The 72,089-nt window shown below is 37.7% G+C and overlaps 1 protein-coding gene across 1 annotated transcript; it reads right to left on the bottom strand.

Moving 5' to 3' along the window:
* Positions 1-37,650: 37,650 nt before the first annotated feature.
* Positions 37,651-59,183, bottom strand: LOC129254363 (uncharacterized). The gene is made up of 5 exons (XM_054892823.2): positions 59,131-59,183; positions 58,100-58,204; positions 52,761-53,232; positions 43,963-45,018; positions 37,651-38,445 (listed from the first exon to the last, which is right to left on the bottom strand). Exons 2-5 carry the CDS (start codon positions 58,177-58,179, stop codon positions 37,651-37,653), a joined length of 2,403 nt encoding a protein of 800 aa, XP_054748798.2. The 5' UTR covers positions 58,180-58,204; positions 59,131-59,183.
* Between the last annotated feature and the right edge of the window lie 12,906 nt (positions 59,184-72,089).

Genomic DNA, 72,089 nt, shown 5'->3' with positions numbered 1-72,089 from the left:
TTTCCCAGCTTCAAATATACCATCAATTGGCAGGATTCCATCCATGCAAATTTCACATTCACTTTAATGTGTTCTTTGTATTCCTTCAGGATGATGTTGACTGTGCAAGCCTTCTTTTTCCGTTGCAAAGACATGAACCTTGCCAATTTCCTGTCACATAGTATGCAAATAAATGGCGGGAATATGTCATCGTCTTCATCCTTTGTTTGTATTGACAGAGCTTGTCTGATGGTCTTCTCACAGGCATCTTTTGCAATTGGTGTTCGTCCTGCTTCAACTGCCCTCTTATTGCGTCACAGGCGACACAACTCCCGGAGTAAGTCTCTATGACTTGCCATCTCAACTCCGTTCAGGGGGTACCTGTTAAAAGCAAATTGAAAACAGAATGATATACAGAAGGCCTGCATGTAGCTGGATTGCCTTAAATACTACAACCCATATTCTGGAGCCCTGTTTAAATTGGGCCATATTTTTTTAAGCATAAATTATGTTCCCTATTTTTACTTCTTTTAATTATTTAAAGAGAACTACATCTAGTACATGTATTGCAGCATAGGTCCATGATTGCAGTAATTATTTCCCAGTCAGTTAAACATGATTTCGAGTGTCAAATGAGCAGGGAAATTGAACTTTTTAAACCTGTGGCAATTGGCTATCTATAACTTTAGACCAGGGTTTAAGATCAAACAAGAGTTCAGAAGTTGGGCCTCAAGGTGGTTTGATGATTTATAGATCCCATTTGTGATCACAGACTTTCAATTCAGCTACTTTCACACTGAAAAATATATAAAGGCCTTGGTTAACTAGGGTCAGAATTGAAAAGGTGTACCTTACCATTCTCAAAGAGATGGGGGGGGGGGGGCAAGAAAAAGAGAAGATATAGGGTTTATACATATAAAAAGTTTACTTCTATTATGACATTAACCCTATTGACTTCATCATAGCCTAAGTATAAAGCTAAGCAAATAAAAAAGGAAAAAATGTTTGAACATTTGTCTTAAAAACAATGGGTGATTTCAAGTATGGTGTTGGTGTTGTGACAACACCAGCCACAACACCATACTTGAAATCAGGCTGGTGTTGGGATCGACTTCGGAAAATATGACGTATTTCCGGCAGTTCGTGTTGAAGGCTGGTGTTGAATGTCGTCTGCTGAACCCAGCACTGCAGCTGGTGTTGACGATCTACGTGCAATTTCCCCATTCACCAACACCAACCCCCAAGGATTGGGAAAATCATGATTTCAAGTTCGGTGTTGGTGTTGGCAAGCTCGTGAACACGATGAAACATCCCCGTAAAATTAGCTTTTACAATTAAGATTAGTACAAATCATTTGAGCTTTATATATTTTGATGAAGAATAATATTCACTCTTTCGAATTCTTGAATTTAACACATTTCTCTCCGATTTCATTTTCGTCGTCGAGACTTCTCGCGTGAAGTTGAGATGATTTAACAGCTTAGCGCAGAGGGGTAAATTTTTTTTTTAAAGATGTATTATTGTTTTTCTCTCAAATTAAATTCATACAATACAGTTTACAAAGTAACAATTGTAAAAAATCATTCCAACAAATTACTTAAACTCTTATACATTATTCACATCATGTAATATTATTCAAAGACACTGCATCGTACCAGATGAGATGTGACTCACAAATATCAGAGAAATAAACTATCGATACGGCAATCGGTATCGTTCCTCTGAACCCAGCTCGGTGTTGGAGCTCGGTTGGTGGCCTTTTTATGCTCTCAACACCAACACCGAACTAGAAATCACCCAAGCCTAAATGGTTTCCCACCGGCACCGCCACCAGGGCAGAAATCTTCGAAATAGACTAGATCTAGGCCTAGATCTATTTTGATTTATTTTCTAGACTGTAGAAATCAAAAGGTAAAAAGATTTGAATAAATATCTGTGGATTTCGTACAATGGTGCATGAAATTCTGACATAGATATACATGTACGCTGGAAGCTTTTTTTTCAACCTTATTGAGATCCAATAGACCCCTAACATTAACATGGTTAGCAGCCTACACTGTTTACTGCCACATGTATACAACTGTAAGGAAATAATTGAAATTGCATCAATTCAAAACCCTGGAAACGCCAATACGATCATTAGACGCACATCCCCACCTATTCCACCACTTATGAAAAAACAAGTAATAAGGTCAAGGTTAGAAAAAAATAAGAATTTAAGAAAACAGTTCGAAAATAAACAGAGCTTGATCCGCTGGCTGGGCCCAGATCATCGCGATCGCACGACGAATGTGTACTGGAATTCTCGCTACCCCAAATAGCGATTTACCCGAGATCCGGGAAAATCCCTGTAACGCGCATTGCATTATGGGATAGCTTTTCGGTATTACAACTTCCTGCTCGGAAGTCCAATGCACTGTTTTGCCATTCAGATCAACAGTGCCGTCATGCACAACACAACGTTTCTTTCGCTCGGAAAGGTTCGTGATCACAACCCTCTCTTTCACGATGCAGTTTAACAGCCTTTTCTGCTTAATTAAGTCACTAATTCTGCCCGAAGCTTTCCATTGCAAGGTATTCCTCTGTCAGTTAAGATTTTTTTAAGTTCCGAAACTGATTTTTTATCCATTTTGTGGTCGACAAAAAATTGAACGGAATGAATGCTGTATATATTTAGCGTCTAGTCGAATGCGATCGTAATGTCAGGCCGGTCGCTAAATGCAAAATTTTAAGATATTCATTTTTTTGTTTTATTTTTTATAACCAAATAAAAACATGAATAAAAATTATTTTCACATGAAATATATTTTTCATTTTTATTTATAATTCAAATGGAATCAAAACTGACCAAATTGAATAAAAAGTATTATAATCTGTACATATTACGCTGATTGGCATCGATTTCAGCGTGGTGGAAAACTCAGTATCGCGAACCTCGCGCGAGCATGACTATGAACCGGAAGTGGTGATGACGACCCGACGGAGTGAAAATTATCTCGTCTCGCGCATTATGAGATTTTTGTTCCTATTTGGGGCAGCGAGAATTGCATATTTCCGGCAATCCAACACCAAAAACTTAAAATTAACAATTAAAGGGTGATTTTGACGTGTTCTAAAAAAATTGCACGCAATTCCACACAGATCTAATTAAATGTACCTCCATCGTAAAGAACAATTCATAAACTTGAAGCCACCAAGAGCGACGATGTCTTGGCTTTCACCGAAAGAGGGCCGGAATTTGTCGGCGACTATGAAGGCTCTAAAGCCAAATGTCCAGCTGTGATCGGTCGTAAAAGTGTGCAATAGGAAAGAAAAACATTATCAGCTCGCTCAGTGGGTGATAAACAGCTGGAGGTCATCAATTCGTTTCGATCAATGTCCAGTCAGAGTGGTAGGTCCATGCTTTAATGAATACACTGTACTTTATGAATTTATGCAAATGTACACTTTTACTTTTTTCATTGTATTTATTTTCCATGGAATTTCCCAGTACTAATTCATGACTGTCTGTTCTTCCCAAATAAATCAAATTGGATGAGGGGGTCATAAGATAAAGCTTGGAATCAGCATCTTCTTCCTAATCTTACTTCTTGACTAAGATGAAATTTAGATTGCTGTTTAACATGAACTCATATTTCAGAACTTTATTGCAGATTTTTTTTTTTCAATCTGTATATTCTAGATTCCATTGCTTTTGCCAGTACTAATTTAAATTTGTGACTGAATTTATCGTCCAAACTAATCAAGAAGGATTGTAGGAATCACATGATAAAACTTGGAAGCAGCTACTTGTTTATGATATTACTTCAGCCTTTACATTTTCTGTGACGGGCCTGTATGGCGAATATGTTGCCATGCACTTGAACAAGGCAGCGGATCTAAAGCCTCCTGTCTATATTATAAAAAATGTCATAGTTATTTTGATAGCAAATGATTCAAATCAACATTATAAATATAATACGTTAGAGACATAGTCAATTTCATTACGATGATGCATATTTGTGAAAGCACATATGTTCTGCTTTTGATCAATCTATGTTATAATGTTGGAGTCCTTGAATTACATGTTGATATCAATTCCTGTTTTCTGCATTCTGGCCATTCCAAGTGATGAAAGATCAATGGCAAATTGCTAAGAGAAAATGTATGTAGTTTTGCATCTGGATGCAAACGATTTACCAAAATAAAATCTTACCAAATTCATGAACATTGTGTCAAGCAAGAGAATTGGTGGTAGTCTTTTGAACATCGTCGTACCCACAATATAGTCACAATCCTTCACAATTTTTGTCCGTATCTACTTGATGGATTTGTTGTAATCGCTGAAAAGATGCTTTATCCATCAAAGACTCCTCTTCCTATTCCAAATCTTCCTTACACAATGTTCGGAGATTCTAGTCTTCAGGTTTTTGCCTGATTTCAAGCCCTGACAAATTTTCAATTTTTTTATTCAGGCTTTATATTGGAATACCTATTTTTTTTTCAAGTTCTAGTTTCTTTTCGGGCCCAGTAACTAAAACTGCGCATTCAAGCTTTCAGGTTCTATAGAATCTGAGGAATATTCTCGAAAACTGTCTACTGATTTATCTCTCTATTGTTTCACTTCCACAAAAACATGCTCAAATACATGTTTTTGCCATCTCTATAGTTGGGATGTTGGCATTATTTCTTTCCTCTTCAAAGGATCATTTGCTAGTATTAAGTGTATAGTTTGCACTGACCTTGAAATTTGAATGTTTGAATTGAACCAAAAACACATTTACGATTGTATTTTAGCATCACTTGGGCCATCTAGATGATCTGCCATCTACATGATGTTGTTTTTATACATCTTTTTTTTCCATTAATAAATTTCAATTCTTTGATGAAGCTTTGGAGTTTCTCATTCTAAGGATTGTATTATGGCTCCATTTGAGCCATCCAAATGATATACTCTCTTCAGCAAGGGGTCCAGGAACCTTACCATGGATTGAAGATTCCTGCCAATTCTTATATTCTTGATGTATACTTGCAGTAAGTATTATTGATTTCCTACCCGACAGTCCACTCCAGAATCAGCATGTCAGTCTAAATGCTGTTTAATGTTAAGCGCTCTCAGTGTCGGCAGCTATAGTTGCCCATAACCCTGTCCCCCAGTCGGCAGTTCTAGTGGGTCAAATACATTAACTTGTTTTTGTTTTGCTAACTTCATAGCTAAAAAGATGTATTTCATATGCTGTGTTTATCTTGTTGTACGGAAAGGAACGCACAATTCACTTTATCATGTAAATAAAAAACAGTGGTTGAAATAGCACTGGCCCGTTTGATGGTATTTTCCACATGCAAAATGTGCACGGTTTGGGGAGAATTTTTTATAGGGGGTTTCTTATATTTTTTTTGGCATTCTCATCTAATTTTATTCATTATAGCAATAATGCTATTGATGGTAATAATAGAAATAAAGAAAATTGCATTCATACAACACAAGATGATAGAGAGTCTCTCAGAGAATTCTCCGGCCTTTAGATCTGGCTGCCCTTTCCAATTCTATTATTAAAAATATAAAATAATTATTGTTACTATTATTAAAATAATATCAATTTTATTCACCAGCTATACAAATATCCAGTAATTCAAAATACTCCGGCAGTAGAGGCATCAAGCGAAAAGCTGAACTCATATCTGCTTTAGCCATGTGTACGCATTTACTGACTTCTTTAAATAGCAACTGCCGCTTTAAATGATGTATACGTATTCCACATTTACTCGAACCACTTAACCTGGGCTTCCTCTGCGGGGATGACGGGGCTGCCATTCTTTGTGGGAGGTAGTTTCCTAGCCCCCTTAAAATAGCAGGTGGTCTCACCACCCTGGGAGCAGCTGCCTGGAATGGAATCCCACTTCCAATAAACCCCTGCTCTAATCCAGAATGTTCAAAGCCCGCTGAGGGGTTAACAAGCAACTCCCTCAGATGTTCCTCCAGTGTCTGACCCAGCGAACCCTGTGCAGGCACCTCCATTGATAACCGGCTCGAGGGAAGTTCAGTTGGGAGTTAAAAAGCAACTCCTTAGAACCTTCCCCATTCTTCAGATCTGGTACTGGTGTTTCCCTCCATGGGAGTTTCCAACAAATCGTCAAGGATCAACTCTACCAGTGGAGGAATAGAGCTTCATCCGGCCTACTGGCTTCCGCTTCGTCTGGGCTACCGGCTGCTGCGGAAATCTCATGCGTGCCTTGTAGGCTTCCCAGCCTCAGCATACGCTCTTGGTCCTTACGACTAAGCCTAAAAAAAAAAAGAAGAAATCCCAGTACTTTCCAATGAATGAGAGCAGCCTGGGAACTCAGTGGGTTTAGGCCTATCGGAACCGAGCATTCCCAGCTTCTATTTCTCGCAGAGGTGACCATCTCAGCCTGCACTCGCGGGGTGAGCTGTCCCACCGCATCCAACGCTCTTTGTCCAAAAATCGACACAGCAACCAAGGACCTTGTGCCTATCAGACACAGGGAGATCTCTTCCAACACTCTCTCCCTCAAACCACCAAGGTCGGGGCGGGGGTTTATGCTGGTTCTGTATTCCTGGAAGTATTCAGGCATGTGAGTATTATACATGCCACTTCAGCTTGCCAGCAATTGCCCCACAACCTGACAATGGACGGGGCTTCTTGTTGAAACAGCCCTTCTTTGCTCGTATCCCCTGGTCCAAGGCCTCTGGAGGCACGGAGGATAACCCAACATGGGTCTTTCCCCCACCTATACCGTACATCAACCTTGGACACACCCTTCGTCTGCGCTGTAATCCATGCAGCTTAACCCAATTACCCTTAGTAAAACTTAACTCAATCTTACCCTCAATATCCAGCTATCGTGTGTACTGCCTGGCCACCAAGAGAACACATTTGTAATCATAAACTTGGAGTTACAGATAAGCTGAACGTTAATCGAATGGTGACCTTTTCTATTCAACAGCGATGTGTCTATAAGAGTTTTTTTTTCTCTCTTCACTAGAGTGAACTCAACCTGAAGTAATTGATAAGTTTTCAATACATATTGATACATAAGTTGAAAGTAAAGCAATGACTTCACCCTCACACACACACACCATTATCACACACAGAAATTGAAAATACCAGTGGTTATCATTATTACATTCATGTTCGGGTAAGTTGGGGCGAGTTCAGCCACTCGCGCCTCCTTCATTATCTGTATTTTTTCTTTGTGAAAGTAAGTTTTCACAACCATATATTGGTTTGTTTTCTTTGTTCCCAGCATGGCCAGGACTTTCCACTTTGATATTGAGAGTTTGCACAATCTTCTTTGCTATCCTTCACCTCGTTCATCTTAGCAATATGTTCCACCAACTTCAATTCCATATCTGGGTTAGAAGCTTTCCTTTCTTTTGCTTTGTTTGCTTTATCTTCCGTTTCAAGGCACTTCTCTATCTCAACGTGTTTCCTTTTTTAACTTATTCAAAGACTATCAAATTCTAAGGTCTGTTTGGACCTCTTCTGCCTCAATCATGATTTTTACAGAATTGTCTGTTGCTGCCTTGTGGATAATTTCAAGGATAATGGGCTTGTATGCTATCCCATTTAAAAGCAGCTGGAACCAAGACTACTTTAGTTTAAGAGCTAAATAATCTATGTTGAACCTTGTGCCAAGGCTATCTTTCCCATACATATTCAGACCCTAGCTATAACTAGTCTTTCTTCCCTACCCTACTTTGTTTGCACATGTTTATATGGCTATGGCTTTACCCTGGTATATATCATAGTCTACAATGTAATATAACATTTTTATATCATGATTTACATTCTTCATACAATTTTGCCTACCTCATGATCTGACTTTTGAACTCCTTCAACCTATAATTTGTGTGTCCCCTAGTCCCCCAAGACCTGAACGAGGAGGACATTGTGGTATTGCCTGGGAAGTCATAAGGATTGGGCACTCTTCACATTGGCCAAGAATGCCGCATAAATTGCAATCAACTATTTCTACATTCCTTTCAAGAGTTTGAATGGATGGCAAAGAGAATTTATGTTTCATGAGGAGCTGTTATCCGGTCGCTTCCATTGTAAAACGCATTAGCAGCACTCTCTTGATGGTACACTTTCCTCATTTCTTACATTTCCTCCTCCCCTTACCAACCATATCTAATTGATCTTGTGAGAAGATCTCTCTCAAACTTTTGACTTTGATTTAATAAAATCATCTTCTTTGTGCATGGTTTAAATGTTTCTTTTGATGTAGAGCTGATCTGCGAGGGCATGAAACATACAGTTCCCATCCCCTGGTATCTGGGGCTCTCTATAGGCCAATCCAGCATTGGCAATGTTATCATCTAGATTTTGCTGGTTATCAGGCTTAGATGATCTCAATGCCCATCACATTGTTTTGTTATGTCAGAGAATAATGCTGAATCCCTTTGGAGAAGAGAGGACATATTTCTGAGGTTTAGTACAGTTTGTTCTTAGTCTTTTACCTTGAAAAAGCGACAATTCCAGCCCTGTTTCTAGCAATATATCAGATTGATGTTGTATGTGCACCCATCTGCAGGACATCTTTTACAATTTTTACTGGGAAGCATAAAACATTTTTTGATTTTTTTTCTTTCTCTCTTGTCCTAGTTTGTCTAATTTGTTCTTTTTCCATACTTACAGAATTGCTGTTATTGACAGATACATATTCAGTAATTGATTTGTTATGAATATTTGTATATTTGACGTTATTCTTACGATGTTATTGATTAGCAGTAACTGCTTCGGTCAAGTGTACAAGAGGTCTGTCGAGTGGTTTCTCTCCTTGTGACATAGCCTTTGGCTTTCTGTTTTTTTTCTCGGTGTACCTTAATAGCCATCCTGGGATTGAGAATGGCTGCATTGAAGTTCTCTGCTTGGGTTAGGCACTGCACACCATTGTTCTCTGCCTTCCCCTATACCTCTGGAATAGAACGGCAGCACACACACTCTTCTACTGTGAAAGATGGATGGACCTGGTAGAAACTACGCTGATACCTACAATGCAACAACAATTTAAAAAAAAAAAAGACTGTATTCATGCATACAATAAAATACAGTACGTGTACAATGGCAGTTATTATTTGATCATTACACAATTCATGTGTAATTAATAACATGATGTAATATCATAGTCGTATTTGATTCATTAGTGACTTTACATGTACATAGACTTTAATATTTCAAACCATACTTTAGAAATACCAAATTGCATATACTTTACTATACTTCTCAACAAATCAAATGTTGATAATTGATATATGTGGCCTTATGCCGACCCTTCGATGAAATTTCTGCAAAATAATAGGTATTAAAAAAGTTCATTGTATAAGGAGCTAGAAGAAACAAATCATAATAACTGTGGTTCATGAAATACAAGGAGGTGCATATAATGACCAAACAACTATTGATATGAATCCTCTCTGCGATAAAAAAAGTGAGTTCTAAACAAAATGATCTAGGCCCTTCTAAATAATACACATATTCTGCGTCGCTTTACATGTGTTTTATTTTTGGTTAGAGTTTAAAGGGAAACACAATATCCTCTCCCCTTTTTATTCTTAATTTTTATTCATTTTTTGGGGAAGGGGGTGATGGTTTGGGTTTTCTGAGAGACTATACATAATAGACATGCAAAAACGTAAATGAATGCTACATTTGCATCTTAGGCAATCTTTAATCATCACAGGAAAAACTTTACATGCACTCAAAAAAAATGTATCTCAGTTTTCTCACTATCTACAAAGTTGTTCTATCACATGAGATTACAGATCCTGCAATGTCACAGTAAAAAAAAAATGGAACGCCTTCAAGTACCTTCGCTGAGTAGCGGTACTGACACCCTTTACTCCGTTCAAGAATATCTTTGGTGATTTCCTCTGCATTTTTCTTTTCATATTCCTTAGTGATGTCCGCAACTTCCTATAAAAATGAAATTGATATTAAAAAAAATAATAATTTCGAAGATATCATCTTTATGGTTAGAAATAATGACCTCTAATACACTACGACCATACATGTTGACCTCATATAGGATCTATACACAACACAATAACTTTTTACAGTGATGTATCACATTCTTTTTTCGAAAAATAAAGTCATTACTAATACTTGATCAGATATTGGCTTTTACCTATTCATTCTTGGCAATAAATTATGTCTGGATCTAAATAATAGGAGTTCAGATCTAGATATATACACTTGGGTCTACAGGCATGACAGGGAAAATCCTGCATCAGTGCATGTTCTGATATCTATTTACCATGAGTCAAATTTATCTTATGAACAAAACTTTGGCTTACGCCTCATATTATCTACCTACCTTTTTTCTGAAATATGATGTTCTTTGTCGTTTGACTTGTGGCTTTGAGGCAGAGTCAGAGGCAAGCAGAATTCTTCCTTGTGTCGATGGCCTTGCTGCAGCCGCAGGCACAGCCACACTCACAGCTTCACTGGCACTGCCCTTGGACATGTTGGATGTTGAACTTGTTTGCGAAGATGAGTGGGACCCGGAGCTGGAATTGGTTGGAACAGGTTCAGTGTGAGTTGTAGAGGTAGAGGCAGCAGGTTCAGGATAGATGTGGGGGACAGCTTCTGGCAGGAGTTTAGGCAGGTTTTTCCGGAGTCCCATCTCATACATTCGAAGCTGTGTTTGGTCATACTGGCAAAGTGCAAACTACAAACATGTATGTGCTTCACACGAGTGTGGTCAAAGACCCTATGTAACTGGATAAAATGTATCCTTGCCATCTGGAGGGCAGAAAACCTACCCCCACCAGCTGGCAAAGGCCCAGGCATTGAGTGTACTGTAGTGGTTCGGTATGTCGACCCGCAGTTCACCATAGCTGTCTGTATCAATGCCCATCCATTCCTGACCTTGTTATAATAAAATCAACTTCTTTATGCATGGTTTAAATGTTTCTTTTGATGCAGAGCTGATCTGCTAGGGTATGAAACATGCAGTTCCCATCCCCTGGTGTCTGGGGCTCTCTATAGGCCAATCCAGCATTGGCAATGTTATCATCTAAATTTTGCTGTTTATCAGACTTAGATGATCTCAGTGCCCATCACAGTGTTCCAAGAATATCTTTGGTAATTTCCTCTGCATTTTTCTTTTCATATTCCTTAGTGATGTCCGCAACTTCCTATAAAAATCGTAGTGTACAAGTACAGTATGATCAGCTCCTGTCTAGTGCGTGGTTTCCAGTCCTGAGAAAGAAAGAGTAGCAGAATTTGCTCATCTGCTCTAGTTGCCCCGATACAGAATGAATGAGCTATATAGAATTGTATGGGAAACCTCAGTAGTGATACTGAAGTATGAAATAAAGTATTTCAGGTATCGTCAAATCCTTTTTTGTCAGCCTACTATGTGTTAGTTGCCTCTTCCCAACTAAAATTCTCCTCCACCCCCCCCCCCCTTATCTACAATGATCTAGTCTAATCCATCCTTGATTTGGTAAATCATCTTCTTTGCGCATGGTTGTCATGCTTCTTTTGATGCAGAGCTGATCTGCTAGGGCATGAAACATACAGTTCCCATCCCCTGGTGTATGGGGCTCTCTATAGGCCAATCCAGCATTTGCAATGTTATCATCTAAATTTTGCTGTTTATCAGACTTAGATGATCTCAGTGCCCATCACAGTGTTTTTTAATATCAGAGAATAATGCTGAATCCCTCCTGGAAAAGAGAGGACATATATCTTTGTGCATGGTTGTCATGCTTCTTTTGATGCAGAGCTGATCTGCTAGGGCATGAAACATGCAGTTCCCATCCCCTGGTGTATGGGGCTCTCTATAGGCCAATCCAGCATTTGCAATGTTATCATCTAAATTTTGCTGTTTATCAGACTTAGATGATCTCAGTGCCCATCACAGTGTTTTTTAATATCAGAGAATAATGCTGAATCCCTCCTGGAAAAGAGAGGACATATATCTTTGTGCATGGTTGTCATGCTTCTGTTGATGCAGAGCTGATCTGCTAGGGCATGAAACATACAGTTCCCATCCCCTGGTGTATGGGGCTCTCTATAGGCCAATCCAGCATTTGCAATGTTATCATCTAAATTTTGCTGTTTATCAGACTTAGATGATCTCAGTGCCCATCACAGTGTTTTTTAATATCAGAGAATAATGCTGAATCCCTCCTGGAAAAGAGAGGACATATATCTTTGTGCATGGTTGTCATGCTTCTTTTGATGCAGAGCTGATCTGCTAGGGCATGAAACATGCAGTTCCCATCCCCTGGTGTATGGGGCTCTCTATAGGCCAATCCAGCATTTGCAATGTTATCATCTAAATTTTGCTGTTTATCAGACTTAGATGATCTCAGTGCCCATCACAGTGTTTTTTAATATCAGAGAATAATGCTGAATCCCTCCTGGAAAAGAGAGGACATATATCTTTGTGCATGGTTGTCATGCTTCTTTTGATGCAGAGCTGATCTGCTAGGGCATGAAACATGCAGTTCCCATCCCCTGGTGTATGGGGCTCTCTATAGGCCAATCCAGCATTGGCAATGTTATCATCTAAATTTTGCTGTTTATCAGACTTAGATGATCTCAGTGCCCATCACATTGTTTTTTAATATCAGAGAATAATGCTGAATCCCTCCTGGAAAAGAGAGGACATATATCTTTGTGCATGGTTGTCATGCTTCTTTTGATGCAGAGCTGATCTGCTAGGGCATGAAACATGCAGTTCCCATCCCCTGGTGTATGGGGCTCTCTATAGGCCAATCCAGCATTGGCAATGTTATCATCTAAATTTTGCTGTTTATCAGACTTAGATGATCTCAGTGCCCATCACAGTGTTTTTTTAATATCAGAGAATAATGCTGAATCCCTCCTGGAAAAGAGAGGACATATTTCTGAGGCCTAGTACAGTTTGCAGATTTTTCTTAGTCTTTTACCTTGTGAAAGTGACAATTCCAGCCCTGTTTCTGGCAATATGTCAGATTGATGTTGTATGTGCACCCATCTGCAGGACGTCTTTTACAATTATCAATGGGACGCATAAAAGATTTGTTGATTTTCTTCTTTTTCTCTTGCCCTAGTTTGCCTATCCATACTTACAGATGTGATGTTATTGACAGATACATATTCAGTAAATGATTTGTTATGAATATTGGTGTATTTAACTTTATGCTTATAATGGTGTTGATTAGCAGCAACTACTTCGGCCAAGTGTACCAGAGGTCTGTTGAGTGGTTTCCCTCCTCTTGTGACATAGCCTTTCTATTTTACTCTGTCACTGCCAACTATCCAGACTACATGTATGCCTCTGAAATATAAATATGACAGTTATGGTTGATGAGCATATATTATTTTCTCATCTTAGGACTCTCTTTTTGCTCATATCATACTTATTACAACATGCACGTTATACTGCTGATCCCAATTCATGTCCAGGATGGAGAAGTCTAGGCCCAGCTCTGAGACACCACAAATCCTCTGGCTGGCCAATAGCGATTGCAGTTTATCCATAGTCTCCATGGTCACTTGTGATGCCTTTTTTGGGTGAATACCAACCGCCACTCCCCAACTTGGGTCCTCTGGATACCAGATTTTACCCCACCGTTGAGGGTCACAAAAGTTGAGCACCCCTCCGGTCACACGCAACGGTAGCCGTCCGTGGCAAGCTCGGAGGGCAGCTGCCCTACGCTTCCTCAGACGTTGCTCCAATCTGTCCAGGTGGAGGTGACTATTGACTATGGTCGTGAGCCTGACTCCATCGTGATCCGGAGGCGCTAGGCTAATTTGCCCCGCACGGCTTGGACTTGCCTCAACGGACCCCGGCGGTTCCGGTCTCATTACAGGAGGGGATGAGGTAACTGGGGACTTCTCCTCTTCCACATCATCCTCCAGGCCCCACAGTGCGGCCGATGCAGCCTCAACCGGAACCTCTGATCCCCCTGAAGGTTTCCATTGTAAAACGCATTTGCAGTTCAGATTTTTGTTTTCTTTTGAACACCATGCAGTACCCTTTCAGTTTCTTTCATTTTTTTTTCAGCAGCTGCATTTCTTTGGTGTTGCAATCGGGAGTACCTACACCTCTATTCAAGACTCCTGTTTTTTCCAAGTCACTCTGCCTTCACAAGAGGAAGCTTCTTATTTTTTATCTTCTCGTTTTCTTCAGGATTATATTAGGGTAAATATATGTCCTCAAATGAAAATTGATGCAAGAATGAAATGGTGAATAAAAATATTATCAATCATATATTATTTGATACTTGCCTTAGTCTCTGCGCTTGACATTTCTTTAGTGCTTGTGAAAATAGATATGCTTCTAGTCTAATCCATCCTTGATTTGGTAAATCAACTTTTTTGTGCCTGGTTGTCATGCTTCTTTTGATGCAGAGCTGATCTGCTAGGGCATGAAACATGCAGTTCCCATCCCCTGGTGTATGGGGCTCTCTATAGGCCAATCCAGCATTGGCTATGTTATCATCTAAATTTTGCTGTTTATCAGACTTAGATGATCTCAGTGCCCATCACAGTGTTCCAAGAATATCTTTGGTAATTTCCTCTGCATTTTTCTTTTCATATTCCTTAGTGATGTCCGCAACTTCCTATAAAAATCGTAGTGTACAAGTACAGTATGATCAGCTCCTGTCTAGTGCGTGGTTTCCAGTCCTGAGAAAGAAAGAGTAGCAGAATTTGCTCATCTGCTCTAGTTGCCCCGATACAGAATGAATGAGCTATTTAGAATTGTATGGGAAACCTCAGTAGTGATACTGAAGTATAAAATAAAGTATTTCAGGTATCGTCAAATCCTTTTTTGTCAGCCTAATATGTGTTAGTTGCCTCTTCCCAACTAAAATTCTCCTCCACCCCCCGCCCCTTATCTACAATGATCTAGTCTAATCCATCCTTGATTTGGTAAATCAACTTCTTTGTGCATGGTTGTCATGCTTCTTTTGATGCAGAGCTGATCTGCTAGGGCATGAAACATGCAGTTCCCATCCCCTGGTGTCTGGGCTCTCTATAGGCCAATCCAGCATTGGCTATGTTATCATCTAAATTTTGCTGGTTATCAGGCTTAGATGATCTCAATGCCCATCACAATGTTTTGTTATGTCAGAGAATAATGCTGAAAAGAGAGGACATATTTCTGAGGCTAAGTACAGTTTGCAGATCTTTCTTAGTACCTTGTGAAAGCGAAAATTCCAGCCCTGTTTTTGGCAATATATCAGATTGATGTATGCACCCATCTGCAGGACGTCTTACAATTTTTAAGGGGACGCGTAAAAGATTTGTTGATTTGCTTCTTGCCCTAGTTTACCTATTCATACCTACAGAAGTGATGTTATGGACAGATACATATTCAGTAAATGATTTGTTATGAATATTGGTGTATTTAACTGTATACTGATGTTGATTAGCAGCAACTACTTCGGCCAAGCGTACCAGAAGTCTGTTGAGTGGTTTCCCTCCTTTTGTGACATAGCCCCTTTGTTTTACTCTGTTGCTGCCAGCATCCGTCTCGTCGCTGAGATCGTCCTCCCACAGTACGTCATCCTCCGTTCCGTCGAGCGAATTAGAGATGCAGCGCTTCAGGAATGCATGCCTGATGATCTCTGGTGACAGATCCTAAACCCAAAGATGGTCGGAGGGTCTGCCTTCTTCATCCACCCGTCCTTGGTGTAGGTCTTCTCGCCGTCCATCATCCATGACTCCCTGCATCGCCGCATGCCGACCTAGAATGCTCTGTTGACTCCCACATCCAGTTTACTTCCTTGACGTTAGTCTTTTCCTTCTCAAAGTGGCGCCTTGTTTGTACCCAATGGCACAGGTGCTTTTGTCTGAAATTTAAAAAAAAAGATACAGAAAATGTAATTTTCATCACAGTGCCAATCAGAGACAACAAACCAGTGAATGGGGGCATTCTTTTTTGGTGTCAATGTTTTATTGGCTTACACAATACACTTTCTAAATCTGCACAGAATCTTTGCTGAATAGTTTCTCATAGTATTTCATTGTCTTCCAAAAGAATTTTGGATATACGCATTTTAACTTTTACCATTTTTATATCATACCTTCATCATGGAGTTCCATTTCCTCCACCATCTTCCTGTGCCGTTCTTCAATTGTTACTGAAAAAATGAAATGGAAAATATCATAGTATCATAATTGTTAACAAACAATCAAACTTATATTGTTGATATTTACTAGATGTGGATAATTATGATATTCCTCACTTTTATTTCTTGAACTCCTAACATGTCAGGTAATCATGACTTACATGATATCTCTTGGTTGAAAAATTATTGCATGAAAACTATTAATCAGTATGTTACCAGTAGCAGGCCCCCTCAAAAGAAACCCGACCTTCCAGTTTGTTTACATCAACACTTACAGTAATGTCTTCATGCAGTTTGCTGGTGGTGATTGGCCATCTAGTGCATTGTTTTATGATGATGTTGATGTCGGTGACCTTCATGATGATGTCCATGTCCTTCACCATGTATACACTTCCGCATTGTACAGACCCAATACAAAATGTTTTCCTCACACTCTCTTGAGTTTGGGTATTTTCCTCGAACTCGGTTCTTTCACCATCGTAGTGTACACTCAGCTCATCACAGAAGTGATGTTATTGACGGATGTACATTCAGTAATGGTAATATCAGCCAAATCAACTTGATAACATTCTATCATGGTGTGCGCCCCCACAGGAATAATTGGTGCACAGTTTCTTAACATTGGCTTGATCTTCTGTATGGTTTGGTTTTCAGCCATTTTTGAATCAGTCTTTTGTGAAGTCCAACAAACACCCTTTGTATAAATTCAACTTTTACAATTTAAGAATCCCTGTAACTTTGCGGTGGCTGCCTGTTCCTTTCAGGATTCCTCATTTCTTTATTGAACCAGTTACATGTAAACCTTCAATTGGTCAACATGGAGGACTTTTGGCTTTCCCCTTTGAGATATTTTTTATTACACATTTTTGAAGTAGCTGGACTGATGCCGGCTCAGACCGAGTCCAGCCTCAGTCCCATAATTGGTATGTGTTATACCCCCAAGTTGACTCAGGCTGGCCTAACACATACGGGTCTAAGGGGGTGTCCAATCCCCCTGACAAATTTTGTGACTCCAAGCAAAAAACAAAATTTCATACACTAATTAATATAAACAGTACATTTGTTCAAATGTTTGCTATACAATCTTGCAGTTTACATTTTATTACTATGTGATAATAACAGTGACTATGATTGTACTTTTGACAATTTTGATTGTCTTATTTCAATATTGGATTTGACATTAATTTTGTAATTAACCCATTTTGCAGGTATTCAAAATTGCCAATTTTATTTTGCTACCAGTTTGAAAAATCATAATGAAATGCTTTGTTTATATTTGTATGCCAAATTAATATATGAAATGAAATTTTGTTATGAAATGAAATTTTTTGTGAAACAATTTTTGAATTGTAGAAAGAAATAAATGTATAATTTCACTCGAAGTTGGTTGTGTGTTACTTCCTTTTCAGTGGTCTATAAATCAGTTATGAAAGGAATAAAGACATAAAGTGAATTGGTAAAGATGACAACATCACTACTGATTGAATTATGATGGAGACCATAGAATAAATAAAAGAAGAATGTGTTAAGGGGGAGGGAGGGTCGAGTTGGAGAAAGATAATTAAGGAGATGAAGGGATATAAAATGTATGATACATCATATACACTGTTGGTTGAACTTTGATTGAGAAGGGTAATATAAATAGGAAAAAGAGTCGAAGAGAGGGAGGGCATGGTAGGTATTGAGATGAATACACATTTTATATCACTGCTGGTTGAATGAGATGAAAACTTGGTGCAAGTATACATCACATGGTTGAATGATATTGGAGAGGAATAGAAAGAAATATGAAAAGAAGAATGTGTTAAAGAGAGACAGAGAAAGGTGGGTTGAGTCGAAGCATGGACCTATGAAGAGATGGACATTCATCGCTTACCTAATGAATTCACTAACAGGTGACTGTAATTGTCCTCTGAATAACATTCTCTTCGTACTAGTCTTCTTTGGTTCAATGATCGTCACCGTGAGAAGGGACGGAAGCAGTTCGTGACTGGACATTTATATTTCACAAATTATATGCGCAATAGACAACAAATCACTTAAATCATGGAAAATCGATGTGCAGTTCTTTTTTACCTTTGGTAATCTTAGTTCCATATGTTTTATTTGGGAGAAATGTCTGCATATTTTAATATAGAGGCAATATTGTGATTGATTGTTCACCATTTGAAATTTAATTTTCCCAAGTTTCTCCATAATATTCCAGATATACGTGGTACATAACATATATAGATCGTGTATCTCTCAATGTTATTGAGGTCCTTATGTGTGAGCGGTAGTTAGCGGATCTATGATATCATATTTTATATCATAAAGATCGTCTGCTTCTCAAGTTTGCCGCTCCAAATATGAAGCATGTTGACTGAAAGGCTCATGCTAAAACAGGGTATCAGCCAACAAAAATCAAGACCGGGTAACTGTTCCGTCTTTTGGTAATCAGATACGCCTTGGTAGTCATGGTAATTGCTATTGTTACAACACCTGTATGTTCTCATTAAGATGTGCATAACCAAGCGACGGTGACTATCATTGGACCAAAGAAATGCTCGCGTTGATAGTCCATCTATTCATAGGTCCATGGTCGAAGAGAGGTATCGATTTGAAGACATGATGTAAGTTTACATTGCTGCTGGGCCCCGTTTTACAAAGAGTTAACATTGATCCAATCAATCTTAACTCTATGGAAATCCATCAATGTCATAATTTATTTTGCAGGAAATTTACGCAATGTCTTTTGCAAGCAAAGAAAAGCACACTGAACTTGCAAGAAAAAGAATGAGTGCATAATATACAGCATATCTAGAAAATATTTTGAACCAACATGCATTTTAAATGTTGATGTTGCTGGCTTTCCATAGTTGCGATTGATCGGATCAATCGCTACTCCCTGGTTGAATTATGATGGAGATGGATAGTTTGAGTAAATAAGAAAAGAATGTGTCAGAGGGGGGGATTGAGTTGAAGATAGGTAGGGGTTAGAAGGCCTCGAGATTTAAATAAATGGTGCAAGTTTACATCACTGTTGGTCGAATGATGTTGGAGAGGGGGTAAATTGCCAACTTGTCCACTCACCACATGGTCTACCTTCATGTAGTATAATGCCATTCCGTCCGTCAACATTTTGTCTAACAACCATTTGGTCCAATCATCACTTCGTCTTATCACCAGTTGGTCTATGACCATTTCGTCTGATAACCAGTTGGTCTAATACCCATTTTCTTTTCATTCATTTCGCCCAATTAACACTATTCCAATTAGACAATGGTTTATGGACTAAATGGCTATTGGACCACTCGGTTATTAGACGAAATGGTGAGTGGAAGAAATGGCAATTAGACCATGTGGATAGTGGACGAATTGATGATAGACCAAATGATAGTAGACGAGTTGGTAATTAGACGAATTGGCATTAGACCAATTGGAAATAAACCGGAGAGGGATAGTTAGAAGAAATAGGAAAAGAAGAACAGGGCCCTGGGAACAATTTTTTTTAAAGGGGCTGCCGATTTGAATTTGACAAGCAAAAAAAAAAGAGTCAAAAGGGGCCTAAGCTTTCGATCCTAGCAGAATCTTCGTCGGAGGCAAAAAAGGGGGGGGTTGCTAAAAAATTAAGGTGATTTTGGTCCAGGAAAATTTTGAAAAGCTCAAAATGGGGGGAAGGGGGTTTTGCTACAAAATGAAGGTGATTTTGGTCCAGGAAACAAAAAAAAAACGGGGGGGGTGCTACAAAATGAAGGTAATTTTGGTCCAGGGAAAATTTTACCAAGTAAAAAAAAGGACTACAAAACAAACAAAAAGAGGGTTTCGCTACAAAATAAAGGTAATAAATAACAGAAATTTAACCACCTGATTTCCAGGGGATCCTGCCTATAGTGAATAACACACGCAGCACCCCCGAATCACAGGGCCATGAAGAAGAATGTGCTACAGAGAGAGGTGGGTTGAGTCGAAGAAAGTCAGTGATTTTGTGATTATAAGGTATCGAGATGAATAAATGGTTTACATCTCTGCTGGTCGAATCATGTTGGAGACGAACAGAACTGAATAAATAGTAAAAGAAGAATAATGTTAGAGAGAGGGGGGTGGGTTCAGTCAAAGAAAGTCAGTGATTGTATAATATACCTCATATTATGAAGTATTGAGATAATTAAATATTTTAAGCATGGAGCTATAGCTCTATGGTTTAAGGGTATAGTGAATGTGGTTGAACATAAAATAGAGGGAAAAAGAGAGGGGAGGGGGGGGGTCAGTCAACCAGAATAAATTATTCAGTATAGATAGGTAAGATAAGGAAGTCTGAGAGATTAGACAAGTGACGTTGATAGAGGAAGGGAGAGTAGAGTAGGATAGAAAGAAAACTGGAAATAAAAATGAACAGGGATAAAAGAGAACAATTGAGACTAACTTGAAAAGTGGGGTGTGATAGAGAGAGAACATATGAAAATTATATCGTATAAGCTTAAAGGGATTAAAAGCAAATACAGCAAGATAAAGGTGTAGAGATACACTACAATCTATTTGCATTATTGTAAACATTTTTCAAAGAATATTTAATGAACTTGAGCACATTTCTTTTGAAAATCATAAACACTAATTATAAATTCTACGTACTAGCCATAATGATTAATATACGAAAGTAGTCCCCAATTAATTTAAAAAGGCACTTTTGTATAAATATTTTTCGAACATAGAAACGTTTATTAATATGAAATCTACTTTATAAACTTCAGAAGTTATGAAGTTATAAAAAACTATAAATATGATAAAGAAATTTCGTGGATCATTCTGTAGGAAAGGGGAATTTCTCATTATGATTTTCAATTAAACGCGTCCAAGAATTCAAAAGCTGCTACAGAAATGTGTCGACATTAAGAGAGTTTATTTTGCAAACGGCGAAAATGAAATTAGAGAAGGCTGGTGGGGGCCGGTGTCATCACAGTGCTTCCACTCTTCCTGGAATCCAGGAAATTTCAGGAAGTTTTGCTATTTTCCAGGATCATTCCAGGAAGTTTTCCAGGAAGTGAGAAATTCCAGGAAGTATATCATATTTTCGAGAATGATGTTATATTATCTGAATATTATGTCAAAATCTATCACGAAATTGGATCTTTGTAATTAAAATGTCAAAAATTTTGCTCACTCGCTTCGCTCGCTCGCAACTCTTTTTTAACTTTGCCGTTACGTCATGTTTCGCCCCCTCAAAATTTTTGGCTCAATTACGGCACTGGGCCCTATATTTCATTTTTTGTGTATAGAAGAGAATTATAACTTATGGAAGACTGGAGAACCGTTCAGAAAATTCCAGGATATTTTGTAAAATTCCAAGAACTTTCAGAGTAAATTCCAGGAAGTTCCGTTTTGAAAAGTGGAAGCACTGATGTCATCACATCGGATTATCGCGTCGGGTCGGGCAAGCACGAAATCCGACGATTCGAGAAAGTCCAATTTACCCAAATACTCAAGAAATGGGCACCCTAAATTCCCAAAAGGTCGGGTCCAGTTTACTCGATGTTTTTTTAAATTCATAGCAAAATTATCGAACGGTCGGGTAAACTGGACCCGACGTTTCGCGGAATAAGGGGGCCTTTTTTCTCAAATGGTCGGGTATACGCGATTGCCCGACGCGACAACCCGCGGTGTGATGGATGACACAAGCCATATAGAGAACGGGAACGAGACAGAAAATGGGAGTTCGAATAAGCCCAGTTCGTAGTTCCATTTTGAGCGTGATAAGAAGATTCTGCGCATGATGAGAAGAAGGTCACTGGTACTAAAGTGAGATGATGGTTTAATATTTAATGAGATAAGCACCAACTTTGGTGTCTTGATTATTCATATTATTATATTCTTTTGAACTGTGTATTTCTTTATGAGATCGACAAAAAACAACAAAGCTTCCACCAGCGACTGGTATTTCACAGTTGGCCAAGTACATTGTCAAAACAAGATGCTAATGCATTCAAAGTAGAAATGCAACAAATACCTTCATAGAGTGTTCATTGGTGTGCTATTTTAGTTACCTGATCTATTCAATTTCTTCATCCTGCTATGTAAGGCATGCTTACAAAATATCTTGCTTTGAAATCTGCCTATCATAATGAAAGAAATGAAAGGTCATTTGACCAAAATTGCCAATGAAGTAACAACGAACTGGTCTATTGATCGAGGGAAGAATGGAATAGAGAGAGCGAAAGCGAGCGATATTCATTGACCAGACAATATAATGACGGAATCAACACACACGTCTATTTTCTAAGAAATACCATTTTCATTTATTCATTCATTGCACTATTGTATCGTAGATCAAAGCATGTCACAAAATTTACAAAACCTGAAATTACACAAAGTTTAATCCAGATTTAAAGATATATTCCACAAAATTTCAATACAGTTTACGCATGATAATAATCCGCATTCCGTTGAATTACGGGGGTGTGCATTCCGTTCTAAATAGTACACTTATTCAATATTTGCATCAATATTATGAAATCATGATACAACAATATTCTTTTGCAATAAAGTACAAAATTCACCATTTCATTTTATAAACATGAACAGAACAGCATTGCCAATCGTAATACAAGTGAATACAATTAAACTGTAAAACTATTTTTCAAAATAACTTTAATATTTAAAGAAAAAGACTTCAAAAGTTAAATACCGGTTATTTTATGTACCGTCTGGTAGTGATCCGGTAGTTCTTTACCAATATTAGCGTTTGAATGAAAAATTCTTTAATTAAATCAATCCCAGACCGATAAGGAAATACTCAACCTATCGATGCATGCTATATCTTGGATTATTATTTCTTACCAAATATTTTTGGAAGCGACATACATGTTTTTATATTTTTTTTTTTTTTTTTTCATGCCAGTAGCATGATCATTATCGCTATTTCATTTTATTTTGATGTATTTTTTATTGTTACATTTCGACCACTCTGGGTATCCATCGTGTATTTTAATTTGATATGCATGCTTTTAATTTTTATATCTTTTATATTGTATGTAGTTTTTCTTTTGAATTAGTTCTGTATTATGTATTGTATTATGATTGTTTTATGTATTTTTATATGTACAGGGCTCTCTCGAAAAGCAGTTTTTATGTACTGAAGAGACCACCCTGTCTAAAGAAAACAGAAATAAATGAATAAATAAATGTAGAACCTTTTTTTTGCTGGATGGTTAAACAGCGTCAAGAAGTAATTCATTTCCAACTCTAGGAAAGTAGATCGATCACTCTTCTTGTTTGTTTTTGTTTCTTAACTGTTTTTAGTGTAGACTTCTTTCACATCTACCAAAGATTGCAGGGCCCCGTAACACGGAGGTTAGCGATTAATCGCTAAGTTGAAAGAACAATTCTAATTGGTTCCCAGTCAGTCTACTGAGCAAATTGCGCATGCAACGATGATCTTGATAGGTCATTTCATTCGCTAACCTTTGTGTTACGGGACCCAGATCAGAGAACATTTATTTTCTTTATTCGAAATCCGGCATGAATTCACCTTAGGAGCAGAGCGTTTCATCTGGATTGTTCTTTCACGTCTTTCGGATGGTGACGTTAAAAAGTCGGTCCCAGGCCTCGGCCTAAAATTAATGATCAAACCTGATTGACCCACATCTGTAAACAACCAAACAAACTTAACAGACAACAGGTAAACTCTTATTTTGCTAGACCGTCTAGACACCATGCTTTTCTATAAGAGTGTCTTATGACGCCTTTTGCTAGTAAATTTCACTGAATAACTTGTTCTAAGCCAATCAGATGCTAGGATTCCAGTAGCTTTAAACAGTTGTCAGTGTAAATCACGGACTGTTTGTTTTATGAAATTCACCCCTGGTATTTACGCTGCTTATCACATTCAGCACCAAACACAAAACGCCTTAATTCTCTACACACGGTTTAGGGCTTACATAATACCCCACCTCCCTCCATAGTTGTTTTAAATCAGACGAAGAAAGTATAGGCCTACATGAAGATTCAGACCTAAACTGTTATCCATTCAAAAATTTCAGTGAGTCATTGGCCGACGAATTAGTTCGATTCTTTTAAGTAATAATTTTCGTTTCATATTGATAGTTCCATCATCTGACAATGCTCAGTTCCATGATAAGACAGAAAACACCTGAACCAGAGACATCATACGTGACACACTAATCAAACATGGATTATGTGACGAAAGACCATTCCACCAAGTTTTTTTTTCCTTTTTTAGTGTTCCCGTTTTCATTCTTCTTGGAACTGTACAACATTGCTTTTCACGTGATAAAATAGAATAGATAACTGGAAGTCATTGATGTGGTTTTAATTAACCTTTTACAATCATGTTGTAACTTGATAATTTTTTTTATTTTTACTTTAATCATAAAGGCCTATGTGAAAAAAAGTGTATTTTAGCCGCTGTGTCGTTTTCACAGTATTCCTGTAAAATGTAATTACTGTTATCCCAAACCACAACATAACAACTGTAGGCCTAACACAGCTGTCAATCTAACCTAAAAAAATAACTTCAGGGTGATTTTACTATCTTTATAACATCTTTAAACTTTCCATATTTATTATTGTTACGTAATGTGTGTCATTGTTGATTTACACAGTTTCTGAAGCCAAATACTATCTGCTTTGGCTGGCAAGAATATCATATTAACACATTTAAGGCTATGTGTGTATCTTAAAGACGAACACATTTAGGTATATTGCGTGTAAATTAAGAAATTGAGAACTTGTCCATTCGTCGACAAATCACAAATGTTTTATGATGACCTTTAATCACTACCTGTCAGATATTATGTCTTGTAAGAAAAAAACATTAGTTGGAACAACCAATTCTATTAAACGTGAAGGACAACCCACAGCAGTACCATTAAAAAGTACAAAAAACACTTAACAGTGTTTAATGGAATCGATTTGTGTTTAACGATTGATTCTTGCCCGATATAGAGAAACGAAGACACAGTAATATAATTAGGCCGAAGTTTTGCAGTTGAACACATCATAACTTAAAAAAAGGAAAAAATATATCAAACAAAAAAACAATAATAACATTCATCCATGCAACCTCATTAGTGATCAGATCACTTGATATATATCTAAATGTATATTTTTGTTTATATTTATACATACCATACTGCTATTTACATGTGATATTCATTAAAAAAAGTCAATTATACAGAATCTCTTGAAATGTACATTTTTGTCCAAAGGCAATTCTCGAATTTTACAAAAATATTTTTTTTCAATAAAAGTCTTATATTACAAATCACACATACTTTTCGTAAACTAGTTCGCAAGCGCGTGCATACTCCGAAAAAAGTAGACGGTTTTAATATTATCAGTCGATACCATACGCAATGATGATCTTACAACCATATAGGCCTTAAGCGGATCTTTATCAATATGGCCTTTTATATAGAGAGAGTTGGCTCACTGCTAACTGGTCTGATTGATCAATTTTCAACTTCAATGTAGACAGGTAAATGTATCTTGTTTCATAGGAAACATTGTGATTCTGTATAACATTTCATTGTCCTTTTTCAGAGTTTCAACATTAACTGAAAGTGACAGTATCGCATTCGCGACGAACCGCAATAGTCGTGCCATAAATAATTAATATTGCAAGAAGAATTGATTTTGCACCGAATGAGCTTACTGGCATTGAATCTATACTCCGGAAACACTTTTAAAGTTTGCATTAAGAAGCTTTGAAGGAATGAAATTCAACGATCATAAAGTTAGGGGTAACATTAGTTTCGTTCTTAACACCGTCAAGGATTCAGACTTTCAAAAAGGCCAGCAATACGACTGCCGCAGCTCACATTGGGCATCGGGTTTGGTTTCGCTTTGCCGGGAGGGCCTTAAGAATATCATCGTCGTCTGAAGATAAACGGTTCGCCCAGATAGACCTGCTCCTGATGGGGCGAGTACATGATCACGTGCTTGTGGTAAAAATCCAAGATGGCCTCCACCGAGTCGAAATCATGATGGGCGATCTGGAATTTCTTATCAGCTGTAGTCTGGATGACGTAATGATGAACCTTGGAACAGTAAAGTACAGACAGCATCAGATCTCCCGCCTAAAAGTAGAGAAGATATTTTTGAAGAAAAAAAAAGTTTTGTTAAAATATTATGTATCAGATAGACCTTCTTTCTGTTAATCACTCCTAGAAATTCTAGAACTCATGGTAATTTCTATTTCTATGCTACCTCACACTAATATTCCTCCGAAAATGTTGTTTTGTTAACCGGTTTTTATAGCTGTATTTTAAGAACAATTTCCATGTTATTGATCATACTTAGGAATGAAATGTGATATCATCCGAAACATGTGTCTATTAGTGGGGTGCTACTTTGTTAGAGAAAAAAACATGAACAATCTTATATAATATTCCAATTCTTCGTATAGATGACTTGATCTAGAACATCATATTTCTGGAGCATGGTAACGTATATCATAATTATCAATCTCATTATTATGTATTCAGGATTAATTCAAGACTTATACCCCGAACTGGGGATCCTCTCTATCTCTTTAAATAACCGATCACGTTCTATGTCGAGTAATACCCCAGACCCCCTGTATCAGCCTCAGAAGAATAGTTCTACATGTCATAAGATTTGATAAATCTTAAAATACAATCATATACTTTAAGGGTGTTCTACGAAAGGATCTATTGTCCCTTGTTTATTAAGCAACACCTCACCACTACCAATCTTTAAAAAAAAAAGAGCAGCAGTACGTGGTGTTTTAATTGAAAATACATTTCAAATACGAAAAATATTTGAATAATCAGAATAATGTAGCCTTGATACGTTCTTGTATTATACAAAATGTGTAATGAGTAGGGACCAAGGCAAATTTAGAGTAACAATTTAAATCGAAAGAATAAAAAAGAACGTAATGCTGATTGAAATATTCTCTTAAAATGACCCCTAAGTTTGGTTCGATCCTCATCATACTACCCTTTTTATTTATTCATTTATTCATTACATAACTATTGTCTTCAAAATGAAATACGTGAAGAAAGGAAGCGATGAAAGGATATTTTGATCATTGGGGTGAGGGGAGAGAAATCAAAGGAGATGCGTGTTTGGGGTGGTATTGTGATTCTGCAACCAAAAACTTTCTTTCGTTACTCCTTTCTTCTTTCATGCTTCGTAATCGAAGGGCAGTATAGCCATCGCCCCAGAACACCATTTTGTGCCGCCCTGCTAAATAAAATCATTTATCACTAGAGGTTTAAACTCACCCGATGAGAGCTGTCTCGGACCAAGTACTGCCTTGACTTGCCTTGTGAAACCATCAAATATTCACACTCCTGACGTAGCATCCTTCCGTAGTACCAGGGTTGCGTCACTGTTAAACAAAATAAGAACAACAGAGAAACTTGTATTAACATATTTGCAATAATGAAATGATGTGAAATTTAAACCGTCCATGTTCATAGAAGATCACATCAGGCATTTTGCATCAGTGTTAAGTATAGTGCTAGATTAATACCCATTGTTACATATGTTATCTTGACAGTACTATTTGGTGTTATATTCAAATCCTGTTATTCTTTAACACCGAACAGTATCATATTTAACACCAGTTGAATCAGTTTTATCCTTTGTATTTATTGAAAATGGGATTTCATCGGTTTTCATCTGTTGGTTGTTCATACCTCAGCTGAAAAACTCCTCGATTTTAGGGTTGCTATACAGGAATGAAGAGACTATTTTCAGACAAAATGAGGTAGCCACCACTCCCGCTAAAATACAGCTTTTCTAAGATGCTCTCAACTTGTGTAAACTTTTTATGGTTTTATCAATTCAAGGAAATAATTGCGATGACTGGCTTTAATAACACATTTGATTTCTTGTAATGTTATGAAATCACAAAATACTCTTGTCCATAAATTGTTTAAAGTACAAGATACATTTATGACAGTGAGTCGGATCCTTCTTAATTCATATTCTTTGTAAGCTTTTCATGAAAATATAGTCATAAGTACTGCAGATATTGCAGGTCTGCAGCATATAATTTGATGCAAAGTTCGACAAGACAATACTAAACAAATGATGTGTTAAAACGACATCAACTGAAAACCACTGGGCCTTCAAGTATTTTGACCCAGAACTCAAACTCGTGACTCGACAAAAATAATGTCATATAAAGTGATGATGGTCAAACGCATTTTCTCTGCGACGCTTTTTTTTTATACAAGTAATGTGTTTCTTCGCCGTGAGGGAGGCTATGTCTGAGGAAAGAACGAAAAGAAACCAAAGGGACGGAAAGGAAACCAAAGCTGTATGTGTCTCAAAAAATATGAAAAGAAAAGGACAAAATGAGACACAACGGTGTAGACAGTCAAATGAGAAAAAGATAACAGACTTAAAATGCCCTTTATGTAGGTCCCAAAGGAAGGCAACTAAAGATTTTGATGTTGTCGGGCGACTCGATCGATCCCAATTGGCCGTCTGACGAAAAAATGGCAAAGATATGAAAATACCTGACCAAGAAAAAGAAGCTATTCAAGGGACACACACCCCGCACTGATTTTGGATAGAGGGATCTTACAGTACCGATGGTACCAGCAGATGAATGTCGAAAAGAAGGTGCATTATTACGTATAAACTTGTATTTTCTTACTATACTTCAAATCCATTTGGCAAAATTATCGCCACCCCGACCCTGGTGTCATAAGTGCCCCTCCATCCCGACATAATACTGTGTCCTGGATTAGACTATAACAATCATAAACAACTGTCATCACAGTTATATACTTATTTATAGATATCACGCATACACCTGCTTACTCTACTTACACCTCTATACTAAATCCAATTTATCAGATATCGTCTGCCTGGTCTGAGCAAAAGAATTTGCATATTTCTTGCCGCCCAGGCTGACCTGGGCAAATATAAGAAGTGCAAAATTATACCGCAAGTAGTGTTGACTGTGTTTCATTTAGGGTATCAGTGGCGTACAGATGAGGGGGGGGGGCTTGGGGCTCTTGCCCCCAACAATTTTCACGACCAAGACAAAAAGGAAAGAAACGGAAAGAGAGAAGGGTGGAATATAATATTATTCTCACTCGTTACTCTCCCTGGTAACTATTTTAAAATTAATTTTACGCGAAGCGCCATATCTAGCCCCCTCAAATAAGCTGATGACGGACTCACAGCTAGAATCAGAAACTGACGATCGCCGGATTCTAAAACTTCGATGACAACTGAATTGTAGGTTAAAAATCCAATTCTTGAGCTTGAAATGATCGTTGATTGATGTGCGCTAGTGGGACAAAACAGTACTAGTGTATCTCAATCGAACTTCAGATGACCCTAGGTAGGTTTGAGAGTGAGTCACCAGTGTGTCTAATTTCCTGACTGGTTTTCTCCTCACAATCCCCCCTCAAAAACTTTTCTTATCTCGTCCATCACAAACTCGTTTTCAACTGTTTCTTCATCTCAACCAACATCAAATCGCTTGAGCGCATTATATAGTAATCATTAAAGATTTTTTTTTTCAAAACATCGTATACGTGTGCCCGAGCCCTCTTCTCCATCCTGAAAAAAATAATAACAAGATGAGCAATCATACTTGATTACCCTTACGTCCACATTTCATCAACTTTATCCATAAACTTACAAAGTTATAATGGCAATACAACAATTACCCCATCACGGCCAAAGTTCATTGACCTCAAATGACCTTTGACCTAGGTCATGTGACCTAAAACTTGCACAGGATGTTTAGTGAAACTTTATTACTCTTATGTCCAAGTTTCATGAGCTAGCTTCATATACTTTGAAAGTTACGATGGTAATTCAAAAAATACCCCCAACATGACCAAAGTTCATTGACCCTAAATTACCTTTGACCTTGGTCATGTGACCTGAAACTCGCACAGGACGTTCAGTGATACTTCATTACTCTCTTTATGAACTAGCTCCATAAACATTCAGTTACGATGGAAATTCAACAAGTACCCCCAGGATGGCCAAAGTTCATTGGGCCTAAATAACCTTTGACCTTGGTCATGTGTCCTGAACCTGCATGGATGTTTAGTAATACTCCAAGTTTCATGAATTGGTTATAATGATATTTCAAAAAATGAACCTTAGGTTAAGAAATTGATGTTGATTTCCCCAACATAGTCTTGATCATGTGATCTGAAACTCAGGCAGGAGGTTAAGTAATACTTGATTATCCTTATGTCTAAGTTTCATGAACTGGGTCCATATATTTTTTGAAGTTATGATGTCATTTTAAAAACTTAACCTTAGGTTAAGATTTCAATGTTGACGCCGTCGTCGGAGAAGCGGCGCCTACATTCTCGCCCTGCGATGTAGGCGAGAAAAAAACAATTGACTGACACAAACAAAAGTAACATGTGACGCATGCTTAAAAACGATTTAAAAATATTTTGTGTATGGTAATACTTGTTGAAACGGTGACAATGTGTAAATTCGCAGATTGCTAATTGCAAACCCGCATGTATCCATGCACTACTCATTATCTATTACTGTCCCATAATTCTCGTTTGCAATTGTAACGAAGCTATCATTGGTCCAGTTTTCTTTGGTCATCATTTTGGGTTTTTCTTTTTTCAACTTGTATTCAAATTAAGGTCGACTCTGTAACTCTTCCCGCCCTTTGCTCACAACCTCGCGTTGTTATTGTCGGAGGAGGGGTTAACTAATAGTTTGGCAGTTTAAGAATCAACGTTAGTCACTATTCCCACGAGTCTCTTACTGTATGACACGAGTCGAAACGACAGATGCCCGAAGAGTGCGACGCGTAACAGTGCAAACAGAATACAGTACGGACATTTCCACGCGACACCCCAGACCTTTCTCTTCAGTCTTTCTTCCCAAATGTTCATTGTGTCATCGTCATCACTTTCTTGAAGCATCCAACTGTATCAATCAAGCTTTTGCCCTCTCTTTCTTCCTCTTTCCCTCTTCTGTCTTTCAAGATCTGTCTCATGATCTTTCAATCCGGGCCACTCACTAATCTCATACGGAGCTCGATACACATTCCTTCCTTGTTTGAATTTATCCATCTCCTCCTCCTCCTCTTTCTCCTTCCCCTTGGCTTCTTCTTCTTCCCCTTCTTCTCCTCTGTCTTCTTCTCCTCCTCCCCCTTCTTCTTCTTCTCCACCTCCTTCTTCGTCTTCTTCTTCTTCTCCTCCTTCTCCTTCTTCTTCTCCTCCTTTGTTTCTTCTCCACCTTTATGTCTCTCTCTAACGCACGCACCCACATATATCTATCTGAATCCGTTTCCCCCTTCTCTCCATCTTAACTCTCTCCCACCCCCCCCCTCGATCTCTCTTTCTCTTTCTCCCTACCCATTACATGATCAGAGAGAGAGGGGAGGGACGGTCATGCCCCCTTTAAAGCTGTCAGCCCCTATTCCACCCGGGAGCATACAAAGATTGGACGCGCAATAAGAAATTTCACAGGGTACCTGGTTCAAATTAAGATGCACCTGGTTAAAACCTCAAGGGTTATATTAAACAACCGTGTGATGGAAAAAATGAAAGATAGCATTCCCTTGGAGAATATGGGTCAATTGTGTGGAGGAAAAAAAAGTGTTACTCTGAGATTTCATTCCCATTTCATGGAAAGGGCAATTGATTGACTTGTTCTTGAGGCACCAGAATACTAGTACTTGAATCTTGACTAAATTTTCTTGAAAAGTTTTGTTTTTCGTTGGCCCATGTGCTGTAAAGAAAATACGAGGGAGCTTCTTGGCACAAGCCAAGTGACAGAAGATTAAATAAGCTCACTATCCTATATTCAAAACTAGGCATGCGCAGATCTGAATTCTACCGTCTACTTTGACTCCCCCATTATTTTCGAAAGCTCCATACTCCCTACAAACACCAAGCTCAATGCTCCATAACCCTAACCCTATCATATCCCCAAACTCCAATCACAATCCACCGCATATCATACAAAACGGTCTACGACACCTATAGCGTGATACATGAAGAGTTGCCATCAAGACAACTTTAAAAAGTGAAACACAATTTGATTTTCAACCATTCGAATGTGCATGATTAAAATTGCCCTAATAATAATGATATGCAACGTTTATATGGCGCTTAATGTAAATGTTCCAAAGTGCTACATACTATTACCCCGGCTTTAGCACTGCTACCCTGATCGGAAGCTCGAGCATTTAAGGAACTCCTTCCTACCGCGTACCCATTTACTACACCTGGGTGGAGAGTGGCAAATGTAGATAAACGCCTTGCCAATGAACGCAAATATTTATGTGGGGTTTGAACCCCGAACCTTGTGGTTCAATGTCCGGAGACTTATCCACTGAGCCACAACACCTCTAGTTTGTGCCATAGGAGCAAAATGATTCTGTCGAATGGCACCACACAAGCAACCAATATCATTGTGACATGATAATTATCCAAAGAGATAAAATATGCAAAGGGGCACCATTTACTTTAACAAGGAAATAATATCAAACAATCACACTTCAGTATTTCTCACATCATATTCCCTCTTAACAGAGCACAATCGAACGATATAATATAATAACTTTACATGAAAATTGATGCCAAACACATGCTTATGTCAGAGCATTAAGGGGATTTGGTGAAGAGGCCATTGTAGAAAATGTTCTGAACATCGCGATGCGGTATTGACCAAATTAGAATCTTCGTTAGATGATAGAAAAGTCTTCACTGTCTGCATCATGTACATGTCACTAACATAACGAGATCCTGGTGTAGATCTATTCATGCAAAATTATCAATGCCAATATACCACTGTGTTTCAAATTCTAAACATCTATCTGTATAAACAGGGTTTGCAAAACAATTGAAGTGTCCATTAGTTTACAAAGACTGGCTATACTGTTAACAGAAGGAGAATAGTAAACTGAATTTCTCATCAGTCAGGCCCGCAACTTTCAGTTGCTCCTTCTCTGAAAACCTCACAAGAAATTTGAAGCCAATTCTGGACAGCCCAGCCACAAGTAAATCTAAATGAGAATAAAATAATAAAAAAGTACAAAAAAAAACATTTCACATTTCTTCAAAAATCAGATGTTGAATTTATAATTTCCGAAATCTCTCCTTATTTATTCTTCGAACCGTTCATCTATTTCTATTGCAAAGTCATGTGCTAACCATGATTTATACATGGGGGGTGGGGGTACTGACATAGATCATCTTCATGATTTATTTAACGGAATAATTTTGTTACGACATTACTTAAGTGACGAAATTATTAGACATTTGAATATTTCTGATGCTTGTGACCTGTGAATGACCTCATCCATCACTCGACTACATACTCGGGCTGCATCCATTCAGCTTCCCTTCTAGACTCTAACCATCCTCCTTCCCCTTCCAGTGACATTAAGAAGTGTTTCCGGAATCATTATTTTCCCCCTCCCTTTTCAGTACCTCTGATTCCTCGTGTACATTACAGCAGGAAGCAGAAAACTCCCTTACTGATCGTTAACAAATCGGACCCTTTTGTCATGTTGGTGTATGAGAAAATAAGGGAGCAGTTCTGCAGACCTCAACATTGGTGCCGTCCGTGAGTCTGATCAATATTGGCAATAGTCCTACTACACTAATTGACTAATATGTACGTATGTCGTAAGGGTTTGTTTAATGGCATTAAAAATCAATACGACGTCGGAAACAGAATGTGTTTATTAAGCCTTAAAAGCCTTAATTGATGTCGAAAATGGCACTTAATTGAAGCTGAAAAATTCCCATTTTAGACTAAACGAGGACGAAAGGCTGAAAACATTTTCGACTTTCTGTGGACGCGCATTGTGACGTACTAACATTGCAGTCCACTGCGAACGGCTTGTTATAATCACTCGGGTCGCGTTCGCTTTCGAAATCACTCGGGTCGCGTTCGAAATCACTCGGGTTTTGGATTTTTTGCGATTTTTTTTTATTTCGATGCGATTTTTTTTTCTAACGGTGTCTTCAATGGGACAAACACGCTGGGAAAATAAAATGAAATTCAAATTCTAGTTTCGTTTTAAGCCGGCAAGTGCCTTAAAAAAAAGGCACTCGCCTACTGCTTAACATAACAAACAAGCAAATCAGCCATGTGGCTCAACTATCCTAGAATACATCCAGACTTCTACTGTTTTTATACGAGGACTCCGAGTCGGAACTTGCCATATCTGCCACATCGATATTACATCGTCATTCCCATGTACGGACATGTATGCCTGCATGCAATGGCCCCAAGGCGGGACCCGGACACGGCGTGCATCGGTAGCATGGAGCAATGTAACGTGAGTCCAGCCGAGTTAGATCCCACGTTACAGTGCCAGTCAGTCTGCAGCTCGTCCGAAAGTATTTTATTCAGCGGTATGCATAGCCAGCCATCCGTGGTTTAATGCATATATACGCAGTTAGACCAAAAGCTCCGGTCTCCAGTCTGTAATGTTCGTTGTTCCGCTGAACTCCATTAGCTCCACTCACCAATACAGAGACCGAAGTTCTAGCTCGATCTGTACAGGGACTCAATGGCCATATGTTTAAAATGCATTAAGTTCCAATAAAACGGGGAAGTGAAGTTGCGCGACAGCCGATGCAATTAGTTACTGTTTTTCCCCTTTTAAGTTTATTTTCTCTTTTTTTGGTGCATTTTAGGACAAAACGGAATAATAATATTTATTTGATACAGTTCTTTCCATATATTTTTATGAAATAAAGACAAAAATCGATGAGCGCTGTCTGGGGGATTTTGCATTGTTAACCCCGTAATGATGGTTGCACCATAGCGAGCCGTCTGTGTACGAGGAGAAATAAAAATGTTAAAAAACTCGAAACAGACGGCTGCCAGCTGTCTAATACGTAATGAGCTTTGAGGACGATCTTTCCGATAGGCGTTTTAAAATTCTGCTCTTAACTATTGTCCATTTCTCATAAAATTTGTCTTATTTTATAGATAAAATCGCCATATCATGTTTTAAGTAACTGGAGACCTAAAAAATTCCCTACCTAAATTCTCGAAACATTGCATTAGGTGATGTGCTTAATTGATCTTCTTTGTGCTCGCGTGCCAAACGTATACGTTGAGCTGAACGGGGATCAGTCTCTCTCTCTGTCTCTCCTACCTTTCCGAAATTAAAACGGTCCTTCGATCGGACATAGTTATTTAGACGCAGGACAAATAATGCTCTGACAACCAAACTATCTTTTCGTCAGCATCAGTAAAAATGTGAATGGGCTTTTAAAAACTAATACTAAAACTGATCTAAAATTGATCTTAGATCGATTTTAAAATTGATTTTGGAAATCGATTTTAAATTAATTTTAAAATCGTAATTGTACCTGTTGTAATTAACCGATTTTAAAATCGGCTCCCGATTTTACCCGATTTTACCACAATCGGCGCGATCACCTGCCAATCTTCGATCATGCCCCTTGAAGGAAAAATCGGATATAAAATATCGGCGTAGATCTAGTTACAGTGCGTGATCGTTCAGAACATATTTCAAGATTTTTTTGAGGTGCTAGCTATTTAGAGGTCGCATTAATCAGGGAGAAAGACGCAGTATTATCTCTGACGATGTTTACGATGATATATATCTTCTCTTCAACCTCGTGGTGATAGCGGACGCCGCCGTGAACTTTTAAAGGTCGTATTACCGACGGACATCACTGCACTACTCTCTTACCTCCTTTATGATGATAGACACTTCTCTTCAACCTCGTGGTGATAGCGGACCCCGCTTCTTTTATATTTGTTCTTGGTTATCAAAAGTTAATTTCTGAAGATAGTAATAAATTGATTTGAAAACGTTAGCTCCCCAAAGCATTTTAATAACATGTTCCGAATCATCGCGCGTGCTTGCGACTTATATTACATTTTAATTGCACTTGCGCCTTTAAGATGATGCATTTTATTTAAGGCATTTGCTGGCTTAAAACGAAACTAGAATTTCAATTTCATTTTATTTGCCCAGCGTGTTTGTCCCATTGAAGACACCGTTAGAAAAGAAATCGCATCGAAATAAAAAAAAATCGCCAAAAATCAAAAACCCGAGTGATTTCGAACGCGACCCGAGTGATTTCGAACGCGAACGCGACCCGAGTGATTATAATAAGCCCTGCGAACGTACAATTCGGAAACCCTTCTTGTTGCTAGTTATTACCTAACAAGAATGTTTAAAAGTGTTTAAATCTGTTGTTCGGTCCCTGTCACTGCTGCAAGACAAACGTTGGGTATCAACTGTGAAGTTGGCCAACCTTTTTTAATATAATTATGGCATAAGAACTTAAATTCTTTCAAACTGTATGGAGAGTTAGTTCGTTAAGCCTGATCTGTTCATGGCTTGTAATAGAAGGTAAGGGATCTGTGGGTGTTCTGCTGTTACCGTCTAATGGGACAATTATGTTATCGAAAGTAAATGTTGATCCTGTTGTTTTGATTAGTGAAGAGGTAATCAAGAACTCGGAGGGGACCATAAGATGTCGGTCCTCTTTTTAATCATGTTAATTGCGTACTACCAAAAATTCATATTTTCTTAATAGCAATCAGGGAAAATGATCATCACCTGTACCAAATACATAAAGCGGTCCCTTCCGTTTGTTGAAGTGCAAATGCATTCATCGGTGATTATTGTTGAATGAACTTTTTTTATTTAGCTCTGATGACACGTTGGACAAATGATATTAATATCTTGTTCGTTTTATGTCAGCAGTGGGTTTCATCCCCAATGCTTTGGTTCAAATCCACGGTGGTGGTTTGAACCTGGACCTCTTGGTCCAAGGAGTTATTCACTGATCCACAACGTGTCATCAGCCAAATTAAGATTCAGAAGCCATCATCCTCTTATGGCAAGGACAACCACGTTATGGTTTCTTCTTAATATCAAACAAAAAATAAAAAGGTAAAACAAAAGTTTGCGAGTTTGGGTCGGTAATGTATCCAGGCAACCACTTTGCCCTTGCTAATCCCCGACTATACCCCTGTACAGTGTGCCTCTTTCCTGTCCTCCGGGAGATACACGTGACTCTGTGAAGAATTGTACAAAACCCTGAAAGCCTCACTGTGTATTCCATCAAACAAAATTCTTCGACGTTCGGGGACCCCCAAGAGCTTCGCAGACTCACAAGTTTACACGTGATAATGCGGAAAATTTTGTGGTCCCTGAAAGATCCTAAGTGTTGTCGACCTGGCACATCACTCTTTGTCGTTCGGGGACCTACTGCAATCCAGGCATGTTTCTGTGAATTCATGTCGCATGACTTCGATCGCTTCGATGCAACCGTAGCTAACCCATGGGACCACTGATTGATGGAAATATGCATCGAGACGTGCAACAGCTCATGTCACGAAATCTTCTTGGAGAATTTAATTATTAATCAGAGTCAGATTCAGCTAGATGCATGGAGATCTAAGATCTATTTGACCTGCCCTACTTCCACACACACACAGAATTAGGATATAATGCTCACAATTTTGAAGTTTATACTCTCGTAATGGATTAAGTCCTGCAGATATTTTGATAGAATTCACAAAGTTTTTTTACCGAAGATGTGATCTTAGATCTTATAACTTTCAATCATCCTAAAAAGAGAGACAAATTTTGTGAAAGATTTAGTGGTTTAGACACCTTTAACATTTAGTGGCTTACCGTGTGTAGGTAATGGTTGGTCCTTGCTAGGAGAACTTCTGAGAGCACGACCTGTCGCTTTGGAGTAGCTACCAGTACCACTGGCATTGGATCCACCGGTTCCTCCTTGGGCACCGCTCATACTGCACCCTTCCATTCCGATACTGTTACTTTGCACCAACGGACTATGGTGACTGCTCCTAGATTCCTTGACCTGCTGTGGAGAACCGCTGCTCCTGTCCTGTGAGATGGACGAATTCCTCAACTCCTTCGAGGCATGCCCATTGGACATCGCACGGACCTCTTTTCGGTTGTCCAGCTTCGTTGTCGACGAGGAGCTGTCTCTGTTATAGTGACCCGGGTGGGAGGATGCGTTCCGGCTGAGCGCGACGTGGGATCCATTGCTGCTTCTGTCTTGCGAACATCCTCCGACGTTGGTCCGCGGGGGCTTCTCCACGGCGCCTCCTTGGCAGCAGTGCGACGCGGAGGCTGCGGAAGACGATCCGTTGCCATGTGAACCGTGTTTGGGAGACAGTTGGGGTCCACGGTGATGATGGTTGGGGCTGCCTCTCCCTGTTGGTGATTGGGATGATGCCGAGAGTGATGATGATGGGTTGCAGGTCGCTTGAGAGCTCTGTTTGGTACAGGGAGATGCCAGCTGATTGTTGCTGTCGAGTGATGACAGCGAATGACTGGAGGAAGAAGGTGAGCTGTAGAATCGTGGAGCAGGGACAGGTCTCAGCTCTGTGCTGATTCGTGGTGAGTCACTGCTGCTGAGGGGACGTTCCTGCAACGAAACAACAACATAATAATGACTGTACAAGCAAAAAAAAAATCATTATAACCATGGGCGGTGATTTTAACTCCCTTTGCCGGAGTTTTTTTTTTTAATTGCACATCAGCCATCGAGGGAAAGTCGTTTCACCCCCCCCCCCCCTCTTTGAGCCGTGACAATAAATCCCAAGAAATCGCCGTGCCTGGTCATAGTGTGGATGGTCATAATGATAACGATAATGATAATGATGATAAAGATAGTACATGGAATAATGGTTCCCGTAGAACTCTAATTTTTCCCCATTTAACCCTACTCTGGGTTACCCAAAGTACATAGGTCAATACTAAAAACAAAATATTTTTATTGTCATGAAGGACAATTGTCCTTTTACATAATTGTCTTTCGATATCTCCTCCAATAAATAGATCAATGATAAAATAGATCAACTAGAGATGCATCAATAAGCTTATAGTTCGTTAAGGTGTACGACATTCGAGATTGGATGTTATTTTCTTCAAAATTGGTGACTACATTAGAACATAAACTCGATAAGAAATCAAAATACTATTTGAATAATGTAATTTTCGAGAAATATAGTTGTTATCGTATGATAATGATGGTCAGCTCTTTTCTATACTGAGACTTTTTTCCTTAATATTGAGTGCTGCATTCAGATATATATATATCTGTGTATAAAATATCTTATATGAAAATTAATTTAGGAGGGTATTACTGATATTACTAATGAGCTTAAGTTTTTGCTGGGAGAAAACAAATAACCAATGCGTACACATTAACGGTCTACCTTTTCTGTAAACTACCAATAAAAATTGACGCTCAACGCACTTCATAGGCGTTGGCTCTGAGCCTGATATGTCCACATGAAACACGAAATAATATTTTATACCGAGGAAAGTTAACCGCATTTCATCAGCGTACCCTCAAAGCTTGCCAAGATTTGAGTCAGAGCTCGAAAAATTCGATCGCGTAGGAGAGGTAATTTCCTCACGAAACATCGACATCGTAATCTACCGCTCAATGGATAAACTATTTTTTTTGGGGGGTTCATATCTATCAATTCAGCAAAATGATACTATATTTCAAACTCCTTCATTTGATCTCACCTTAATGGGGACAATTTAGTGTTTTTAACCCACTAACTGGGGACACCCGACAACTGAGGACCCTGATAACACTAACAATAAATTGCTCACATCATATCAAACCAGCATAATTACAGTCAAGGGGCTCATTAAACCCCACTTATATGTTGCAGATAAATGACGGATGACGCTCAAGATTTGTGTTTATCGCTTCTGAAAATTAGTGGATTGAATAAAAAAATTCTAGCGAATAACATCGCGCGCACACACAAACAACCACACACACACACCCGTCCCCACTTTGACGGCAAAAGTTAATGGGTCCCCATATTGACTCATAACACTAATCGGAGGGTGGGATGGGAGGGTGTGTGTGTGTGTGTGTGTGATTTTAACACACTTCTATGATCAATCAGATATAAATATTACGTCATGGGATCGACCTATAACATCAGCATATGGATGACGTTACCAAAGTACTTTACGTTGTAACACTTTTCACTAATTTCGTGTACTGTTTCATCTAACATTGATTTGACTAACATATTCAGCACCCCAGTCCCCCTCTATTTAGATTACCCCACCCTCCCCTCTGCACCACTCCTTATAATGCAACAACGCATTTCTCTTTACTTAGTAATACCAAGGTGATCTCCTTGGTAATACATGAACAAGGCCCTAGAGTTGCATGGAAGTTTTGAGAAGCCTGCGAGAGCCAAAGAAAATACGAGCAAATGACTGACATTACACCTTGGGGTATATTCGTCAAGGCAGGGAACAGACGATCTGATTTGACAAGGTGTTTTTGGATTGCCGCCAATGGTTGCCCAATCGCTACCTGATATTACGTACCACCGGGTTTTGAGTAGAGGGAAGACCTGTCGCAACTGAGTGCGTGTATCAAAAGCTGATCGTATGAAGCTGTAATAATTTGAGTTAAGGTTTGGCCAGGGAATACAACTGGTGTAGGGATTTGTTTATAAACAGTCGCTAAATGACATGGACAAGGGGTGTTGCTTGGTGATAGTGAGTCCAAACAGCCCGAGTGAAAACAAATCATGATGTTGATACTGCTACAGTATTTCAACCTTGAAAGCAAATCATTATCGCCCGTTGACATCAGACCAAGATGAGAGAGTTCCATGAAAAGGAGGTTTCGGGTTCAAAACCCAGTAATACCATACAAAGACTATTTAAAATTATACATGAAACTAGGCTTCAAGCCAGTATGTAGAGTGAGTCTTACATTGCCCTCTTTGAGAGCATTCTGGTAACTGACGAGCCTAGCATGCTCAAATTAAACTCGGCATATTCTTAAAGGAGAATGAAACCTTTAGAACAAGATAGTTTGTGTGAAAACAGAAAAATCAAAGAAACAGATCAACGAAAGTTTGAGAAAAATCAGACAAATAACGAGAAAGTTATGAGCATTTGAATATTGCGATCACTAATGCTATGGAGATCCTCACATTGGCAATGCGACAAAGATGTGTGATGTCACTTGTGAACAACTCTCCCCATTAGTTTAATATATATTTCACTTAAACTGCCTCTTTTATCACATCTATCATTAGATCATGTGCTCTTTCTATAGGAGGGCATGTAATACAGATTTTTAAAGAATACATCATGGATAAAGAGTTTGTATCATCCTAAGAAAGAGCAAAAATAGACAATTTGGGGGTATTTTATAGTCCGTCAAAGGGAAAGTTGTTCACATGTGACATCACACATCCTTGTCGCATTGCCAATGGGAGGATCTCCATAGCATAGTGATTGCAATATTCAAATGCTCATAATTTTCTCATTATTTGTCTGATTTTTCTCAATCTTTCGTTGGTCTGTTTCTTTGATTTTTCTGTTTCGACACAAGCCTACTTGTTACAAAGGTTTCATTCCCCTTTAACCTGTATACCTTCAATGAGTTGGGTATACAATGTGCTTGAACAAGACATTGGTATCTTTAGAAATCTTACTCATTCTATATTTTTCAATAACAACCTTTCCAATTTTCCAGAATATCGGGCTGTATTGATATTTTACTTGCCATATCTAAGTCATAGGAAATTACATTTACTCACTTCCCTCGCTCGCAATTTTTTTTAATTGATAATGCAGAGCATCCAACTATACCCCCTCAATCTCTTGCCCTATCCCCAATGGTAACCAGATGAAATAGCACGTATAATCTGATAGTCTTTTATAGGAACATGATAAGTTCGATGTCAGTTCATTATTATGTTAGTTTTGTGAGTCGGCCTACATGAAAATGAAGACAAGATTCAACCAAAGTGAATCTCTAACTGGGTATAATGTTTACCTCCCAAAAAATAGTGGCTAAGCAAATGACCTATTATCGGTAGGAACGCCTTTAAGCACACTTGGATCAATGGGTGATGGGTGATACATATACACGCTTGGATGGTATAACGGTGCTTTTCTAAATCTAAAAATAACCTTAGGATCTCGTAAACGCAAATGACGGAAATTAGCTCATCAAATCCCTGGGGTGATTACAAACCGAACGAGTCATGATAGAGAGCAATTCTATGAAGTTATGAAGATTATAAAGATTTGGTACACCGTCTAGTATCGTGATCCACCGGGGCTAAGGTCGTCCCATTTTAGACTTACCAGTGCTCCGTTGATATTAGCGATCAATCGTTAAATGAACTGACCAATCAAGATCACTTTTACACGCCCATCTGGTGCAAAATACTGACCAGGAACCAATCAGACGTATTCTTTCATGATTATTTGCTATTCATCGCTACGTTTTGCGTTATACGGGGCACAGGGCATGGTTAAGACGGTTTATATTCACTTGTTCAACACGTTGTTGGTCTATTTTCCATTCTAATACCACATTGCCTAAAATCATTTGGTCTGCTATGAATCGGTCTACACTTCACTTGGTAGAATACCCTTTTAGTATACTTTTCCTATAGTCTAATGTCAATTTCGTTGAGCTAATTTCATAATCGTCCATAATGTACATTTCTCTTTTTTTAACGAAAATTTGGTTCAGAAACAATTCATCTGATAACAGACTAATGGGGCGTTGCAAGAAACTTGCGATCTATTGCAAGTCTATTTTCGTTCCCGAAATCAATCATATGCTGGGCGATTTATTGCAAATTTGGGATTGATTGCTAATCTGCTCCATGAAACAAGGAGTGTAATCTGATTTGTTATAGTTTAAAGTGATCAATCAATTGTAAAATTGCAACAGAATATTCGCAATTGATTGCAAATATTTTCTTGCAACACCCTCTAAGTGGCGTTAGATTAAGCGGATGTTAGACGAAATGGGTATTGCTTAACTGGAAACTTAACTTAACTGCAAAGTGGAAAATGGGCTAAATGGCAATTAGACCAAACAGTTATTAGACGAACTGGTTGTAGTCGAAGTAGGATTATACCATATGGAAAGAAACCAAACAGAAGGAAGACGACTAGGGTGTAGACCAATTCGCAAATTACTGTTAATATAAGTCAATGTAAGTCACATTGCCAAGATAATATTAAAGTCAACATCGTGTGTGTTCCTGACTGGAGGATGTCCACGTCCATATTCCGAACTCAAGTTTAACTCAACTGCGGTCTAAGTCTGTGCTCAAACTATGGGAAGTCAAAAACTTCAAAACTTGTTTCACTGTATGTTTCATATATCTAATGCATTCCACATGTCATATTTTTATTGTGGAGAATGTTATTATACTTATCATTGCCAGACAGTTTGTCAATTGATTATGTATGCTGATAGATTGATCATGGACAGTTCAAGATTGATGTCACATGTGACTTATACCCATTGTTAAACAACGGATTTAGACCACCATGACCACAATGAAATCAGAGTTCAGATTATTGACATCAGTGTTTCCGTTGTCGTATCAATGCCGGTAATTTTTATCTACCGATGATAAGATTAATAATTTTATTTCAAATGATGACATTGAAATCAAACCGTAAGCCTAAAATAACAGATGTATGAATTAACAGAGGTTCGTTGATAGAGCAAGGGTCACTTTGGACGATTTCAATGCGTATTAAAATAGCGTCATTAGTACACAACATTTTCATAATTATTTTCTTGTTTTGTCAAATAAAATGTTTACCATTCATGATGCTGAAACAGAGTTTTTAGATAAATAATGTGGCGAGTAATGGATTGCTATATACTAAAATATGTTGCATGACAACATATGAAATTATATACTTTGTAATTACAAAATAAAGGTTTAAAGTGTAAACCTTAGGAAAAACAAATTGCATTATTACACAATTATACACTCTATGGAAAATAGGTTCACCATTAAAAGGTGCGACCCATTGGCAACTTTGCACCTTTTATAAAAGGAAGGAGCAATGCCGTTGTTTTTTTTTCTTAGAGTGTGGTAAACTGAAGAAAAACGGTCCCTACCGAATGAAACTGTGACAGCCTATCATCTAAGACGACGTTCTCATAGCGGTGATTGTCTGTTTTGGGTTTGAATGCAACATTCATGTACGTTTCGTCACCCGACGAATCTCTGGCTCCTGACAAAAAGTCAAATGAAAGGTTAAAGTGATGCGGTGGTGACGGCACTGGTCTTGTTGGACACCCACTGTCGAAGGAAGATATATGCTCTGATGTGGATTCTCTGCATCGTTGATTTCTCGGGAGGGGTACGGGTTTCCTGGTCGAGATTGAACCCCTGTATTCGTGGTCCATGTACGAGGGTGAGTCCGGTGACCCGCAATAATCGCGACTTCTATTCATTGGGACAGCGGGAACAGGCCTGTAACCCGATGAACATTGGTCATCAAAACACGTTGGTGAGTTACTGCCTGAGGAATGATTGTCAAAGTCGAACGATTCGTTGTGGAATCGCCCCGTGAGTTTTCTCCTTGCGAATGCTTGTTCTAGCTCGCTTCTGTGCAGCCGTCTGCTGACCGGCGAGGTGGATTTTGACGGTGACGATGTCTCGCATCGAGGGGATTCTGTCCCAGAACCCGAGCCGCTGTCGCCGCCTCCAAACACGAAATGCTGTTTCGTCCCAGTCGGAGAACACTCCGGCTCGAAGACATTGTCATAGGCATCGCCCGTGGAAGATTTCCTCCTGACTTTCAAACGCATCGCTTGCATGGCTTGACCTAGCTCGGTAGCCGGTGCTGACCTCGTCAACCCTTGCAGGTCCTCTGAAGACGACTCGTCATGGTGCGCTTCGTTCGACACCCAGTAGCCTTCCGACATCGCGTCCTCGTAGTCCCAGAACCCTTCCTCGGCCTCGAAGTCGTCTTCCATCCATAGCTTATCCCTAGCCGGAAGTGTCCGTGTCTTGGATGGTGGCGATTCCCGCCTCTCCTGGTGAGCCTTGATGGCGTCTGCCAGCTCGGCTTCGGAAGGAAACTTTCGAGAGCGAGTCGGCGTGGACAGGGCGCGTCTCCGGGGTGGCGAGGCGGGTGGTGTCTTCGTGTTCTGCTGTTGGTGGGTTTGCTGGGGACGAAGCAAGAAAAAGGAAAATGGAGTTTGGAACTGAACTTAAAACCATTCAGCTCTAATCGGAGATGCTGCATAGTGATGCCTTTTGAAAATCGTCCTTCTTTCTTAATTAATTATTGTTCATGTCTACTAAATAGACAAATTAAATAAGTACATTGTTCTCCACACAAAATCAAAACTGTTTGTTTAATAGTTATCACAGTTAAGAGTCAATCAAAGAAGTTTCAAAATTGATTCATCATTATGTCGTTTTGAAAATTTATCATGATAATAACATCAAACATTTTATTTACAACAAACCGCTTTGAATTTAAACGGGTTTAATTTAAGATAAAACTCCATTTTGCTTTGTCTTGACTCACTTTTTACTTACTGTATAAACCGCAACATGCAAATTATATTTTTCAAGATAATAATTCTGTCGTATATCTATGTAATACATTTGAGAATTAAAGAAAAACACTGTTTAATCCGATACACTTTTGTCTGATTTCATTTGAAGTAATGATCAACATAACTTAATTGTTACCCAGGAAAGAATTGTGACGCGCGCGCATTTCAGTTATAGATAAACAAAAATAACACATTTTGGTTTTTTGCTTTAATGTTATGCACCAAGGGATTGAGGTGGGAGGTTCTTTCAAAAAAGTAAGATTGACTTAAATTGCTATATTAAATGACTTTTCGTCTTCTGCTCCCCGCCTTTGAAACTCTCTCCCTTCTTCACTTCGTATAATTAACAATGACATCTTCAAATCGTCCCTCAAAACTCACTTATTTCAGCAGATGTGTAGTAATTACCGAGTAATTAGCTTAATTTGATGAACCTACGCCAATGAACGTGTTTAACAGAAATATTACGCAGTATGAATGCTAAGGATCATCATCATCAATATGACAGACCCACGTCCATTGCCCTAATAATTCAAACTAATAATCATTCAACAAGATAAATCCAGTAGATGTCTGTTATTCTTTTCACTTCAAAAAATTATGCTGAAAGACGTTGTAAGATGAACACATTCTGCCATAGATGTTCGTCATATGGCGTGGCAAGAAATTTAAGTTGCAGTTGAACGCAAATCAACGACCAATTTGCATTTAAAAAAAAAATATTGAGTTCAGTTTTTGGACTTTATTCGGAACTGAATGTACCTTTATTGCAACGTCACGACAGTCTCATTGGAATATGTGTAGGTCTTCAAAACTTGTCAAGTCATTGATAGATCAATTGTACAAATCCTTATAGCATGAGAAGTTCAGGAACTTGAGGGAACCGCTAAACAACCTTAAGGGTTAATAACCTATACCCCTATGAAATCTTGGTTCACTCTTCACGTGGTCTACAATTACCTCGATAATTAGAGTCATTGCCCAGACAAAGGTTTTCTAAAAATATTACGTTCGTATTATTAGGGTTCCTGAGGTTCTGAATCTCACGTTCGAATAATTTATTCTCAACACCTCGTGCCAATATAATACAGTTCTGCATGTTGCTTTGGTAAATGTTTAATAGTTTGGTGTGTTTGGTGTTACGTCCCGTGTTACGTGTGAGGTTGTAAAAGGGTTCCCCTTAAAATGTATTGAGATTATTTCTGGCTCAAATCACTTCATGACTGATTTATTTTTAATCGACCATATTGCAGTTTTATGGATTGTTCCTAAATGACTCATGGCTACGCTCCCTTTACCAGGGTGCTACATAAGCACTTGCCCGATTGCCCGGGGCAAGTAAAAGTTAGAGTCGGGCAAGTGTTTTGAAGTAAAAACCAAAAGTACTTGCCCAAATTGGGCAAGCAAAATTCTCACAGTAGAATGACCAAAATTAGGGTCGATATGATAAATTGACCCTAATTTGGTCATGGTAGGCAAGATAAAATCACTTTGGTAAAGAAATGCAATAACAAAGTAGATCAGTTCATGTCAAAAGGGAGAAAAAGGTCAATGTTTATAAAACCGTAAAACTTTCTTTTGGAGAGGTAAAACTTTTTTTTCAATGATTTTTTTCGGGCAAGTGAAATAGATTTTTGGGCAAGTATATTCCAACTATTTAAAAATTTACTTGCCCGACTGGGCAAGTGCTTCTAGAAAGTTATGTAGCACCCTGCTTTACGGTACAGCCCTGTTGCTTGAAGATCCAATAGTATAAAGATAGATCTATGGACTTGGTGCGGTCACACCCATGAGATGGATTCCCTGACCAATCGCAGCTATTACGTTATTTCGAATTGCGTGTCATCGGTCGGTTTAGAGTCACTTTCGTAGTGTGACTTTATAGCTTCAAGCCTTTAACCAATGTACACGCAAGAAGGCGCTTACGACAGATTGTGCACTGCAGCGAATCTCAAAAGGGCATTGTGTCGTTTATATGAACAAAAATATACATTCCTTACTGCCAAGACCACGGAGTCCCACAGTGTGTTCACAGTGTGAAAGACAATGAGAAATCACATTCACACTGTTAAATTTGAGTATTTCAACAGTGTGAATTATATATTCACACCATCGACCATGTAAACAAGCTGTGAACACTCACAATGTCGAGGTGTCCACAGTGTGAAAATAATGATATTTTCACACTGTGGATTTTTAGCATTTTAACAGTGTGCGTAATATGTTAACATAGTCCACACTGTGAACAGACTGTGATCACACTATGTGACACTGGGTTCTTTCTAGCTGGGTTGATACATACAGTTATGTCAATATACTGTTCAAATGAATAATATGAATGAATGAAATAGTTATTCATTTAGAGCAGCAATGCTATTTAAAAAGGAATGGCTTCTGATATTTTTATCAACATTCAGCATTGATAAGCAAAATTCATCATTTTTTAATGTTATGTGTGACTGTCGAATCATTTTTGTATAGTTTCATGCGTTATTGATCCTTTCACCCATATTTCCCTCGTAGTAATAATTGACAAATAAAGCAAGGAAAATCATACTGAATTAAGTATACATGACATGAAATTGAAAAGAAGGCATTACACATTCAAAATAATAAGAACTGGTACAAAATCAATAAATAAATCATGCAAACGTAATCTTTAATGAATTATTGAAATACTTTTGATGATTAACACAGCTCTACAGTATTTTACCAGAAACTAAAATTATCATAAAAAACATTTACAAAATGAGCATAACAAATATGGAAATGAATACCACTAAATCTGTTCTGAACACGACGTATACATAGTTTCCCTAATGAGAACAGACTTCTGTTTCAACACAAACGTGATCACAAACACAATAGAAATAATAGTTACAACCACAAAAGAATTGAAAATAAAAACAGAGTTACGTAAAGTAAAGTACAACAGAAAAGTTTTAAAAAACGAAAAAAGAGATAAAGAAAATACGACTTATAGAACTGCATGTATATGTATAGACAAACTTCAAATTATATTAGGTATTTTTAGTCCAAGCAACGCTTATAATATGTGGATATAAATAAATAAACAAGTGGAATGCCTCTGGCCGTCTCACCTGCATCACGCGATTCAATATAGCAGCAGTGCTGATTTTGAAAACTACTATAACTCGCACAAGATGTTCAGTGATACTTGGTTACTCTTATTTCCACGTTTTATGAACTAGACCAATACACTTATAGAGATATGATGGCAATTCAACAAATACCCCCAACGTGGCCAAAGTTCTTTGACCTTACATGACCTTTGACCTTGATCATGTGACCTGAAACTCGCACAGGATGTTCAGTGATACTTGATTACTATTATGTCCAAGTTTTATGAACTAGACCAACACACTTTCAAATTTATGGCTGTAATTCAACAAATACCCCAATTTGGCCAAAGTTCATTGACCCTAAATGACCTTTGACCTTGATCATGTGACCTGAAACTTGCACAGGATGTTCAGTAATACTTGATTACTATTATGTCCAAGTTTCATGAATCAGATCCATAAACTTTCAAAGTTATGATGGTAATTCAACAGATACCCCCAATTCGGCCAAAGTTCATTGACCCTAAATGACCTTTGACCTTGGTCATGTGACGTGAAACTCATGCAGGATGTTCAGTGATACTTGATTAACCTTATGTATAAGTTTCATGAACTAGGTCCATATATTTTCAAAGTTATGATGACATTTCAAAAACTTAACCTTAGGTTAAGATTTTGATGTTGATTCCCCCAACATGGTCTAAGTTCATTGACCCTAAATGACCTTTGACCTTGGTCATGTGACATGAAACTCAGGCAGGATGTTCAGTAATACTTGATTAACCTTATGGCCAAGTTTCATGAACTAGGTCCATATACTTTCTAAGTTATGCTGTCATTTCAAAAACTTAACCTCAGGTTAAGATTTGGTGTTGACGCCGTCGCCGTCGGAAAAGCGGCGCCTATAGTCTCACTCTGCTATGCAGGTGAGACAAAAAACGAAAAAACAATAAAAATAAAGAAAATACGACTTATAGAACTGCATGTATGTATAGACAAACTTCAAATTATATTAGGTATTTCTAGTCCAAGCAACGCTTATAATATGTGGATATAAATTCAAATCGACCAATATGCTTTCAAGATACACGTATATCTTAATGAAGAATGTGCATTGGTATACTGCTTAGAGAAGTGATATTCAGAGGATTTGGCTTTTAAATTTTCCAAGTGTTCAGACCAAGTTTTAAGGAGAACGATCCTTTGCCCATGCTGCCCCTTCACTTTGGAATACCACCCCATCATATGTACAGATCTCTTCTTCACCCAAGTTTAAATCCACTTTGAAAACGTACTTATTTAAAAAACGATTGAGAGCGAATTTCACATTTTCTTTGCCTTTTCTGTCTCCTTCAAAAGCGCATAGGGACGCATTTGGAGTGATATGTGTTATTATAAGCATGTTGGTGCTATCATTATTATTATTATTAAGAAAGATGGTATTTGGCCATCACTATAGCAACCTATTTGAACTACCATCCATCTATCATGTCTATGATGGTGGTGGTGGTGATGATGATGATGATGATGGCGATGATGGCGGTTATGGTGATGATGGCGATGATGGTGATAATAATGTTGATGATGATGAAATGAATAGTAACAATAAAAGTCGTTCTTACGACTTACATGTACATCACGACAATGGCAAATAATGTCCTTAGCGATGTAAAGCGTATTCACTTTCTTTCCTTTATAGTTTGTTTTGTTTATTCTGCGTGCATTTTCGGGGGATAAGTAAGCGCTTTAGTTTGTTTGAAGTATCGAATCCAAATCATCTTTAATATCATTTCCGTGTTATTATATTCGCTGTATGCAATCATAAGATGTTACGTTTGATATTGGAATGACACACAATGACACAATTTTAAGGAATCATCAATGGTGGGTGGAGTGGTTTAATTGAAATTACAATTTTTCTCCAAATTTTTTTTTTTTTATATGAACTAGCAAATGGCCTACGCACGTGTACAAGAAGAGTTCATAGCGGCATGCAGTCAGTTAATTAAGCCAGTCATCACGGTAAGGATCATCATCAGCTTCCGTTCGTTTCTACCGACCTTGACAACCCTAAATCCCTTCGTTATCCCCCTCTATGGCTTCCGTTTTAAGAGCGCAGTGCGCGGGTTTTTTTAGGGGAGCAGCGAAGATTTGCCCGGGTTAAGTTAATCCTATAAATAGCCCCCAATTATGCATCTTCACGTGTATTTTAAGTAGATCTAATTTTTAAAAGACGAATTTTATTTTAAGCTTTGTCAAGAACCTCTTAGGAAAGGTATAACACATATTTTCCTTAACTTTTTTTCTGTCGCAGTGTGCTAGCTACATGTAGGTATAGGGGGTTCTCGTCGACAAGAATAGATATTTTGCCTCCTCAAAATTTGAAAGGCAAATAAAAGAAGAAGAAGAAGAAAAGAAGAAGAAGAACATGGTTTTCAAGTGCAAAACTGTCGAAAAATCTTCTCGAGGTAATTCCCCCCCCCCCTTTTTTTTTGTGGGGGGTGGGGTCTAATGATCGGTCCGGAGTCGGATTTGCTAGTGAAACTGTAGCCTTATTGAACATTATACTAAGGTATATGGCTACAATCTTTTCACGGTTACCTTTTTAAAACAAAGATATCCTCCAAAGGGTACTCCTGTAACATCACTACTTTCCCACCTATAATTATATTCAATAATAATTTTCACAATCACAAGTAGAAATTTTCCCATGTTAACCTAGAACGGATAATTTATGAATTCACATAAACGTTCTTTTAGCAATGAAAACTCGGAATCATATAAAGAACGCGGGGAATAACGGCAAAAATCATGTCATAAATTATGTACTACATGGGGGAAATTGTTGACCTTTATTCCCAAATTATTTATTTCAATGTCTTTGGGGGAAGGTCGATTTTTGCAGTACCATTGCCGTAACTCTGGACAAAATTCCATTAAAGTAAATTATTGAAAATTCAGCTGGTTTAACAATTATAACGAGGATCTATCATAATATAGCCCTTGAAATCACGTGAGATATTATTGTCCATTTGAGATCATGGATGATTTGAAGAGAAAGAGCAAAAAGTAAGATACAAACATGAGAAAGAAAAAAAAAGGAATACGAGAAATGAGATTGAAAACAAAATATTCATTAAACATCAACAATAAAAATAACATGCAAAATATAGATTGATCGCATTAATCCTCTTTCATGCCTGTTAGAATACGGAGTTGCTTGCATGCTTGTTTGTATGTCCATGAAGATGTTGCATGTAGGTTTTTAGCTTTGTTTGTACTATTATTTATGTGAAAAATGATTAATCGAATTGTCCGTCAGTCTGTCACTGTTTGAAGCAAGGCTGATCTCCCTGATAGGATTTACTTACTTGTCCATTCATTTATTCTATTTTATTTTTTACTCATCTTTATTTTGGGGATGGTACACATTTCTCTATGATGGGCTCTGACCCGCCATGAACTTGTCCTAACATTATTTTATGACACAACTCATGAAGGTTTTGTCAATTCCTGACTCTACCTTAAGATTTTCCCCCCCGACATGTTCATGTACCTAAAATGGAAGTTAGAAATAGTCTTTTCGGCTTATACATCCAAAATCTGTCTAATCGCACATATCCCGACCTACGTCAAGAAAATAATCTTCAAAGATCTCCTAGAGGCTTGCAAAGATCTCTGGCTTTGCTCGCCAGGGTCGCCCGGGTCCTTTTCTAAGAATCTATCATCACGGCTACGATATCGGTCCGATGCGAATGTATGTGTTTTTATGTGGTCATGCATTTCTGTCGAACTTTGCACGAAATGTTCCTCTGAAACTGTACGATTAGCATAATCTGAACATGCTGACGGAACCAGATGATTTTTTTGTACAAACCTTGAGCTCATAAAATTATCACGTCATCACGAAGTAAAACATAATAGCTCTTTTCACCCCCTTTTTCAAAACCATAAGTTTTATTTCAGATTTCTTTCCTTACTTTGTTCGTAGTAAAATTTTCTCTTTGTGTGTTTACTTTTTTTTTTTGGGGGGGGAGGGGGGTCCCAGCTACGTCCGGACACATTTGCGTCTGGTTTGAATAGTTTCTAATATAACAAATCATCGGTCGTCAGACATAATTTTCTACCTTATAATATTGTGAAACATAATTCCCAAGCAATATATGAAATCTTCCTTGTGAATTTCTTCAGACTGCTTTATCGCCAGTCGGGAGATAAATATTTTGGGTATACTTCAAGAAAACAGAAAGCATGGAATACCTTTCTCTCCTGCTTGACATTTTTATAGCTTTCCTTCCTCTCAAGTTTCGCATGTGATCGTCCACCGTTCCCTGTTATCGATCCGCTGCTCTTGATCCCGGTCACCACTTCCTTGGGTTCACTCTCCTCCCCCAACGGCTGGGGTCGAATCTTGCTCACATCCGACAAGTCCGGCATGGGCGGTGGTCTGTTCGGTGGTGCCGAGAGCGCTGATATCGCCGCAACCGCCGCTGCAGTCGCCGTCGACGTCTGCGGGGGCGATTTATCATGGGACGACGATGAATGTGAGGAGGATAAGGTGAGCTTGCTGGTTAGGCCTGACAATGTCTTTGTGATGGCTGCTGTCTTCTGCGCCAAGGTAGACCCTTTGATGAGACCCCGACCTGAGTTACTGGATCTTCGATCTGATGAAGATGTGGAAGAACCGGTGGACGATGACGACGACGTGTCCTCTCTTGATTTCTTGTCTGAACTGAATAGATCAAGTGGGGAGAAAATAAACACATATAATACTATCAGATAACACTATTGGTAAACAAAGTTCGGGCTGAAAATTGGAAAATTAAAATCAAGGGTCCGTTTCATCAATAATTGCTATTCAGATTATTATTTGAAATTAGGGTATAAATACCGTGAATCAAAATTAGTGTTTCCATGGTAGATATAAGGTGACCAGAATATTGTAAATATTTATAAAAACAGACACCTTATCTTGGATAGATAACCACGTGACTTTAAATAAGCCTTTTTTTTCTTTTTACTTTTGTAATCTTCGCTTCTAAGTTTTTTCTTGGCTAGTATATCAGGATCAATATTCTTGATATATACTTCTCATGATTGTGCGATCAAGATTCTTAGTCATGGTGGTTAGGATACAGGGACAACATTATCATAGCAACTAAGCCTATAAACAATAACTACACATTTCTTGGGTATACACACTTTATCCTTCATGTTCGATTTCAGAAAGCATTGTTATCTGGACACACGCCAAGGTTTATACACCTGTGGTTGAACATAAAGATTATAGATTACAATCAGAGTACAAACCGTGAGTGCCCCCACCACTCCCCCACACCCACAACCACCCCATAATCAAATACATACAATTCTCAATATCAAAGCATTACAAGGTTGTGTGACGTATATCATTTTCTTAGAATAATAGTTTGTTGTGGGTGAAGACGAAGAAACTTTGGGAACTCATTGGTTTTTTGTTTTGTTTGACAACGGATGTTTAAGGTAGACGAACTTTGTCGATTACTCATCGTCACTCGTATGCCGTCAGCCAGAGATGAGTGTATCGCTATGGGAAGGACCTAGGACTCGGGATGCGGGGATAGACGGGTGGCGATACGACCGTGAGAGAGGGGGTGTGGTGGGTGAGGGTTGACCTCGGAGAAAATGACTATTTCTTTATGGTTGGACTGGGGGGTTATTTGTATCGGTAATAATAAAGAATGAAATATTCCCCTCTCTTTTCTATTTCTTTGTCCAGCCCCTCCCCCTCCCCATAAAGAACTGTGTGGGGTAATCTTTCTCGTGAGGTTTGGGTTTTTTTTACAGGAGAGGGGATGGAGAAAGAAAAGACAGAGACGAAAAAAAGGTAAAGACTGAGAAACACTTAAATAAATGAAAATCAGATTGTGTGGGAAGAGAAACAGAGAGACAGAGAAAGAGAGAGGGGGTGTTAGAGGGAGTACGACAGGAAAGTTTGCTCCGGCGACAACTGCTCCGCTCTGAATTCCACACACTAATCGAATGACCAACTTCAACCGTGGGTCTAACACTATACCCTAAACCTAACATAAAACCCTATTGCAACCTTAACCCTGTACGTCTTAGACGAAATTATGCCCGGAATTGTAAAAATTTTCGTAGGAGCAAATGTCGTGTCACCAAAGTGGGAGACATAAAAACTCTTTCATCCACACCTTCCCGTCCTGCACTGCGCGGCATTATGGTTCACAAGTAAATGCTTGAAAAGACTTAAACATCCAGTATCTTTTTAGTAGGAAAATTATACAGATAACAATTTCACAGAAAACCAGGTTAAAAAAAAAAAGAAGAGAGCAAAAAAAAAAGGGGTGAGAGAGGGGATGGGAGAGACGGGGATGATTTTTTTTTAAAGACAAATATGGAAGGGAGTGTGGGTGGATGTCTCACGCAAACGCTCTTCTACAATTCACATCCTGTAACATGATAGAAATGCTCTTGAAAGCTAGAAAAAAATGTTTTGCGAAGATGAAATGAAACAGGATTAGAAAGAAATAATATATATATATATATATATATGAAGTAAATGCAGCCAACAGCAAGCCCATTAGAATATGCCCGCCCACCCTTGGAAATGTAAATACAAGAAAATAGCAAAATAATTTTGACCTATTTGGGAAATAAATACATGTACTTCTTCAGCTTCTTCTTCTTCTTCTTCTTTTTATTTCCTTCTTACTCTTCTAATTCCTCTTCTCCCTCTCCCTCCTCCTCCTCTTCTCCTTCTTCTTCTTCTTCTTCTTTTTCTTCTTCCTCTTTGTTTGCTTATCATATTTACGAGGAAAGAGATGTCGACCCTGTGTACCTCCATCCACCGTCTATCGTTTTTTGTAGATAAGAAACCAATTTTGGACAAAATTAAATACCTCATCCCCCAAAAAAGAATAATAATAATAATAATACATTTTTTTAATACAGTCTTGAAGAGTTTAGAAACCTAGGATTCTCTGATCAGAATGACTTCAAAGCTTCAGGCAATTTTACTGGAACGATTGAACGAAATGACGTTCGTTGTCTCTGAGTGTCTCGGGAAATTAAGTGTGGAAGTAGAGAAGGAGTATTTCCACTTCATTACGTAAGACAGGAAGACTGTGTCAGCTACACCCCTTCCTCGATCTGTCATATCACAATTCAAAGGCTTAATTGATGCTAAGTGCCGGCGCCATCTTGAATAGCACTAGCTTTTTAGAGTCCCCTGTATTTATAGCGTTTCATCCACATCTGTCCTCTGACAAGTGGTCAGATCTGAAAACTATTCCTTGGTTTTGATTGGCCAAGAAGCACGGGTGTCTGATTGTTGCTATGGTAACTAGAATAAAACATGCCGTGTCGGATGATATTCGACAAATCCTTTCATGACGCAATCCTCCGAACTGCTGAAACGTTTCATGCTTCCTTACCTATATAATGCATCATAATTTTTTTTTTTTTATACAGTCTCATACAAAATTCCTATAGCATGAATAGCCAATTACTTGGTCGTGTTAGAAGTTGTTCTTTTTATTGCTTACAACATTCCTTTTTATAAGTACGTTTCTACAGTAAAGGGGCTTTCACGATTGCTCGTGCGATCATTTGGCCACTATATACGTTGCACACAATCGCAACGGTTGTAAGCAGTCGCATCACGAAATGTGAAAGGGGCGGAACAGAATGATTGACGATCGAACTTCTTGGATGACAATCCATACATTTTTTGTTTAATTTCTTCAATCTAGTGAGTAATCACTGTGTAGGTTTAGGGGTATCATTGTCATTATAATTGTTGTACTATCTTGCTGACTTTCATCATGAGTGGGCATCAACAAAAAACTGCATGTACAAGAAAGGGTATTTTCCAATATATCTCAACATGTTTCCTGTAAGATTGTAAACCGCCCTCAGATTTCATGCAAGTTCCATTGCACTTCCTATCATTTTTCCTTTTTACCCGCCCCCTCGAGCTATTTTAAATCAGGTGCAATCACTTCAGAGAATCTGTAGCGGTAAAGGTTATGATTCCAAAGGTTCTCTCTATGCTATAGGGATAGCTATTATCTAAAACTTTGTTTTTATTCCTGTTACTTATCTTACACCAACCTTATCTTACACTCTTAAAAAAAAGGTTTACCCAATATTGGGTAAAATGGGAACATGCATGTTGGTTGGTAAAAAGATACCAAATATTTTGTAAATTTTACGCAATGTTGCGTTGAAATTTACCCTTCAAACATGTATTTTGCCCAATATTGGGGGAAAAAATTACCCAGCAAACATGCATGTTCCCTTTTTACCCAATATTGGGTAAAATTTTACTCGGTGTTCTTAGAGTGCGCACAAATTCCCACGTATGGTAATAAAAATGAAATCCGAAGTTAAAGCAATTAAGAAATGAATCAAGTTATAAAGATCAAGACGCTTTGAACAAATATGTTTTACTAAAGGGATCATGCAGTAATGCACTCTTAAAAAGGATGGGCAAAAAAGGCCCAATTTTTTACCGTAACTGGGCAACATACTGTCCACACAACTATTGGTTAAAATCTGTCCAAATTGGGTAATAAAAACTAAGACTTGTGTTATAAATTTGCTCAATTGGATAATAATTGCCAAGAATATATATATATATTTTACCAACATATATTACCCAACACAGTGGACAGTATGTTGCCCAACATTTTAAGTGTGTGGCATTATGTGAAAGGCTTGAAGCATCAAAGCAAAAAACTTTCGGAAACCCTTTACCATGTATATTGGAAAATATAAACATTCCCAAATGAATCAAGGATGTCGTTCCTGTTATACGACCATCGCTTGTAGGCCAATATCAATTAAATTATCACTTGATGTTACACAGTAAACAACAAATTAGCACGTTCTTTAAGCACGTCACTCTAACAAGTTGTTGTTTAAACTTGTATACAATTGTTAAAAAAATGACATGGTTTGGAATTCTTAAACAGCTTGCTTAAAACTTTTTTTAAATTGTTTAAAAACATAACGAATAGTTGTTAGAGGAACGACCTTTATTTTTTATCCAAAAAAACCCCGTAACGAATAGTTGTTAGAGGAACGGCTTTATACAACGTGCTTAAAATTTTAACCAGTGTTTTTTTCAGTGTAGATTCTTTTTTGTGGTCGAGTTGACTAAGGCTACTGACTTTATACTAGACGGGGAGAGGGGGGTCGCTCTCTTATATAGTCATCTACGCGACCGACTCCAGACCGATCAAAGCTAATTTTGAATGGTGTATCGGTTTGGTATCGACTTCGTTGGTGTAATTACAGTGAGTAATCACTGGAGGTGCCGTTGCCGAGTGGTCTAAGGCGCCTGGCTATACATGAAAAAGTCCGGGTTCGATCCCCGGCCGCGGCAGCTATGCCCGAGAGCAAGGCATTTAATCTACAATGCTCTTTTATCCTGCTTTAACAAAATTGAAATGCTATATGCATTATTGGTAACTAGGTGTGAAATTATTTTTTTTTAAATTACAGTATCACATAATACAGACGCGTTTGAGCAAGACATTTTATCATTTATGCCATATACATCAAATAAGAGATGAAATTGCCCCCTCACTTACCTTTTCTCTTTCTCCTTCTCTTTGTCTGGAAAGACGATGGTGCTATATTTGACTTTTCCACCGTCAGGTGCTACTTTCATCAAGGGTAAAGGTTCTCCATTCTCACTGTAAACAGAAAGCAATAACATATATTTTTAAAGCGTATATTGGAGGGAGGTGTCGCAGTGTAGTTGTTCTGTATCTTGACTCTTAATCTACGGGTTGTGGGTTCGAATCCCATCGAGCACTAACGTCCTTTGACAAGATATCGATCTACGTATATTTTGTCATTCCCTGTAGGTGTAGTCTTTCATCAAGATTTGTCATCTGGCATTTTATCAGATTTGACAACTTTGCTTGGTTATGATTGGCTGAGAGGCACACAGGTGCCTGACTGTTACTATGGTAACTGTCGGATAAATTAGACTTTGTCGGTTGAAACATCCTACACGTCCTTTCATTTCAAGCTCCCCATGTATCAAATGAGTATCCAATATATTAATAGATGTACACAGCAAAAACTGTGGTGTTAACCGGTGTACATAGAGGACCACACCAGTTATATTACTCCGGTGTTAAATTGATGGTGTTAGTTTAACACCTTTAGGTGTTATTACAACACCTTTGGTTGTTGCATTTACACTCGTTGGTGTTACGTTCAATCTCTATGTTGTAATTTTTAAACCTCGGGGTGTGGTCCTCTATTAACACCAACTGGTGTCAGTTTTAACACCACAGTTTTTGCAGTGTACCTGGACGAAATACACTTCAGTGGGTGAAGAAGGTGTATTTTATTTAATCAACTAACCGAATTAACGAGTATAAACAGAGTACACATGCATATCTTCTGGTCAACATTATAGTCTTTTAAAACTTAAAAAGTAATGTATACGATTTTACCTAGAATGAGTTGCCTTATATTGAGTTTCATTAAGTTATCAACTGAACTATCTGAGAGCACAATATTGAATGAGATGAATAGAGAGAAATTATGATAATTTCAAGACAAATCGTAATTAAAAATATATATATCAATTCATTAGAATACTTACAGATACCGCGCCTTTGGTGGTCCTATTTCCACCTCTATGTAGTTCAGCTTGTAGTTCTCTATAGGATAAAAAGGGATAAAATATTATGCTATTAATATTTTGCTGCTGTATTGTAGTGGGTTGGTGGCTGAACCTGCCTGTAAATATATTTTTCAAGATCATAATTTGCACCAAATTTTCCTTTAAAAGTGGTTTGATTTTAGAAATGCCACCCCTAAGGAACATAGTAACTTATAGAAAATGCGATTAGATATTTTGATTCGCATTCGCATTTTTAAATTTAATTTGTAGAACTGATGCACCATGTTTAAAATCTAGTTCATTTTTACCACTGTTAATACTAAATTCATGAAATGAAAATTGGCTCAGCACACTCTTAAAACAAATCAGTCAAATTGACTAGACAAATAGTCAGCTGGGTGCAACTAATATGCTAGTCACATTTCTAGTTAGAAATAACTCTGTTCTAGTAAAATACAACTAGAAAATAGTCAAATATGACTAAAATAATATGCAATTGCACCCAGCTGACCCTATTAACTAATCATTTTGACTGATTTGTTTTTAGAGTGTAGTGATTGATTTCACTCAATAACATTTTTACTGAAACTAAATCTGATATGAAATGTCAAAAATTCTAATTTTGACAAAAATACATACGATAACCTTTCAAACTATCCATTAGAAAAAATAAAATCTGATTTTATTGCTCAAAAGATGATACAAAGTCGGTGAAATTAAGAAATTTATTTTGATACTTTTGCTCATGTTTATCCGTATGGGTGATAAAATTATATGACTTTTGACGACTAGATCAAGTTCCCTCAGGATATCACCGCGTATGCTATATAAGTAAGAGGCACCCGTCGGGGAGGAGGCTAAATATAGACAACGATGGCCCAAAACTGTCTGATTCTTAGCAAAAAAAAGTGTTTCAACTCAGAGATGTTCGTGGCTCTTCAAGTCTTGTTTGTTCCAGTCGTCGTGGAAACAAGGGAAATGTATTTCTTAACATGCAGGCGTCGAGAAAGAACCGAGAAAGGGTTCTAGACCAAAAAGGCGCTGACTGAGGCTGAGTCACCTACCCCGTGAAAATGATAAGGGGTAAGAAGGGCAGCAGTGGCACGATGATGTATTGATGGGGTGGGGAGGTAGTGAGGTATAAGGGACCTGAAAGTAGATTTTTCTCCCTACAAAAAAAGAGGGGCATTACGGTATTAACCAGCCCACCCCTTTTTGTAATGCATTTTTTTTTTCATTCTCTATCTTTCGAGTTTTATCACCCCTTCAGATGAGGAGGGCTACAAGGAAGAATACTGGTATCAATTAGCAAGGGTCACAAGCAAAAAGAGGGGAGAAGGGAAAGGGAATTAGAAAGAGAGAGTGGGAGAGAGATCTCCTTTTTATACAATTAAGAAAAAATGTGAAAGTAACCGCGATTATAACGCGGAGTTATCCATTTAATAGTTCAAAGGAGAGACGAATGTTAAAGCCTGAAGGGCAAAGTTTGCTTACCACGCAGTGCGCCCGAGAATAAAAGAGAAAAGGATTATAAGAAACGATCGAATCGAATTTTGATACGAACTCAAATTTAAAACACCTAAGACATTAAGTATAACTCGAAACGAAAGAAAATCAGTTTTAATATATTAAAATTACACTATGAAATAAATATACGTAAATACAATCGCATACAGTGCATATTTCACAAAACAGTGTCTCATGTTGGCTTTTTAACCCTTATTTTGCACCTCAAAGTTATGCAGAATTTGCCCATATTTTGTGATAAAATCTTGTTCAAGACTGAAACGATTAGTTGTCTCAGCTACTGTAAACGTCAAACCATTCTTTACGTACAGAGCCTCGAAATAACCAAATTAAGTAGAGACGAGTAATACTTTGACGGTCCCTAAAATCAAAGTCGGAAATGCACTGACGTTCCACGTCTTTAAACTTTTAGAAATTACCCATAATGCCCCTCTCATTCGGTCATCAAAACCACGATGACATAGACTTCGAGGGTAAACAAAGTTAAGAGTAATTAGTAAATTACTATGAGGTTGCTCTGTAATCGTAAGTCTTACATCAAACAGTCAAAATTGATAGTTTCCAGCTCTACCTCAAGTCTTTGTGATGTGAACATCGAAAAAAAATCTACCGCAAAATACATCCAGTTCTGTTTCGTGGTTTATAACGCTTTGAAAACCAGTTTGATGTATAGTCGTTTCATATGTGTATTGAAATACAGGATTGGAACAGATGGAGCCTGTGAAGAATAGAATGTGAGATATCTGCATTTTGTGTATGCAATAAAGCTACTAAGTACTCATCTTTATCAAGAAAAGAATAGATTAAGTGTTTGTCAATCCATCGGTAACCTTAATTCGATTTTTTTTCTTTGTATAGGAATTACCATGCAATTCAAAAGCTTTCAAAAATCGTTTTTTTTTTGGGGGGGGGGGTTGGTCTTCCTTTGAGTTTTAATTTTTAATTGTGTATCTTGTTTAAAAATTACAGTTTGTTAACGTAATTCGCTTAAAATAAAAAGTGAACAAATGTTTTGCACATTTAATTGCCATCTTCCCACAAGAACTTAATTTCCTTCATGGCCTTTATGGCCACTGAATGAACTTTTCCTCTCCAAACGCCATAATTCTTTTTTCGACCATTTTTTAGCTGTTTTCTCGGTAATATGGATGTGTGGATAAAATAATTGATGAAAGTTAGTGGTTTCATTATCAAATTGATAGAATTAGACATGACGTATTGTCATTGCCATTTCTTAATCCACGTAACAAACAGAATGTTTTGTTCTTGATTGGATTTCGGTATCGTATCAATGATAACTTACACAGCAAGCAACTGGTTGAACTTGCAGGCCCCTGTATCATATAGTTTTCGAATTGGTGACCAAACATGTTTTCGTAACTCAACTATTGAATTATGAATTAACAAAGGTTTCCATTTTTATAGGGTAGAGAGCACATGATGAATCAATTTTTTGTCTTCTTTGGATGTCAGGTAAACTCGACGAATATTAAAGGGATTGTCCAGGCTGAAAGTATTTATAGCTTAATAAATAGAGTAGAATTCACTGAGCAAAATGCCGAAAATTACATCAAAATCGGATAACAAATAACAAAGTTATTGAATTCTAAAGTTTAGCAATATTTTGTGAAATCAGTCGTCATGAATATTCATTAGGTGGGCTGATGATGTCACATCTCCACTTGTTCTTTTTTTTTAAATGAAATTAGGTTTATTAAAATTTTGGCCTCCAAGAACTAGACAAATTGGATTGACAACTGATGTAGTGCATTAGATATTTATTGCTGCAACTTATTTCATTATAAGGGAGACATATTATTCACACAAGTATGAAATAATGAAAAAAATTGTGATTTTATGTAATATCATAAGAAAATGGAAAGTGGGGATGTGACATCATCAGCCCCCCTAATGAATATTCATGACAACTGTTTTCACAAAATATTGCTAAACTTTTAACTTCAATAACTTTATTATTTGTTATCCGATTTTGATGAAATTTTCGACATTTTGCTCAGTGAATTCTACTCCATGTATTAAGATATAAATATTTCCAGGCTGGACCATCCCTTTAACAAAGATGTAATATGTTATAAAGGGTGAATTTAACTTAAAGGAGTGAAATCATAAACAACTATGTCGGTGATCAGATCCGAGTAAAACTATTTAGTAAAACTACCCCCCCCCCCTTCGTCACTCATATATCTTTCTTTTTAATGGTGGTCACTTTAAGAAATCATAGGGCGCTGTCCCCCTGCTTCCTCGGGGCGCCGATCCTTAAATTAACTCGGAAGATATTGAGAGAACGAAGTTCTTGCAAAGCACGTTCCATAATTTCTACAAGCCTAAAACGTGGGATCGTCTAACAGGACACAGTCGTGAGCTAGTCCAGAGTTATTATTAACTCATTCTTTCTCCAAAAATAATTATTTCAAAATGGTTTTAATTCGTTCATGTTAATTGGGCGTAATTTGGGCGGGAAGTGAGAAGCAGAGACCGCGGGGTCGTTCTTAATCACAAGATCAGTAAGACAATGAGCCAAGTCATTGGCACTCATCTCAAAATCATCACGAACCCGGATTAAATCTGATGGCCAACGGTTGATTCAGCGTTCCCCTGCCATTCTTCACTCAAATTAACAACGCCAAAGAACATGAAAATTAAATTGAGAAAATAAGAGCCAAGTACCTTTGTTGACTGTTTAAAGTTTCCGTGTCCTAGCGTAACCCGTGGATATAACCGTGTAAAAACGCTTGTGTTATAATTGATTGAAGAGGAGGGAGTATTACAGTTGGGAAATTTAATTTGGAGGATAATTATTCGTGACATCAATATAAATTACAATTATCCAAGAAATGCATGCATTCAAAGAGAGCTCATCTGGGCGATAAGTGGGGGAAACGCTTTCGTTAAATCAATCTACAAAGCGCGATGACAGTGTGCATATTAACATAGTTTTCGAAGGAGTAATAATCTGTACCGAAGACCCAGTCACACATCATGGATCTCCATGCACATCACACTAACAAAATAATACAGAAAGGCAATGTCGCGCAATAGGTCTAAGAAATGGGTCTGATACCGTCTAACATCAAATAGGCATGTAACGGTATGTGGTTTGCCTTTCTGTCGGAAATTTGCGAGCGAGCAAAGCAAGTTGCCATAAACTCAAGAACTTTTAAAAATAAATAAGTACTTTTGTACAAGATATTGAGCCTGAGTCACATTGAAGGTTATGGTGTTAAAAATGGAGCAGCGCACCCACCCCTCCCAACCCAGTAGGTCAGTTGTCAACTTTGCCCCCAAAAAAATTAAATAATAACGTGGAAAATCTTTTCAGAATACGTGTTAATTTTTTAATCTGAAATTACATCGAAACAAAATATTTATACTTATCTATGCTATTAAATAATTTTAATCGAATTCAATTTGATTAGATTCATTATACAGATAAAGTTTTGATTGTAGCATTCTGATAAGAACCAAGTGGTTTGAAGTTTAAGAAGGTGCTTTAAAAGTGACACTGATCAGTCAGTCCCCGGCTTCATTCGGAAAGATTTGAACATCATTAACTTCAAACTTAAATAATGAATGGACAGGTTTTAATTTCATCTGTTTATATCTATACAGACTGCGGGACTTCTCAACGTATGTGTATGGTCACACTGGATGGGAAATTCATAGACAGGGTCAGTTAAGGGGGCTAATTGCTTCGTCAGTCTGCCCCTCGCTTCTTAGCCCTCGAAACCAGGGGTGTCGGAAATTGGAGATTCTAAATAAAAACTTTCTCTCGATCTAAAATTAGCCTTGTCAAAAGGTTTGGGAGGGGGTATGCACAGCAACAGGCAAGCAGAGGGTATAGGACTTAACAGGTAACAGAAGAGAACTACTCATTGCTTGGGAAATAATTAGATCCTGATCTCGTAATTGAGTTATCTTCAGAGAACAGTGATGATGATTTTCTTTTACGAGTGAAGTGGAATTTTCGTCTTAGGTTTGAGAGGGGTAAGCTGGGAGACAACATAAAATAATAATCGACTGCGATGCAAGCCAGGGCAAAAAAGAAAGACATGTTTGTGTCATTTAATTTGATATATTAATTCGATAGTTTGCAAGAATAAGAGCATACACTGGACAGCTGAGCTAGGGGCCTTTGTTATGACGACTTCAAAGAAAATTTCAAAAAATGAATTTTTGAAAACGGAAAAAGATACCTGAAAATGAAATAAAAATTAAAACAGAAAGGATAAAATGGGAACACAGGGGGAATGGGGGTAGGACGAGAGAAGGGGGGAGGGTGAGGAGAGAAAAGGAGAACTGCGGTGGACAATTGATTTCCAAACAGATTCATATAGGAGGCATTTTTTCATATCCCCAAGCAAATTATGATATGCATGCATATGCTCATATAAAATGTACTTGACTGTGTACACTCTTTAAAAGGTTGGGTAAAAAAGGCAAAAATTTTAACCATCACTGGGCAACATACTTTCCACCCAATATTGTTTAAAATCTGTCTAAATTGGGCAATAAAAACTAATAATTGGGTACTAGTAATATATTTGCCTAATTGGATAATAATTGCCCAGAATATATACATGTATATTCTTTACCAACATACATTACTCAACACAGTGGACAGTATGTTGCCCAACATTTCAAGCGTGTATATGACAGTGTGATTGTAAGAGAAGAAATGGTATTGGGATAGAGCATGAAGTTTGGCTAGGAACATATGTGATAAGGATATTAAGAGACCCAGTCATCTTCCTGTGGTACATGCCACGATATAATTTGAGTCAGATCAAGTCTTTGTGGCTTCAAAACTCAATGCAATGGTATCACGTGAATTTAATCATTCTTGACAAAATACGTGAAATAAATCTATGCGATTTAATCAATAATCATATAACTTAAATTCTTTATTAAATCTCATTTTCAGAATTTGGATCTCTCGTATCATTGTTTGATTTTTTTTCTTCACTTATGCATATTTTGAAATGTCCAGTATTTTCTGAAATCTGATTCTCTGATATTGCATCAAAGTGTTTGCTTATGAAATCAAACATGAATTTGAATGTATACATCCACAGTTGTAAACTGAAAACAATTGTATATACTTTAAACCACCGGAACTTTATCACATATAACATATCATCTTTGAAAAATAAAACACGGTAAATTTCTTTGGTCCCCAAAAGAGGGATAACACGTCAAACTGATGATTAATCTAAAAGTAACTTTGTTTTATGATACAAATATATGTTAATAATTGAATGATTAATAATCATTAAACTATCTATGTTTTCTTTGTGTAGTGTATGGAGGTGGATTTGATTCGATATTATTTGTTTGAGCCTCTACATGACAAATCCATCAATTAATAAAAGAAATACACCTGAATATAACTGACCTATATTGATGGGAATTTGGGGCACTGCTCCCCCCAAAAAAAAAATGAAATAAAATAGAACAATAAGGCCAAGAAAAAACACTTAAGAAGAAGGAGAAAAGAAAGTAGAACGAAAGGAATAATGGTAACGTATGAACTTTTCCGTGTGAATATTATGTCAATTCACAAAATTAGATATCTCAATTAAACATAAGATCGCTCGCTCGCTTCTTTTAAGAAATTTGCCTAAAAACCATGTTTTGCCCCCTCATTTTTGTTTCTTCTTCTTTGTTTTTGTTTTATTTGCTCATTACTCAACTGCAGAAAATGATCATAGCTATGATATAGTGATGGAAAGGACAGAGGAAAAGGCGAGGATAATAGCGATAATCTTTATAAGGTAACAAAAAATAAAAGAAGAACACTTTTAGAAAACACATGTATATCAGTAGAAAAAATATTATGAGGGGAAATTTTTGTTATCTCATGCTAAAAAGCTGCTGGAAATCATTCGTATGGAGAGAATATATACCTCCAATCTATTTATGAAAAGGGGATGTCCTGTAGATGTATTTTTGTCTGTGATTTTAGGCCACTTTTAAAAGACGCTCCCCTCGCCTGAATCAAACGCGGAATCATTTCATATTCAATGCAGATTACCAGATGCGACACGATTGGATTGCAAAGAGAGAAATCGTGACAGACGGAAGGAGAAAGACAGTATTCCGGATGGCAAATGTCTTGTGGTACATTCTCCGAAATGACTTATTTTTGGATTGTCTGGCGTTTAATTTCCCGCTTCCCTCCCAGCCTCATAACAGTCATCCAGGCATAATTCACCGTACAAAAGCAATAGAGAAAAAATATATTTTTCTTTGATTTCAAATTTGGAGTCTATTGTAGTCAAGAGCTAAATATAGATTTAAAAATGAGGATCCTGTATTTCCTCTTCGTTGTCAGTCATATCAGACTCTGGATTTTGAAATATACATATAATACTCAAACGTAATTGACAGTTGATATAATGTAAACTATATAGGCCTATACCTTAAATAGGTTGTCAGTGGGACGAATAATTTAATTGGTTCATACTGAGACTGTAAATACTTTCATTCTTTAAATTCAAAAAATATGTTTGCTTTTATTATCATTCGAGCTACATGACTTATATCATAAACATGGTTGCATTTTCTTTATTTAAAAAAAAAAATCAATTTCAGATATTCTCTAAACGGATGATCGTTGGGATAAAAAAAACATAACTATAGAATGATTCGAATGTTTTGGGCAAGTTACTCCTAACTTCTAGTGATCACTATCAAAATATGTTATTTCATTGGGTTACCCTGTATAGTCACCACATTCAGAAGACACCCCTTTTAAACATGATTGCATTTAAAGTGTGTGTATGGGGATACCCGGGGGATACTAGTTCCAACTCATCCTTTTGACATAAGCACGCAGTGACTCCTTCTCCGGGGTGATTGGTGGTATTTCAGATAAAGATGAAGTATATGTAGAATCTAATAATGCTCGACATTTTGACACCCGGCAAAAATCTATGAACAAATTTAATGCACAACCCCATTAAAAATACCTCCTCCACCACCACCACCACCACAGACAAGACACTCGCCAGCCGGAATGACGACAACATTTATTTAATTAAAATTTGACAAGCAAAAAAAAAAAAAAAAAAAAAAAAAAAAAGGTCTTCAACCTCGCCAGGGGGGCAAAAAATGTCTTTTAAGCTCGTCAGGGGGGGCCAGGTATATGTCTTTTGTATGGGTTGTGGCTCGTCAGGGGGGGCAGAGTGCCCCCCTGCCCCCCCCCCCCCGTAGGTACGCTAGTGACCCTATCCTTAACCTAACGTAAAACCCTATTGCAACCCTAACCCTATAAGCCTTGAGCAGTTGGCGCCGGAGCAAGTGCCGTGTCACCACCTGGATTATCCTCGAGCTGGTATAGGCATGGACAGTAGGTCCATGGTATAGGCATAGCTCTATGTTATAGGTAAGAGTTCCTTTGGATATATATATATATACCATCGGTTATACGTTGATCTATTTCAGACCCCGAATTTACAAAATAAACCAAAATTTCATCCGGTACAGCACCAGTTGCTAAAATTTGAGGCCATGGGGCAATAACAAACACAGAAAAGAACAGTTCATGAAACATGCTCCTGTCTAGAACTGGATATACACCCTGGGTCATTCTCGTTCCAAGGTTTTGCCTCCTCTCTTGGCAGGGGGCTGCCCCCAGACTCATGTTATCGCCTCAGCACAATACTTCGTCTTGACAAGTCTCTACGTCATACTGACGTCATGCAATCATCATTTTAACACCAGATAAAGGGTTTTCAAGGTCCTAATCTTTCGTTGGAAGAGTTACAGGGTTGAGACACAAGTTACAGATTAGTGCAGTGATGTATCATACAGTTCAAATATCAATCGAAGTGTCATTACAGGGGCACTTTTCTATGAAAAAATACTATTATGATTAATTGTGTCAATTATTCAATAATTTATACACTTATTTATTTACTCATCAACTTATTCACTTAATGACCCTTTTGATTAGTAAATGGTAAATAATTCGACTCAATTGCAACATGACTGGACCTCTAGGAAGAACAGAGCCATTATATCAATGGCTCTGAATAGAGTGATCCATCCGTATATTTTTATGTGCATGTTTATATATTCATATTTAATCTAATATCTTGTGAAATGTATTTTATTGTGATTTTTATACGGTAAATAAAACCAAACCAAACCAAACCAAAATGACCCTCCACAAAGACACACGCGCACAAAATACAAAGCACATTCTATTACGTTCTTATTAAAGTAATTGATGATCATTGCAAGGACTTGAACAATAGGTTACCCATTTCGGGACCATATTTATAGTTACAACCACGTCAACCCCTTCTGATCGCATCGCTACTGGACCCCCCCCCCCCCCAACCCCCTTCCTAACGTCATATCAAGGTCTACCGTGATGTATGATTACATCAGTTATCGCACCGACCTTACCTGAAAAAAAAAATCAGACACTTTTCTTTTTCTATATTTACAGACAATGGCTCATGTATGTGAGTCACAACAAGCGTGTACTTGACTTCTATTTTCAGTCTAAATTAATTCAATTTGAGTGAAATAAGGGAGAATCCTATCCAGGGTGGCATCAGCCCCTCTATATTTCATTTTAAATTTTCCAATCAGGATGACTCAGAGTGACCCTGTATAAGGTCAATCAAGTGTTACTGCTAAAGTTTGTAATAAAATAGGACTATATGCAAGACTTCTTTACTTTATTTAAAGTAGTTTACCATGGTATACGCAAATAAAACTTGAAAATGTTAGATTTCCGCTCATTTTTAGGAATTTTTTTCTGATATTGCTTTATTATATATTTACTTTCCTATTTTTGAAAATGTTGCCAGTGTCACTTGAATGTATATTGTGTATATATATATCATTGAGCCATTCGGTTGCCAAGTGCAATTAATGTCAATAAAACTTATTCAATTCAGGTCTATGTATTATGTTTTGGGATGTCGGTTGGCTAACAAAATACACTTAACCGAGTTGTTGGCAAACGCATCCTTGGCTCTTTACAATCATTATTCTGGTAGTAAAGAACTGATATCTATATATATATATATATATATATATATAATATATATATATATATATATATCTGAAAGGCAGCTCGAGCTAAAGCCGGGATAATAATAATAATAACAACGCGCCTCGGAATAGAATATTTCTAGATAGATGGCGCTATATAAATGCCTATTATTATTATTATTATATACATATATCTATATGTCAGGGGAAAATACTATATATTTCATCATTATACTTCTGCCTATATAAATATTAGAACTGACAGAATACAGTGTCATAAGATAATTTAAGTAAACAGTGATTTATAGCTTTAAATAAGAGTAAATGTCAGGTCTTTTGAATTGGCAATCTAGACCGTGTACATCCCTATGGGTTCGTATAGATGTCCCCATGGATAAGGAGTGTCAAGGACAGATAAATGTTTTGCCAAAACCATCCCACGCCAATCTCCTAACTGCAATTCGTTCACAAAACTTTACTGAAACCATTTGAACTGTGCATCGTTAAGTGTTCATAAGTTTTCCTATAAGTTAATGGATTCGGTTCCACCGTGCTTTTAATGAAATATATATAAACATCGATAAAAGGACTAATAATGTGTAGATTTAGAATGATTAAAAACAATGATTCACCCCTCATCAAAGGCCTTGCTTCGTCATAAGTGACGTAACAGATGAATCACATTTCCGCTATCGTCTTCCATTGGGTGTAAAGACATACTTAATGATACAACTGCAACAGTTGAGCCTCCGTTCTCAGATTTTGACAAGCTCCAGACTCCATTTTCATATATGATTTGAAAGTGAATAAAGACATATTCAAGAATGAATAAGAACTCAATTCCTTGTACAGATATAGTCGTCATCATTTTTTATATCTCGTAAATTAGATGATTATTTTGATACTTTTCCCATTCATGCCATTGGGCTTTTATATTATGTCCAAAAGTTTGTTTTGTTTTGTTTATTTTTTTTCTCGAAAAAAGGATAATAATTAATCACGTAATTATGGTATTTTCTTCAACTCACGATCTGGTTTAAAGGATGCTAAATGCTCATCGACTTTCATATAGGCCCACCTAATCCATATATCTTATATTCACGTCTTTGTTATAACTCAAAGTTAAAAGGCTCTCGATAAGATTCCACGATGATCATGGCCATGATGGCTAATGGCATGATAATGATTATTAAAGTTTATAAAGAAAGTCAAAAAGGGGCCTAAGCTTTCGATCCTAGCAGAATCTTCGTCGGAGGCAAAATGACAAACATATAAAGTGGAACAACCATAATATAGACCACAAACAAGCTACAGCAACACTAGAAACAAGGAGACAAAAGGGGCATTAGTGAGTAGAGGTTTATAAAAACAGAAAAGGCGAGAAGAGTGGAAAAGTGCCGAGGGGTAATAGCGTCTCTACCCCTTGGCCCTCCTTGGCCCGAAAAAGAGTGATTTGTCTCTTTCCAACATTTCCCTTTTAGAGTGTATACAAATATATAAAGTTTCGAAAATTTAACAGTTGGTCGATTATTAAATAATTAATTGCAAGATAATTTGGGGGTAATGTTAGACCGGGGAACAGGAATAATTTTGACTATTTATAACGAATACAAAGTTTCACCCTTAGATTAATTTACCTATGCAGTGGACCAAGCGGAGGATGAAGATTAAACGTTTACAGACATGTTTACTTAATGTGGAACATCAAACTCATCATGAATTTTAAACAAAGAATAACCCGTATCATGTTAGATCGATGACTATGTTAATGGCTTGCACAATTTTAAAACTCGTAATACTGATCAAAAGAAAGATTGAAACAAGTCATCATTTTCGTTAACCTTGGCAAGTGGCCAATCTAAGGAGCAGCTGTTTCCCGTATTGATCATTATAAGACCTGTAATGGTTTTTCTTGTTAATGGCCATGCCGTTTGCTATGCATTGTGTATCACATGCACGACATTGACAACTCATTACTGGCAATTATAGTACAACATATACAATGATTCTCGTGAAAGAATGAATGAATTGAAGTGTGAAGTGCAATCAATAGTATAACATCATTTATCATGAACTTGCATGATGAAACTGGGACGCCATGGAAATCAAAGCGACACGCCATTTTGCCTCTATACCTCCCAAAGGGGCGGGGTCGATGTTAACTGGTGGTGAATAACCCATAACGTCCTGCAAAACGAAATCATCATAATTATCATAGTCCATCTATACAAATATTACATAGATTTTTTTTCAACTGTTGTCACTTTAATGTCGATTCCTTGGGATGTCGCCATTTTTTTTACACACAATCCTCCACAACTCCCATTAAATCACTAATCACATTAGTTCCTCTAAAACCGGAAGTGGGAGATATGAAGATC

Source organism: Lytechinus pictus, chromosome 2 (genome assembly GCF_037042905.1).
Source record: "Lytechinus pictus isolate F3 Inbred chromosome 2, Lp3.0, whole genome shotgun sequence".
In the NCBI taxonomy this organism is placed as follows: Eukaryota; Metazoa; Echinodermata; class Echinoidea; order Temnopleuroida; family Toxopneustidae; genus Lytechinus; species Lytechinus pictus.
The sequence above is the reverse complement of the archived record's forward strand: the minus strand, read 5'-3'. Positions and strand labels throughout refer to the sequence as shown.

Coding starts and splice junctions, on each gene's coding strand:
- LOC129254363 (XM_054892823.2), bottom strand. CDS start 58,179: ATGAAAGTAGCACCTGACGGTGGAAAAGTCAAATATAGCACCATCGTC. Junction 53,233..58,099: donor GAGAAGGAGAAAGAGAAAAG/GTAAGTGAGGGG, acceptor TGATCTATTCAG/TTCAGACAAGAAATCAAGAG. Junction 45,019..52,760: donor ATGTCAAGCAGGAGAGAAAG/GTATTCCATGCT, acceptor CTTCGTCCCCAG/CAAACCCACCAACAGCAGAA.